The following is a 72,089-nucleotide window of genomic DNA, read 5'->3' as shown; positions in this document are numbered from 1 at the left end:
TTGTTTTTCCTTTAGGAAGCAGAAACTCAGACGGCAAGTTCTACAGAGTAATTTTTTGTCTACTATCACAGATAAGGAACCCCACGTGGAAGACTGAATGCAAGCATAGGAAATTTTCACATGAGGTAGTAGATAAGTGGAGTCCTTAAATATGTTCCCCAAGGCAAAGAAGCTCCTGCTCTAGGAGGAAAATGTAGCTGGCACTCCATGCAGTTTGAATGGTAGTAGGAGGGGTCAAATCCAGACACATTCAGGAATATATGCATGTTTGTATAATTCTTTATAATATCAAAAAGTATTTTTACCATTATTTAAAAAATTATCTTCCTCCAATTCCCTTATTAAGGAGGTTAAATTTTGCCAAGTCTAGAGTTGGCTTTTGTATCCTTACTGAGAAGTACCTTATAAATAGAGCCTCACGAAATCGTGTCATTGATTGAATAAAGACAAGACATTCAGGTAATAAACATTGTGCCATGAACTTTACAAATTTCAGAAACATATAGTCTTGAGTCCCTCAGAGGTTACAACCTAGTGGGAAGAAAGGCAGGTAAAGAGACAATCAGCACACAGTGTATTGTTTACCTTATTAGAGGTCAGCACTGGGCATCATAGGCTCACATGGCAAGGACGCCCCAGGAAGAACAAGGAATGTCTCTCCGCGGAGTGCTCTGCCCACAAGCACAGGAAAGACATCTCTCCAAAGGGATGAGTGCCCGGGCAAGACGGAGCTGAGATATTGGTGACAGCAAGGAGATCGTGTGGATTTGAATATTGTGCCAAGAAGACGATAAAAGACTTATGAGGCTGGTGGCCTTTAGGTTTTTGTAAAATTTCTGAGTTTTCACGTGACAGCAATAGATAGCTACTGATGGAGGATAAACAGAGAGTAACTTTAATAAAATTTTATTTTAGGAAGTCATCTTGATGAGTGTAGAAGGAACACACCTGAAGGCATTAGTGACAAATTAAGCCACTATCATGTTGTACACTTATGGTTGCCTCCCTAGAGCCATGCAGTATCCATGGAGATTGGCTGAAACTCTCCATCCATCGCTAGATACAACCACTGGTAAAATTCTGATATATAAAAGCATACATGTGTATAATTTTTATAACTGCATATAAAACTAATATATATTATAATTGATATTTTTGAATATAGTCATTTATATAGTATAATTTTTAAAAGTAAATTCACTATAGAATTCAACCCTGAGAATCATACAGTAGTCAAGAGAAAAATTCTCCGATCTATATCAGGTCATTTAAAACCTCTACACAAAACCTCCCCATGACTCTCCAGCAACACAAATGGAAACCCGTTTGCCATTCCGATGAGGACCTCGTGTTTCCAACAGAAGACATTTTCTGATCTCATTTCTTGCCCCTCTCCACTCACTTCTCTGGTCGAGCCACTCTGGCTGCCATGACAGAGCAGACTTTGCTCTTTAGCTCACAGTCAAATCCTCACCACCTAAAATAACATTTAGCATGAAATGAGCACTCGACACACACTTGCTGAATAAATTTTGAAATATGTGCAGTGCAAAGCAGCTATCCAATTATAAACAGTATTCTTACAATGTCATGTTTACTGGAGGAAGTTAGTTCAACTGTCCAGGCAGCACCTAGAAGTAAATTTTCTCCCAAACTTAGTGAACAGCATTTTCCAAACATCCTAGGTGGTAATAATGGTGTTACCCCATCTCATCCTTGTTTTAAGTGCCAAGAAAAAACAGTGAGACAAGGTTGGAACAGAAACTGATGAACCTGGAAAGGCATAAGCAATTACTGCTTAAAACAAAAAAACAATTTACCAGTTAATGGCTACATTTAGAAGGGTTCTTATTCAGTGAAACACTGAAAAAAGACTATCAGAGTATTGCTGTCCTTAAACTGAAATAAAACATCATACTTTTTGGTTAGACTCTGTGCAGTAATAAAAATAAATGTTACACGAGCCGTACCTTCCGTAAGGTAATATCAGATGGTCAGATTACGCTTAGCTGACAACTAGTTAAAAAGAGATATAACTCATATGTTATAAGTCAGAGTCGCGGCACAGACAGTAAGTGGTATAGCTGTCCAAGAGAGCAGAATCAACAAATCCCTGTGACACCGAATGCCATATCCCTTGACGTTCTTAAATAGGTTTGTTAAATGAAGAATCAAAAGGACAAGAAGAATGGCAATGTGCATTGAAACAAGCTCCACCAAAAAGGCATTGGCCAGCCTGACTTAAAATTTAAAAAGGTTGAACTCAGAAAAAAAAAATTTTGAAATTTAATTGGTCAGAAATTCAGGGCAGGAGAAAGAAATAAATGTTTCTGATTGATTGATTGATACAGTTGAGAGCTAGAGAAACATCCATCATTGTCCCACCTGGTTTAACACTTGACCTAACCTCCAGCACAAACTGTATTTGCCCTGCCCCAAGAGCCTGCGATAGCATGTAAGGTACATCGAAGTCATAATCATGGGTAGGCTGAGATTTGTAGAGAATACAAAAAAAGGCAGGGCACTTAGCATAAGGTATATTTTTAATACAAGAATAACACATTAAGTTTATAGTTTATAAGTAAAATTAAACTTCTTTGAGAATATGCTAAGTATATTTGAGAAAATATACTGTGTAGGTCAGGGGTCCCCAACCCGGGATCAGAGGTGGGTACGCGTCTAAGGCCTGTTAGGAACCACCAGCCCCCTCACTACCAGCCCAGCAAAGTTCCTCTGAGCTCCACCTCCTGTCTCCCCAGCCTCCCTGCACTGCAGAGCAGGCTCAGGGGCAAAGCTCTTGCTGCCCCACCCCAATTTCCCTCTCCAGCCTCCCAGGAAACCAGTCCCTGGTGTGCAAAAGGTTGGGAACCACTGGGCTAGGTTATATGTAAAGAAATGTTGTAAAGGAATATATTCACGTTTTTTTACTTACAGAAATTAAAACTTACTGGTCAGAGTGGAGTTTTAAAATTCTGATTTTTAAATTCTGGTGGTGGCTTTATATCTTGATCTTACTTCGCCTACAGTTATGTTTCTATAATATTAAAACATATTAATGGGCCTGTCTTCCTCCCTCTCTCTTTCCTTCTCTTTCCCTTTTTCACCTCTTCACACACTCTTTCTTAAGATGGAATAAGAGAAGGGTAGCTTCCCAGCAAGGGTGCCATGGTGTTCCACAGGGCATCACAAATCTGGTGGAAGATTTAGATTATTTTTTGTGGTCATTCAGAACTTTACATTTTTAATTATAGTTGAGTACTGTATATATAGTTTGTTTCTGAGAACTCCTATACTTACAAATTATAATTTTGGCTTTTAGAGCTTCATTTTTAGCATCCTTCACCAAAAAAAAAATCTGTATAACATTATAACCATGGACAATTTCCTCTGAGTAACACTTTTAATTATTTGAGGTAGTCTTATTACTTCAGTCAACTTTCTTTTGTAATCATCAGTGAAGGATTTTTTTTTCATGTGAATATTTAAAAAAACAGCACTAGTTAGAATCCTTGAAAAAATGGTAGAAAAAATATTCTTTTTAGACAAAGAAATATCAAAATGAACTAATTAAAGTCCTAAAATAGCATGATACGTGAATACTTTGAAGCACATAAGCTATCATAGAAACATAATTTTAGACCATTTCCGCAACAGGAATCTGAAGTTCAAGTAATATGTTGTTTTGTTCACTGAAAAGCCATCTAAATATAAAATTGAACCACAGACTTAATTTTATTACACAGTGCTAAAATTTTGAAAATACCAAATGTCAACAAATATGTAGATCAATAGCATTTCACAAACAGTGTTGATAGAAATGAAAGTTGTTGTAGCTTTTTTTGGGACATCAGCATTATCTCCAAAAATGTTAAGTACATACTCTTAAGATCAAAAATTTCACATAGGTATGCAGAATTCATACCTATGTAAAACAAAAGGCATGTACCACAATGCCTATAGAAACATTCATAGGAGACAAAAATTAGAAAAACTCCACATATATGTAAACAGTAAAATGGAAAAATTAATTGTGGTATATTTACACAAAGGAATACTCTATATAAATAAAATGATCAAAGCATTACCAAATAAAATAACATGGACAGATCTCCCAAATACCTTGTTGGGTAAAAACAATTACAATAAAATATATAGCATATGATTTCATTAATATGAAATTCCAAGAAAGCCAACATAAAGTGCAATGTTAAAAGCCAAGGTTGTTGATACCTTTGGATTGTAGAGTGGGGCTCCTGATGACAAAGAGCAAGAGGGAGACACCTAGGTTGCTGACAGTGTCATCTTCCTTGTACTAGAAGTTGATTTTCAGGTAGATTTAGTTTGTGAAAATTCATCAAGCTGTACACTTTTGACTTGTTTATGAGATGATTTTCAATATATATCTCATACTTTGATAAAAAGCATAGCAAAACACTCACTCATGAATTTAGACAATATTGTGATTTGTACAGTAGTGAAGAACTGTTATGACCAGTAGAACAACATTTATGTGCACTCTAAAAAGCCTTTAACATCATTTAAAATTATTTGGCATGCAAAATTCAACTGGATGGAATATTCACATGGTCAAGAAATTTTAACTTCGAAAGTTCAATAATACATTTATGTGATCAGAAACTTCAGCTAAGAAAACTCAATGCATTACATTTAATACATTTATTAACCAATAAAAATTGAAGGTGGTAGATTTAAATAGTAGTAATAACTTTAAAACAAAATATTACACAATCTTATCTGATGGACATTTCATTAATGCTTAGTTAGAAAGGAATTTCTGTCACAGAAAAAGTCTGCAGTCTTTTGTCACTGCTGACTTATGTGAATAATTCTCATCCTTCATGGCAACTGTAAAAAATGAAAAGGTAATCATTGGAAAGTGTCGATCAATAATAGTACATTTTATCACTCCAAATATCACATTTATTACATTTTACACTGAAAGCATGGCATGTATGCTAAAATTTCATAATTGTTTTACACAACTCCAAGTCAAGAAGCTACTTTAGATTTTGACTATAAACCTGGGGTACAAGCAATTGGGAAGAACCCTCCAAAATGTTTTTCCTGGAAGTCAATGGAAGCTGTATTACTCAATAGAACTTGCCAAAGGATTGCTTCATTATTAATCAAGGTACATAGCACGTTTACCTGTTTGTTATAAGGGCAAAATGTCAGGAATATCCAAATGGAAGAGCTACATGGGGCAAGGTATGGGGAGTTGGAGAGCATGAGGCTCCCATGCTCTCTCTAGAAATGCCACTCTTCAAGTCCTAAGCTGGAAAAGATCCAGCCATTGTTAATATAATGAGAAAAGTTCACACGATATTAATGTAATCTGACAACCAAGGAGAGTGGACTGAAATGCACATGCGTGAACAATGATGACATCACTATAGTAGTTAATGGGGGAGGTAGACGTCATTGAGTGAGCATGTGTACTGTGTGGCCATTACATTCAAAATGACTGAGCGAGTAGAGCAACGAATCTGCCTCAAATTTTGCGTTAAGCTCAAACTTTCCTTTGTGGAAACCATTCACACGGTTCAGAAGACTTTCGGGGATGAGGCAGTGAGTGCAGCACAAACCAAAGTGTGGCACAAGCTCTTCAAAGATGGTCGAGAATCTGTTGATAGGGACCCATGTTCTGGACGGCCTGCAACAAGAAGAATGCTTGAGAATGTTGAACTGTTCAAGCTGCAATCAGCAAAAATAGACTATTGACAGTGTGAGAACTAGAAGCTGACCTGGGGATTCCAAACATGACTGTGTCTGAGATTTTGATGCAGGATCTTGGCATGAAATGTGTTGTGGAAAAATTTGTTCCATGGCTTCTGCTATCAGAGCAGAAGGAACATTGTGCTGCAGTTGATAACGACTGATTCGAACCACTACCAATGAACCAGATTTGCTCAAGAAGGTCATAACTGGGGATGAATCCATAGGTCTATGGCTGTGACCTGGAAATAAAGGCCCAATCATCCCAATGGAAGTCACTGGTTCTCCACACCTGAAGAAGGCATGGCAAAGTCACATCAAGATCTAAACCTGTAGCCCTGGCTGGCATAGCTCAGTGGATTGAGCGTGGGCTGCAAACCAAAGTGTCGTAGGTTCGATTCCCAGTCAGGGTACATGCCTGGGTTGCAGGCCATGACCCCCAGCAACCGCACATTGATGTTTCTCTCTTTCTCTCTCTCTCCCTCCCTTCCCTCTCTAAAAATAAATAAATAAAATCTTTTTTTAAAAAACCGTTAACTGTGTTTTTTTATTGCGATGGTATTGTCCATCATGAGTATGCTCCTCCAGGCCAAACAATTAATAAGAAGTACTACCTCAATATTCTTCATTTATTGAGAGATGCAATTGGATGAAAACACAGCTATGAACAACTGGTGATTGACAGCTTCATTACAATGTGCCTAGTCATGCATCACATCTCATGCAGAGTTTTTAGGTGAAACATCAAATCACCCAGGTGACTCAGCCCCCACTACAGCTCACATTTGGTACCCTGCGACTTCTGGCTTTTCCCAATATGGAAACCACCTTTGAAATGGAAGAGATTGCAGACCATTGATGAGATCCAGGAAAATATGTCAGAGCCTTGGATGGCTATTGGGAGAACTGTATGAGGTGCCAAGGTGCCTACTTTGAAGAGGACTGAGGTGCCACTGTTCCATGTACAATGTTTCTTGTATCAGTTATCTCCTTCAATAAATGTCTCTATTTTTCATATTACATGGCTAGAGCAGGAAACTTTCTGGACAAAACATTTATTTGTATGGTCTGGAACTAATAACACCCCTTTCTATTACAAAATATTTTATTAAAAATCATAAGTATGTAATTCCGCAACATAGCAATATGACACTCAAGCACACCATATGACATTTTAGGTGAAATGTTCAAATTAAAAGTATAAATTATTATACCCATTTTATTACCCTACCAACTACACTTATGCAGGCATTGCTTCTGCTGGACCGACCCTGTAGTGTGTGTGTGACTATATATATATATAGGAGTACTTCATTGAGTACTTCATATATATATATATATAATAACAAAATTAATGATCTCAGATGGAAGTTCAATTCTGTTATTGAAAGAAACTGTTTGAATTTTTGCAAGTGTAATATGTTAATATTTAATATATTTCATATAATTTGATAATGTCTCTTATAATTATGTAACATAAGGAAAGTGTGTAATATATTTCTTTTACCAAGCTCAAAATGGAATTTTTCAGATCACTCCAGTTCACCGTGTGAGTATTACTACTTTTTAAGCATGCCAGAATGTGGAAGACTTGCAAGACCCTGGTACAAAGTGTTCAGATACAGTTCCTTCCACATGGATGTGAACATGTCCAACCCATGATAGATTTCAAATGAGTTTTGGATTTTGGATTTTGTCATTTCTATCATCTTCCCAAATTCTCCATCTCAAAATGACCCTTACTGTAAAATCCAGGAAAGTAAGATTGTTGTTTTGGTCCTTGCTATACAGCACAGCTTTTGATTCAAAATGAATTTGGGTTGAATATATTGTTCAATGAATGGAAAAATAATGTGTCTGATTTGATCACAGGTTTTTTCAAGCTACTAGTTTTAGGAACACTTCAGAGAATAAATGAGGATTAAACGCTCCCTGTATGTCCACTATAGATGAGAATCGGGCATACTATTTCAATATCCCTGTTTAATAGTTAAATGAAGACATTGTGTTATTCTCAAGTAAACCTAAAAGACCTTTGTCAGGTGTCCATGAACCTCATTTGGGTTCTTTTTCCTTGTTTTCTCTCTCTCACACACTCAGCATTGACATTATTTCACACTTGCTTCTTTTTCTAGTAGTTTCAAACAGGATTTCTTTCAAACGTTCCTTCAGATCCAAGTGTTATTTGAATACTGAAGGCTACGCCATTGTTGTAATGGTTTAAAATCGAACGGACCTTGCTCCTAATGCTTGTGTTTACATACACACACTAGAGGAAATGCATGAATGAAACTAAGAAATCTAAACAGACTAAAATTAGATTGCCTGCTTGTCTCTCTCTAGTTTTTTTCCAGAAGACAAAATAGCTAATAACATCAAGATTCATGCCCTTTTCAGAAGCTGATAGAATTAGTCACTGCTTTTCAGAAGTGATTATCAGGGGTGGCTAAAATCCAGTTTCTTGCATCTTCGATCATGTCCAAAGCCTAAATCTCGTGAAAGCTATTTCAATCAGAATGGGAAGCTTATAAGAAGTTTCCTAACCAAAAAGAAAAAAAAAATATGTCTTAGCCTAGGGAGGATAAACAAAATGATTTTTTGCAATCAGTCTGAAAAATGTGCTTCTGCAATTACGATATGTAAAGATATTTCAAAGATTCAATTTGCAGGCTTCCAACTTAACTTTAGAAAGTTCTTATAATGCATTATCAAACTAAATTAATTTAAACTACTAGCCTTAAACAGAAGTCTTTTCTTGTCTTTTCTACACATTCAGCCTATTCTGCCCTCAATAACCTCACACTGAAAGACAGATTCCCTTTCTATTAAATGAAAGTTCGTTTAAAAAGCCCATTTTAAAATCTATGTTACATGAATAATAATAAATAATTTATTCTGTCATTTTTACTGTTGAAACTTATGACTACGGAAGGCTGCTGCTGGAGGATATCATGTGTTTTTAGAAAATTTAATCCAGGTTGGCAGCCGGAGGGAGGACACATCGTAGTGCTGTTTCTCCCTCCTGATTGGTGGCTGTGCAAGAAAGATCTTTGGGAAAGTAAGTTTCACATTCTTTCCAAGTGAAAACAGCTCATGAGAATGTCTCTGAGTTACTTAGAAGAAACTATGAATGGTGAACACATCTGAAAAAGACACAGGTGGCTATTTTATGTTACAAATGCTTTACCGTGTGTAATCTACGCATAAGTAAGTGTTTTTAAAATTGACACCCACCTTAAAAAGGGTGAATTTAAAAACATTCAATAACTTTTGCAAGACATGTTAGAGAATGTTCCTTCAGTTTTCATGTTTGAGTTCCTCCCTTCCTAGCTCTGCCAGGTCCTAATTGGAAAAGTGGCAAACGTAGGATCGGCTCATGCCATATAGGATCCTGTCATTCCAAGTCATTTCAGTAACAGCTTTCTTCTGTAGAAAGATTATTTTAAATTTCGGGGTGGGGTTTTAGTGGAAATGTTTCATACGTAATCCATTATTTATATAATGAGATCATAAGTGTCAAAATGAATCACATCGCCTAGTTTTTCAATCATCATTTAGGCAATTCATACAGAATAAGAGAAAAGTAAGAATCTATTCTTGTTTGAAAGACCTTTGAAAAGATTCACTGCAACTTTCTCACTGTCAGAAAATATTTCACTGTTCACTAACTCAAATCCATCATGCTTAATATTAAGTCTAGTTCCCCCTGATCTGACTTCAATGTAAGGGGAAAATTGATTATTATACTTTCATAAAGCCCTTCACATATGTGAAGATTTATTAAACAATTCCTCTTCAATAGTTAAATTCCTAATTTTTTATTGTTCTATACTTTGTTCAACTCATCTTGTTCCTCGGAACACTTTTCTAGCTCCCTTACCTGGAGCTTCACTTTCTAGCTGACAGAATCTCGCAACGCTCTGACAAGGAGAAGATCTCTGGTTTAGGACTAATAGTATCTACTCTAAAAACTGATGAACAGTGCACAATATTTTATTGTTTTGTGCGGCAATTAAAGAGTAACCGTCAAAGCCCTTTTCCTTTTGGCAACCGTTGCCTTTCTCTCCTTGCATATGTTCTAAATAAACACAGTTGGCTTTTCTGCTTTCCCTATGGTATACTCCCTCAGGGCGGGCTGACCTTACCCTTACTGACAAGCAACAACATTTTGTACAGTAAAGAAATATATATTCTCAAAACTACTTTTGATTACTTCTTCTTTCTTTTCTTTGGTAATGTCCTTTTTTTTTACTCTTTAAAAATAATCTAGATTTTATCATCAAGTAACTTTTAGGCAAGGATACTTTGGGCATTTCCTCCTTAGCTCACTAAATTATAGTCATTCTCAGTATTTTAATAGTTGCAAATATTTTGTACATTTGGAAGTGAAAATTTTACACATGTTAGAGCATTGGGGTTTTTCACTGTGTTGTTTTCTGTTTGTTTGTTTGGATGATTCCCTTGTAATGCGAGTTATTTGGGTGGTAGAGCTTTAAAAAGAAGAATGTTCTTTCTAAATGCAGAGCTTTCAGGCATTTATATTTAAATGAGGTAAACAGAATACTATACTTCAAACTATTTTCATCAGTGTTATAAGACAGTATTGACTATAACACAAAATAGTTATTCAGTTACCACATAACTAAGAGCAATATTTAAAATCAATTAGGATGAATAATTGATTACTGCTTGCCAGGGCTTAAGAACATTGCACAGAAACATTTAAGTGTGCATGTGTGTACGCAGAGACTACTGGTTTCCCATATCCAATGCCCTCCTCTTCCACAGTGAGAGACTCCGAGTTATTTCAGTGCTGCAATCTACTCAGCTTGCAGTTGGCATGCCATGCTCTTCTTGGATACTAAATGTACCAAATGACTGCCATTTACCAAAAATACTTAGAAGAATTTGCAAGTAAATAGTCAAGTGCGACATACCTTTTGGCCCTTTCTTTCTACTGCCTGGAATGACATGAAGTGGGGTTACAAGAACCACCTTGAACATGGAGTAATCTGGAACATGGAAACCAGCCCTATGTGTGGAAGAAAGAGCAGGAGATCGGAAAGGGTCTGTATTCCTGAGTCACTGTGCCATCTCAGGTAATGCAATCAAAGGATCAGGGAATACAAATTAAGGTCCCTTCCTTAGTTAAAACTATGAAGGATAGTGGAAACTGGCATCCACTCAGATTCTGCTTCAGCACTGAGGAATTCACTCCCATTGCTGTGGGCTTATGGTCTGCTGGAAGTCTTCAGATGCTGCCCCTTTCTGAAAAAGAGTCACCCTACCAAAGGTCACACCCTGTCTTGGAAGCAACTGGCATCCAGTGACTGGCTAATGCAAGGTTATAAACTCCTAGCCTCAATGCTCCAACTAGGGGCAACTCAAGGCCATGCCTGATTCAGAACTCTTCGTGGGGTCTGCAGGGACTTCTGTCGAGCCTTCCATATAGCCTTACTTTCCCTCTGACCATTCTTTCTCCCTTGTGTCCCCCCAAGGCGGCGACTGTCAGAGCATCCCCAGGAAACATCCTGCACACTGATCTTTATCTCAGAGCCTGATTCCTACAAAACCCAACCTTCAATGATATTCATATAAGGGTTAAAACTTAAAGTATAACAAAGAGAACTTGGTTGCCTTGGTAAGGTCGGCATTAGAGTTAGAAGAGTAAATGCCTTATTTCTCACACATGTATGTATTATTTGTAGGTTAGTGGTAGAGAGCAAAACAAATAAAAATAGGAAGAATATTTCAAAGTAATGTTTCACTTTCCATTCATCTTAGAACTTTTTTGAACATTCCTCATGCGCATATAAAACTTTTATTTAAAAAATTAACAACGGAACTTAAATTCAATGAATTTTTGAGCATGTATTAAAATTAATCAATATCATGATTCATTGAGAAAAGTGATGACTCATACAAGTCTTAACTTGGAGAAGCTCATGATTGGGTTAGGGGAACGGATTATTATATACATTATTATATAGCTAATCTTGAAAATGATATTCACAAAAGTATCACTGGTATCTCTAGAAAAAAAATTGAGCAGAAAAACGGTTATTCAAAAGAAACCTAGGCATCCTTTCTTCTTCTGAGCTTACATACATCTTAGCGGAGCATTTAGGCAGCCATCATAAAGCCTGCATTTTTCCAGCCTTCTCAAGGCAAATGTGCTCTGTGACTAAGTTTTCCACTGTGATATCTACTCAGTTAGGTAATCAGTGCACAGGATGTGAAAGGTACTCATTAGCCACACTATCACATCACACTGCTTAGCTCATTGACCATAAACCTAGCCTTGATAAAACTAACCACTGGGAGAAGTGGGGTTTACAAAAGGTATTCACACTTCGTAAGAACATAAATAGTATTCTTTCCATCAGAAAGAACACTGTTTACCACTGAAAACAGACTTTCCAGCTATTATTAGGAAATGGCGTTCATTCATGCAGACAATTGAAATTCGAGGATTGACAGAGTTTAATGCTGTCGTCCTTCTGGGGCATTTCTGCTCAAATGGAAGTGCGAACAGCGCTGCAGGATTAAAGGGCTTGTCTCTCCACCGACGTCCATGAACACTTCCCCGGTAGGCAATGCAGTTGTGACTTGATATACATCCGTGCCTGGTACCACTTAATCAAGTGAAGTTTTCCCTTGACATAAAAGATTTTGTGAATTTTATGGCAAAGTCATGATCATGTTTCTTAAAACGCTACATGGCATTTTCATTCTTCTTGATCAGGTTCTGACATTTCCCCTTGAGCCTTCTTCCTCTAGCTCCTCTCCCCATAAATATCCAACTCCTCCTTCGATGGAGTTAAAACTCATTTTTTTACCAAAAAATCACTGCAGTGGAATTAAGATTTTTCTAACCAAGGATGAAAATTATGCTAATTAAATATGTTCATTTCATGCAAAAAAAATTGTAGAAAAGAGGCCTAAGGTATTAATTCCTCATGTTCACAAGTTTAATAACTACTCCGAAAAGCCATTGGGTGTTAAAACAATACCCACTTTTTCAGTTATAGTGTCTATCACATTAGAAATTAAGCCATGTTGAATTATCGTATTCAGCCAAAACTTATGTCAGACCATACGCTGATCTCATAATCACTCAAAGCACAAATCAACCACATTTACATGACACAATATTCTATAAAGTTGCCACTTTCTCTTGTCAACAAGTAACTGATTGACTAAATGAAATCAACTTTCAACAATTTTGTTTCTGCGCATAAACTATTTTTCAATGCATTAAAATAGGACACAAAGATAACAGTCCAACTCAAACACAGAATATGACTGTTTTAGAAAAAAGTTTATTAAGCAAATACAGTTTTGAATGTTTTCCTTTTTCTTTTTTCATAAACATATTTGCATATTTGTGTACATCTATATAGTATATATGTATATATGCATGTATGTATTTTGTGTGTGTGTGTGTGTGTGTAGAGAGAGAGACTTATTTTAAGGAATTGGTTTATCCAATAGGGAAGGCTGGCAAGTCCAAAGCAGGCTGAGGGCTGAAGACCCACAGAAGAGTTAACATTGCAGCTTGAATTTGAAGATAGTGTGGAAGCAGAATTCCTTCTCCCTCATGGGATCATAATCTTCCTCATAAGGCCTTCAAATGATGGGGTAAGGCCAGCCCATATTTTAGAGTATGATCTGCCTCACTCAAACTGTAGTGACTTAAATGGTCATTTCATCTAATATGAGAGAGGACTGCCGCCAAAATGGAATCATCTTCTGGAGGGTGGGCCCCTTGTAGTACAGGCTTCCCCCACTAGGTGAGTGCCTAGGAACCCAGCTGTGTCAGTGTACCAGATGGCACAGCCAATGACACATGCACAGCCTGGAGAAGCTGTGTTTGGCTTCAGTGAATTTTTTTTTGAACACTTTCTCAATGTGTTTGCCTGTTTCACTTGAACTTAGCCAAAAGGCCAAGCAGCGATATGTTTGCCTTTTCAGGATGGGTGATTTACATGTTCACCTGCCCATACCACACTGACTGTTCAGCAGTTTTGACCAAAAGTATTATAACTCCCTGTGCCCCACCCTCCTTATTCACCTGATCTTGCCTAGTGACTTTTTTTGGTTTCCCAGGAGAGAACCATTTTGCTGATGCGGAAGAGGTGAAAGAAAAAATGGCAGGAGAACTAAAAGGCATCAAAATCAATGAGTGCAAACACTGTTTTAAGCAGTGGAAAAAACATCTTGACAGGTGTATTGTATCAAATGGAGCATACTTTGAAGGTCAAAGAAGTTTAAGAGTGTAAGAATAAATTCACAAATTTTTATAAATCAGTTCCATGTTGGGGTGTCCTCCCTTACAAATACCTTCACAGCAACACCCAGACTAACGTTTGACCAAATATCTGGGTACCACGATCCAGTGAAGTTAACCCATAAAATTCACTTCTATTTACAGAATATTTGTCTCCAATTTTCATTGTACCTATGAAATAGTCTTCTGCTTACTGTTAATTCAATTTGATACATTTTGTGGAGTTCTATCTACATTTTCCCTAATGGACTACTTTTTTTTCTTTAATCCATTAAATGAGTTGGCTATTTGTAGGCCATATATTTGTAGATTACTGTGGAAATGAAAATATGGAGCAGTACATACCCATAAGGTTTTCTCCTCCTCTTATACTCCAGAGAGAGCATCTTTCCAATAGGGTTCATCTCTGTGGATCCTCATGAAGTCTCTTCTCCTCTGCTTCCCATAATCAGAATGCACAAAAGCATGCTTTTCATACCATCATTGTGTTCTCTACTTATCTCCACCTTTTTAAAAAATCAAACTTACCTATTTGCGTTTTAGCATGGATCTCTCACCTTGGATTCCTGATATCACCAATCACTGTCTCTCCCTCAAATTTTTGCATCCTTTCTCTTTTATTGAACAAAACTCCTATTCACGTGAAATAACTAGTAATGAGATACAGGACAATGAGTGGTCTATCAGATAACCTTCTTGAAAAGACAGGGGACACATTTGGAGATGATTTTTCAGTGAGCAGATGTTGAAAATTCAAGGGTAAAATCTTGGTATGTCAAAGAGATTATACTGAGCCAGGAAGTTCAATATTTCGGAGGACAGGGTAGAATCCTTATGTTTCTTACTGATGGGGTTCATAATCAGTGTAAATAATTTGAGTGTTTACACATTCAACTAAGTTTACTTCTCCTACCCAGAAGTCATAGCTATACAGTTCATTAACAGGAGACAATAGGTATATTTTTCATAATCATTTAAATACACTGTCTTGGGTTGTCACCATGTGGAGAGCTGGGACATTTTTTGCTCTTCAGCACTAGCTAAAAACAATGATGATGAATATTATCCAAAATTACCTTGCAAGTATATTTTTAAAGTTATGAATATATTCCTTCCTTTGAAACACGCATGGGAAGAAATATTATAGTTAATGACAACCCAAACTATGTTGAGAAATTCAGGTAAAATAAAATACTTTCCAATATTTTTAAATGAATTCAGAACAAGACTTCTTTTGCTTACATGTGTGCAAATAATCAGATAGCTTTACTTGAAAATATTCTTCATTTCCAGAATCTTACAGTTTTGCTAGCTACATCAAAATTTATAAGAATGTGGTATTTGCAATCCTTTATTAAAATCTAATCTTGAGACATTCTTGGCCTACTTTTAAAATTAAAAGTTTTTATAGTTTAGTGAAATTCAGCTAAATTTTTCGTGATCGCTCTCTTTACAGGAAACTTCTCTTATTTACTATTGAGCTATCACATCCTAGTTCATGTAGGTGAAAGAATTTTAATAATACAACTATTAAATCCTACTGCTTCCATCTTAAGAAAATCAAAGCGAATTGGAACAGCATATTCAGTTATACTAGTAAGAGGCTCTGTTCTAATTAAAATATAATCTGCACTAATAAACTTATTCCTGTCTTTACAAAAATACTTTCACCTTTGCCACCTTGTGTGCCCATTGCCACACAAATGCATTCAATGGTTAGATTTCAAACAAAAAATGCTTTCAGCAGTGAGCATTTGGAATTAAGGAAGATCGCAGCATAGAACTGTGAAAAGACCTATTCAATGAATTTATATAAGCCTGTCACTAACTAGTTGATCCTAATATTAATTAATTATTTGACTTTAGAGATTTGATAATTTTATAAAATCCTCAACTTTTACATTTTATTTTTATTTATTAAAAAATCAATGTTCTTGAAATAAAACCACTGAGATATCATGATTACATTAGAAACACTAAATTCAGTTGAACAATGTTAAAAATTAAGTTGAAATAAAAAATTGCTTATGTCATTATAATGATATAATTAAGGATTTTTAAGAACTGGTATTCTTCAAATATATAATGAAAGAGATTCAAACAGTAATAAGAGAGACTTTCAACAACATATGTACTCCCAATTATTCATGAAGAACAAACTCTAAAACACCTAAGATTAGGTTTGGGTACAGATGAAGAGTGACGGCAGAGGCAAGTGGGTAGTTGGAATAGTGCACTGGAAACTTGGTGCTCAGCCAGTTCCCCTTGGACCCTCTGTATTTTCTCTCTGCTTGACACCTGCCCAGCTTTACAGTGTGTTCTATTTTGTAAGCATGCCCCCAGCTGCAACCATTCTTCAGGACACTGCCCAGTGGATACTAGCGCAGATTTTCTTGTACAACAACAGAGAGCAAGGCACCTCACAGTCATCCCTTACTCAGTAAACGATACCTTCAGGTGTAAGCCCGGCTCCTGTTTTCAGAGCCAGAAGAACCAGTTATTTATGGCGTCTGACGTAATTTATGGCTGAGGCTGAGTGAGGCATTGCCTAAAACTGCACTCTTTATTGGCCCTTCCCTCTTCTCCTACCTCATTTTTTTCTCCTGGTTTTGGTTAGAAGTGTTTCCTTTATTCAATAAGTGAATCCAAACGTAAGTATTTGCTTCTGGGGAAGCCAATTTTGGAGTGATAATTTTTAAAACTAGAGAAAGCAGGAAGGACATGAAAAGTAAGAATGAAAACTGCCATTTCAGTGTTATCAGTCTATCTATAATTTGTTAGAAAATCACCTAGATTCTTCATTAAAATCACCCAAGATCTTAAAATATGTCATTGAATCTTAAAATATGGAGCACAATGCCCTTTGTAATATAGTCATAGCCCTGGCTGGCATAGCTCAGTGGATTGAGCGCGGGCTGGCAACCAAAGTGTCCCAGGTTCGATTCCCAGCCAGGGTACATTCCTGGGTTGCAGGTCATAACCCCCAGCAACCGCACATTGATGTTTCTCTCTCTCTCTATCTCCCTCCCTTCCCTCTCTAAAAAATAAATAAATAAAATATTTAAAAAAATAATATAGTCATAAACAACCATTCTCTTTGTATCCATTGCAGTAATTCTAAGTACATCACACATACAAGACACTGTAAGTTTAATTTCTCCCATGCTCTAAATTATGTTCCTTCAGCCTTAATTCATTTTTCATTCTCGTGGCCGTCAGAATACTATATATCTATATTTAACTTCAAACCAAAGGTGATGTATAATTGTTAACTGCTTATAGAATTTTAAAGTAAAATATTATTTCAAATTAAATTATGGAGGAAAATGAAAGGTTTGGTGATGAAAAGATTACTAGATAGTTTCAACATTAATAATATTGAGGAAAAACAACAAAAAATAAGGCTAACAGTATTTAATGACATGATTAGTTTAAATGTTAGTTAAAAATTAGTTATGCCTTTATAAAAATACCTTACAGAAAATAATAGGATGACACATTTAAAATTATGATTTAAAACTTCAAGCCAAGTAAGTGTGAAGGAAATCCTCTCTGCAGCTGAACTAGAACACGCAGAAGAAGACGCGAGGCCACTCACTGAACACGCTCCCTGCAGAGGGGCAGCGAGTCCTCCCGGAAGGGCGGTCTGAGGAGCCCGTCGCAATCAACATCAATGCCAAGGGCAATCCTCTATTTCTGGGGGTAATGAACAAGCTATTGCTCTATGAAATATGGGTAAATCCTACAAACATTACAAGAGGTAGACAAAAATGACCTAATTCTATTTATATAAAGTTCAAATGCAAAAAAAAAAAGCTAAACTTGACTTTCAAAGCCTTTGTAGGGTTCCTGGAAGGGGCCAAGGGACTTCCTGGGTGACAATGTTCTCATTTTTGATTGACTGCGTAGTATATGGGTGTGCTCATTTTGTCGTAATTAATTCAGCATTACACTTATGATTTATTCACATTTTTGTATGCATATTATGTGCTAGGAGAAAGCAAATAAATATGGTGGATAGTTATGCCCCCAAACATGCAGCAATAATTTTCATAAAGCATAAACAGCAGGTAATGTAAGGAGAGACAGGCAGAAACCCACTAATTGCAGAGAAATTTAAGAAATTTCCCACAATTAAGGGCACAAAATATTGGTAGATGTAGATCATCTGAAAACATAATCAAAATATGTAGCATATATATTTTGATCTATATTTAAACTAGGATAAAAATGTCCTTTCCAGATGCGTATAGAAATTCATTAAGAACCACTCACAATTTAGACCACACATGAAGAACAAAACTCAACAAATAGTTCCCAAAGAATCAAAGTTTAAAAAAAGCCTTCTCTGAGCGCAGTAAAACAAAACTTGAACAACATGTCAGAAACGAAAAGGCCTTTCCACTGGTGAATAAGCCTGACCCTTTGATTCAAAGGGAAAATGCGACACAAGTTTGGATGTTTTCTTAAAAATGCGGTAAAAATAAAACATAAAAATTCGTGGGCTACATCTGCGAAATGCAGGTAAAAAGTTCCCAATTCTTTTACACATGCACCAACACTTAGTCAAGTCTCAATGAATTCAATTGTCCTAATCCTTTTTTCTTCCTAGAATAGTCTTCTTCCATTCTTCCCATTGGAGTCCTACCCTCCCCTCAGAGCTACCTGAAATTTTCTCTTTTATTGAACAGCCCTGTTGGTTCTCCAAAACCAAATACAAGCTCGATTTGTTTAATAGAGTAGATGTAAATGAACTTATTTAAATTCTGATTGATTTCAAAGATTTGAGTAGGCACAGAAATGTATTTATATATCTTTATGGATACATTTATTTTCTATTGTTCCTTGTATTTTGTTTATTTATCAAAATTTATTAATCCCTCTCTGGCTGGCATAGCTCAGTGGATTGTGCGCAGGCTGGGAACCAAAGTGTCGCAGGTTCGATTCCCAGTTAGGGCACATGCCTGGGTTGCACGCCACGGCCCCCAGCAACCCCACATTGATGTTTCTCTCTCTCTCTCTTTCTCCCTCCCTTCCCTCTCTAAACATAAATAAATAAAATCTTTAAGAAATTTATTAATCCCCAGTTTAGTGTTAGGCCAAATTTTATGCATTTTAAAATATACTGTCCACTTTGCTTTGCTTCATTAATAGGTGATACTTGGTAAATATTTTTAACTAAATCAAAATTGCCTAAAACTTACTTGCCCATTTTACTTATCTAGCCTTTATTGTCATCATTGTTTCTTAAGCTAATTTCAATATCTACAATTATAATTATGACTGTGGCATTTGTGTTTCATACAAAACTCTGGGAACTTAAATGCAATGGCATATAAGTACTCACATTCCTACTCAGGTGGGATTTTCAGTTCTGAACCTGTATTTCTTAATTAGTCATTTTGGAAAAGCTCAATATTATGAATGGAAGCAACTTTCCTACTGTCTCTATACTAACAATAATCTTTGGTAGCAATTAAGACTGCCTAATCTTTGATGAGCATATTTTAGTTCACTTATGAGTTTCTCTATTGCGTCTTTTATCTCTTAATAATAGACTGATAACTTTTAAAGTCATATCCCATTCTTTTTTATCAAAGAAGCTCAGGTCAGTGCAGGTTGAATATTTCCAAGTGCTTTGACAATTAGAAGAATGTTTCTGGTGTCTACATGAAAACTAAAGGTATAAAACCTCATATGTCAGCATGCCAAAAATTAAGTGGTGGCCGCATTCCAGAAAGGATTAATTCACGGAATAGTTGTTAATAAGGTTTTCACTTAGGGGTGATTTGTCTTTCTCATTTTCTCCCTTTGAGCTAGCAACTCCAAAACAGTTATCCCTAATGAATTACGGAATTAACCAAGATAAAATAATATAAATGAACATACAATAATTCCATTAAATGATATAATCCTACAGACTTTTTCAAACTCACTTATTATGTAAAATAACTTTAGATAGCCAAAGAACATAGAAACACTAAGGTGAATAAGTAACTCCCTGTGACACAGGAATGATAGAGATAAATTAGTTACACAAAAATGCAGTCTGAGTAAAGGTTATATATCTGGTTTGTGCTACCAATGCAGAGAAAGGCAAAAAGTGCTTATGTTGTGTCACAAGGTATAAGAACTAATTTTTACAAAGAGGTAACTTGATTTTCTTACTTTAAGACGATTAATCACATGATTTACAAGTTAAACTTGTATAGGGAACAAATTTATACTGAGATACTAACTTTGATAGAAACTTCCCACAGCCAAGTCAGAAAATTATACTATTGTGCTTTCTTCTTCAAAAATTCATGCATTTCCTCCTTTTTCCCACTGCAAATATATACTAGAGTCAGAAAACCTAGAGTCAAAAATTTTTCAGGTAAGAAAAGTGTCATTATCAAAAATAAAAATGTTAAAGTCTTTGAACTTAGAGAAATTTTATAATTTTAGAGATTCCTTTGTCTTTTCTATTATCAATATGGATAAAAATTATCTTCTAAATAAAATCTTGAATTTTCAAGCATCAGATATTAGTTTTTAATCATTTACCCAGAAATATGCTAATGTCCTGATTATCCATTTAATAAATCTTTTTTAACCAACCTCAAAATGATTATTTAGGCAGCACATACTGTTAAGAAGTGCAGGCTTTAAGTTTAGATTTTCCTGCATTTGAGTTACTTCCTTGATCTCCTGTGTTGTCTCTGAAAATTTACTGCTGTGAACTTCAGTTTTCCTGTATATAAAATGGTCAAAAGTGTTACAGTGTTAGTCTGAGGATTAAAGATTGTAAATATGAAGAGACTTACAGAATGTCTGGCTAATGTAACTGCCCAATAAATAGAAACTGTTATTAATAATAACATTCATACTCTCTATTATAAAGTATTACTTCTGTCGCAACATCCCTTTATTCTCTCCTGAAATCATCATTCATAATATCCAATAGTTCTTTTCTAAACTTCGATGAACCCCAGCATGCTGGGGTTATAATCTGCAACAACAATAATCTAGAAGTACAGTCTCCACTCAATGCTTGGAGGATAAACTTTTCTTTGCAATGGTAAAATAAGTAGTCCTTGAAATTTATGAACTTAGGGGTCATTTCAAAGTTTACTTCATAAAAAGAAATAGATCCTCACTGAAAAATGTTCAATTTACAGAGTGAAGTTATTATATAAAATAGCCAAGTATAAAAGGGAGTGTAGCAAATATTTGACAAATGAATAAATAAATGCCATGAGTGACCTGTAATATTTGTATTGCTTGAATACACCTTCCTTTGTACTGCATTGGACCATGAAATCCTTTTGTTTCTAGTGGTGAGCTCAGGACTAATACAATTAGCATACTAGTTACTCAGAGAGTCCTTTCCTTGGAAGTTCTAAGAGGCAGGGTCCGCTTGATGCCTATTCATTGATTTCTTCTCTTCCTTTCTCTTTAAAAAAAAATCTGTACACTCGATGATACACTTAATGAAATTAGTCTATTGTTTACTCATCAAAGCAGACACTTCTTGATTTCATAATATAAACAAAAGCCTCACAGCCAGAAAAGTATTAAGACACATAAAAATTTGCTCAACTAAATGTTATAACATTATATAATCACTTGATTGCTTCTTATAGCACATTTCTTACGTTTAAATTTACAAGATGTTAGTAATTGAAATATTCAAGTTTCAGAGGACTTTAAAAAACTACCTCATTATAGCAATACAGAAAATAACATATCAAATGAAATCAGGGCTTATATGAATGTTTTGATTTGCCATTGTTCCCACACAAATAATTCCCTGGATTTGATATTTCACTTATTTAGAAGCAAACTAACCATTTACTCATTCTCTTCCAGTCTCGTCTCCTCCACAGCACCCAGTTCTTTCTTCATGTTTTCTCCCTTGAAAGAAAATTCCAAGATAAAGACCCAAGTGCGAGGCGTTTATCTGGGCCATGCAGACAACAAGGTCACAGGAGCGGAGAAGCACACTGGGAAGGCCCTGGAAGGCAGTAACCACAGAGGTGACTTAGAACTTCACCACATGAAGACGTTGTGAGAAATGGAGCCGTTGTGAGAAACGATATCAACACGTCTTGGGATTCTCCTACCCTAGGGGTAAGGGAAGAAGAGACTGAGCTGTTTTTATACGACACTTGTTCCTCTTGGGGTTTATGTGGCGCCCGGGAAGTGTAATTTCCTGGCACTGTCAGTGTGACCCTGGAGGGAGAGAGGGCTTCAGATAAAGCTCTCGGGCTCCAGGATGTGTATCCTGGCACCTGGCAGCCCACTGCAGTGGGTTGTCCCAGGAAGATGCAAATGTTTTCCTCAGGGAGCTTACAGCCTCTGCACATCAGCTGCACAACAGGTGAAAAAAAAAGGTACAGTAACTCTGCAACTATCACAAAAGTAGGTGAGGAAGGGAAAAAGGGTTAATTCAAGTGACCTTTTTCTCTCCTAAGATGAATGTCATCTTTCTATTTTATAAAGATAGTATAAATAAATTTTTTAAAAATAAGCATTCTTGTCCTGGCTGGTGTGACTCAGTCAATTGAACATTATTGGCCTGTGAAACAAAAAAGGTCGCTGGTTCGATTCTTGGTCAGGACCTGTGCTTGGGTTGCAGGACAGTTGGGGACATGCAAGACGCAACCAGTCAATATTTCTCACTCACATCAATGTTTCTCTCCCTCTCTTTCTCCCTTCCTTCCCCTTTCTCTAAAAATAAATAAATAAAATCTTTAAAAAAATAACCATCTTAGTCTGCTTGGACTGCCCTAATAAAACACCACAGACTGGATGACAAACAGCAGACAAAAAGGTAAGTATTCTTTCATACCCATATTGGTTATAATCGAATATACAAATAGATACCAACCTAAATATTGCAGATCTCAACACACTTACAAAAAAGGGCCATTGGTTTGGAGAGGGTAAATGTAGGATTCTTCTAAATTTCAGTGTTATTTCACCTCAGTTTTCTTTTCATGTTTTTGAAACTGAAAGTAGGTAAGTGAAATTTTTTTTATACGTAAGTTCTGTACACAAACAATTTTAACAGGCCAAACCTCACGGTTACAGAGGAAAGGCTCACCATTCATCTCTATGAAAACATCCGTTATATGTTCAAATGGAAAATTTGTGTTTTATGTTTATATATTCAGATAATACATAACAATAACAGGTTATTTCCCCAAATCATTTTTATCCCTTTGTTTTCTTTGGCATTTAGAGGTTTTAATGAGAATAAGTAGATCTGTGTTATGACCCATGTAAGTGGAAAGCACATACACAGACAAATACATCTGAAGTCTCTAACTATCTTAGCAGCCAGGACAATTACTTGGGTTAATGAGGTATCCAAGTTCATGAATGCCTAATGAGTGGCATTGGACACCCATCAGCTTAATTCCTAGACTCATCAACTTTTAGTGAGAGATTAAATTATGGCTAAAGCAGGAGTAAATGCTCTGAGACTCCAAAATGTGTCACAATATTAATGAAAAACAGATACCAGAGGATCAAACCCACAATGAACTCTTCCACTTCACCTATTTTTATTATAAATATCTGAGAAAACCTCAAAACAAACCCAAATTATATATTTTAAAAGTAAATGGTCACATTATTCTGTGTTGTTTCTAAGCATCCCCATTTCTAGTCATTTCTATCCATACGCTTGTGTCAACCGTGAGGTGTGCTGCCAGTGCGCTCATACTCAGAGGGTGGGACCCTAAATCATTTCATAAATAATTATTTTTATGTTAGAATCATTTTGTAAAAACTTGCAGTGATGTCCAAATTTCCCGATAGGCAGCTTGCCCTATCCATAACATATTATATTATTATGGTACATTTATCCAGGCAATGAGTCAACACTGATACATTCTGGATAAATAAACACCATACTGTATTTGGATTCTTCCTTTGTCCTTCAAGTCCCCTTTCTGCCTCAGCATTCAATCTGGGTCACTAGGTGACAGTTCGTCATCATATGACCTTAGGCTCCTTGAACTGAGACTTTCTCAGACTTTGCTCTCTTTCAATGACTAAGAGTTTTGAGGAATGTTGCTCAGGTATTCTGTGGAATGTTCCTCAGTTTGGGTTTGTTTGATGCTGTCTCGTGGATAGAAAAAACTTGACGTGTGGGTTTGGAAGAGTGCGACCACAGAGGTGAAGTACCACTCCTATCAGACCGAGTGGGAATACTTCACCATGATTTAACACCGATGATGTTTACCGGATCCCCCGGCTGAGATGCAATCTGTCAGGTTTCTCCACTCTAAAGTTCCTGTTTTTGTTTTTTCCTTTCTATATTTTGCTATTTCGAAGCAAATCACTAAGCTTTACCCACGCTTAAGGGATGGCAAATTGAGTCCCACCTGCTGGAGGGATGACTGCCTATAAAACTCATTTGGAATTCTTCTACTTGAAATTGCCTCTTCTCTATTTATTCAATTATCTGATAATTTATTTATATCAATAGAAACTCATGAATATTTACTTTATACTTTTAGTTATATGTAACCCAATAATGTTATGTATTTTGCTGCAGCTTTTGCTATTGGGAGCGCTTTGAAGTTGGCCCTGTTAAATATCTCCACCATTTAGTTTTTTATGAGCGCTTCTCAATAATCTCTTAAATATTCAGCTATGCTGAAGAAGTAGGGAGAAACCAATGGACTAACCAACACCAATCTCGACACCAAAAAGGTTTACTTTGGCAGAAACTGCGGTTCCCTAAACATTACAAGTAACTTAAATTAGTGCTTCATTTCTCTCTGTGTATACGGTGTATGCAGATACGGATAGCTGAAAATACGGAGACCTTTGTACTGATATATATTTAACTCTGCCTTTTGACATTTACAATATTTCTGAAATAATTTAGATAATACTTATACTGTACATGACTTTTAGTTGATTTTAAAATACATAGCATGTATAATTAATTTGAGTATTTCCCAGATAAATATTTCTTTCAGGATACAATTTAGGAAACTATTTTCCTGAGTCTATATCTCTTACATTAAATACATTTTTTAAATGATCAATGAAACAAATCATTTTGTTCAAAAAAAATCAGACAGTACAGGACAAGCTGATTTACCGTGAATACTATGCTCAAATAGAGCTCCACACTATAAAATAATGACCACCGTTAGCTTACTACTTATTCTCTTTCTAGAGTGTTCCATATAATTACATACTTACATAAGAACCAAAGAAAAACATAACGTTTCTTTTTAATTTTAAATAATTTATCTGTGACTCATTATTCCCATCTAGGATGTGAGTATAACGATAATTTTGCCTTAGGTCTGTGAGAAAGTTACCCCTCTTGATGAGAGTTGTTCTTAGTCTATGTCTAGCATATATTTCAATAGAAGCATATCTAACTTTATGAAATATATTGAGGATATTTTTATAAGTACACATATATATATTTTCTAATAATTTTCAATCATTGCATTGGATTCCATAGAATGTGTGTCTGTGTGGCCTATTCAAACAGCACTTATAGACAGGTTTTTACATTCCATTCAGTTTTTAAAAATTATTTCAAATCTCCCCATCACCAGTATTCTTGTGAAAGTTTCATTGATCATATATGTGTAGAGATACAAGTTTGTGCAGTTTTAATAGGTATTTTTAAATACCCTTCAACACACTTTTAACTATTTATACTACACAACTTATAATAGATGTTACCTACATTGGGTAGACTCTTTCAATTTTTTGTCATGGTGATTGGCAAATAGGCTATTTCTTATTTTACTTGTGATTTTCTTGATTACCAGCAAAACTATACATATTTCCACCTATTATTATTAAAACGTTTTATTCAGTAAATTGTTACCACTTCATTTTTCATTCCAACATTTGTTTTACCTTTTTGACTTGTTATGAATATGTGACATATTTCTTATCTCTTGGTTTTTAACTTTGTAAATGATATTTACTGTGGGGGTCAGATGCTTATAAACTATCAGTGTAATCTATCCTTAGCTTTTGCTTAGTAGTTCTTATTGTGTCTGAGATGATACTTGCTACCAAATGCTATAAACACCTTGTCCCATATTTTATTCTAATAAAGTATTGTATCTGTTTTTTTCTCAAATCCATCAGGGATTTTACTGGGTGACTAGTACTGTACAGATTTATGTTTTTTATTTTTCAAATAACCAACTGTCTCAAAGTCAGTTGATGACCTGTTTATTCTATAATATCTCAAAATGCCACTGTTATAGTTAATTATCACTTTGCACTTCTTCTGAGCCCACTGTTTCATTTTACATTTTTTTACAAAATTATCTTGCCAATCTCCTGTTTTTCCTCTCATGGGAGTTTTAGAATCAGCTCATCAGGTTACATGGAAAACTGTGCCAGTGTCTGAATAGCATTGCAAAAAATTTTATTTATCAATTAAGGAAGAAACAAAAAATTACAATGCTGTGGATTTCTACATAGGAGCACTGTGTGTTTCTCTATTCGATCTAAGCTACTACTCATTGGGATACTTTTATGTTTCTCTTTATATGGCTATTGTATATTATGATTAGTTCTATTTCAATTTATTTTATAATTTTACTGCTATCTAAGATCATAAATTCTCTTATTTTGAATTGGTTTTTGATGATGCATAATAAATATATTAATTTTTATGTTAATATTGTAACTGCTCATATTGTTAAATTCTCTATTTTAATGTTTCTCAACTTATTATATTGTATTTTCTAGGTTGACTGAGGAGTACAATTAGTCTTTTTTTCCATAAAATAAAAGACACATTTTTCATGTTCACCAATAACTTTATTGAGTTGGATATTTTGAGTACATCAGCTATCTCCTGCTATTGGTTTCTAGTAGGTAGAGGCCAGGGGTGCTGTTAAACATCTTCCAATGCATAATATAGTCCCACAGCAAAGGATTATTTGACCAAAACATCAACAGTAGCAAGAAACTTTGCAAAGGACTTTTGACACGTTTGATCAGTCACAGCACCTTTTCCATACACTGCACAAATCTTTTATTGTGTTTCAGTTGTGTTTTTACCTTTTTTGAAATAATAAAACACAGTACACCAAAAATTTTGCTTATTTTCTTCCATCTTCAATATTAAAATGGCTAAACAAAAATTAATCAGTTTTGATAAGTTTTTTTAAATGCACACTGATATGGCAACAGTCACAATACAACCTAACAAAATCGTTTTGAATAAAGTTAAAGACAACTAAGCACTACCAGAGCCATTGTATGGAAAAAATTAAATGAGCTTTTTGGCCAGCCCAGTGTAAGGATGGCCACATTTTCTGCAAATAATGAAAAATTTGCCTCATCTAGTGTTTATAAATTTTTTTCTTTTTTATAGTATTTATTTTATTGTTTAATAGTATTAGTGGGGGCAGTCATTGTGCCTATGTTACTTAATTGGGGTAACTTTTAATATTTTCCTAAGTATGTGTTTTGCTGAAATCTCTCTCTCTTTCTCACTCTCTCTCTCTGTCTCTCTTCCTCCCTCCTCCTTCTCAAGCAAACACAAAAACACGTACTAGAAACATATGTTCACAACAATATGTGGACCATTAATTGAGAGTAATACATTTTTAAATGTATTTTTAATATTATCACTTCAATGTCATTTTTAGTGTTGAATCAATTTGTTATTGTAAGACTTGAGTGGGAACTCACGTGGTTTTAATATATTATTATTTTAATATACCAAAATACTTAGTTTTTGGGGTTTTTTTAAGAGTTTATTTATTTATTTTTAGAGAGGGAAGGGAAGGAGATAGAGAGAGAGAGAGAGAGAGAGAGAGAGAGAGGCATCAATGTGCGGTTGCTGGGGGTTATGGCCTGCAACCCAGGCATGTACCCTGGCTGGGAATCGAACCTGGGACACTTTGGTTCCCAGCCCACGCTCAATCCACTGAGCTATGCCAGCCAGGGCTAAAATACTTAGTTTTAATAATGTTTTATTTAAGATGTATACTTCCACTTGGATATATGAAATTATATAAATTTATTTTGTTGTTTGCTTGCTTGGTTTAAAGTTAACTTGTGTCTTCTCCTTTATTTTTGTATTTTTATTCTGTCCTTACATAGTTTTGATAATGGGAATATTAGTCTCATAAACCAAAATGAATAGCTCCTTCTCCTGTTTTGTAATCTGGAATATTTCACACAACTTGAGGATGATCGGTTTGCAATACTGAGACACTAAGCACTTGCCCAGCCACGTGGGCCTGGTGTCCTGTGTGAGCGTAAGCCTGCTTTTTGCCTCCCTTCTTATATTGCTACAGATTCTTCAATTTAGGGGCAGGGGCTCACAGTTTTAGAATTTCTCTAAACATAGAGAAACATAATATAACATAACATAATAAACATAATATCCACTGCATCTAGAATAAAAATACTTTAGAGTTAAAATTTGAATAGTAAAAGCTTGTTTATTTTTCTTATTTGAAACTGTCATTATTAAACCCATTGTGTGGGGTTAATACCTGAATTCAGACAAATTTTGGTGTAGAGCAGCAGAGATAAAAGAAAAAATCTTTAATTTGACAGAACTAGACTTTTAACGCCTCTAAATTATGACTATGTGTTAATACCTGAGAAGGTAATCTATGGCAGCTGTGCGTCCCTTATCTGGTGTAGGGAAGGAAAGAATAATCCAATACAACACATATGAAGGTATATATAAAAATAAATAGATAAAACTACTTTCTGCTCACTCCCAACAGACCCCAGCTTGCTTCACAAACTGGATCCACTAGCAAGGAGTATCATTAAAGTCTTCAGGAGACAACTCTGTCCACAGTAAACAAAACCTTTATACATTATTATGAATTTCTTTTTATCCCGCGTTGACTCGCCCTCCCCTATTTGAGAATAGTACTGTTGCTTTACCATCCCATCACTGTTAAGTCTTTTTCTAAAACGAAGGAACCCTTCAAAATTATTTCAAACCTCTGTCTCTATTGAAACAGTCATTTTTTAAAGTTTTTTAAATTTTATTTGTGTTTTCTTTTTTAAGTGTGTTTTATTGATTATGCTGTTACAGTTGTCCCAGTGCTTCCCCTTTGCCCCCGTCTACCTGGTATCCTCATTCCCTTCAGCAACACCCACTTTAGTTCATGTCCATGGGTCACTCTTATTGACACTTGAACTCTCAAAATGGTTGTTGGTCTCACCCTGAGTCAATCATATTCAACAATTCATAAAATGCAACTGCACTGAAGTTATATCCCCACTATCCAGAGCTACATCCTGCTCTGTAATGGGTACTCAGTGGTATTTTATGTATGCATTTCATGCCCACACCACACACTCATACACACAGGAGGAGACACAGATTCTTATTAACTTTTTCTGATCCGATATGCTGCTGTGTCTTAAATTGTATTTAAATTGGGAATAAAATCGCCTTGAGTCTAGATAGCCTATCCTAATTCGACCATTCTGGAAGCAGAGAATTCCCAAGTGAGCTATCATGAGTTTATTATCCGTTCTTATTCAGGAAAGTAGATGATGGGGATCTCCTTTCTGCTTAATCTCTTTATGTTGCATATAATGATAAATTTAGCTTAGAATTTACAAAATAAAACAAGTTATGCAGAGATATTAAGTCATGACCTTGAAGAATAGGGGCCGGACTTTAAAACATCATCCCCCACTTCAAAAACCCAGCTCCTCTTCGCCAGTGAGAACGTGAGGCGCCCAGAGCAACTCGGCGACATGGTAGGAAATACTTGTGGTTTGTTTTGTATAACTTTACTAAAGTTCTACTACTGGAAAAATAACCCAATGTGCTATCATGTGTTTTAACTTTAGTCTTTTACACTAATTTGTGGTTCTTGACCTGATTTTTGGTATCTGTATCGTTCTGAGGGCAAGGATGGCTGCTTCAGCATTTCAGTACATTGAATGTCTTATTGTGTAGGGTTTTGTGAGAATGAAAAGTAGAGGTGTCCATAGTCGCTGTTGCTGGGCTCTGTCTAAGTTGTTAATGAAGACAATGAAATTCTGACCGAAGCAGTAATCTGTAAAGGAATGGTTGGCATCAGGTAAGGACACTAACATAGATCCAAAACCAAACCACATGGATTCCATAAAAAGGGTTTGAGAATTTTGAGCAAAACCATCCTGACCTCAGAATTAGCACCTCAATCTGGGAAAAATGAATTGTCCCTAAGTTTACAGAGAAATGTTTTCAGCATCTCCCTCCACCTACTCTCCGCAGCTATGTCTCCACCACCCAGCTCAGAGCAGAGCATAAATTTTATTAGCTGAAAAAAAAAATACCTGAACTGAATTGCAGTTGCCTCCAGTTTCAGAGGAAACAACTCTAAACAGAGCAAACAGGAGATCTGAGGTGGTCAAAGACAAAGAGGAGTTTATATGAAAGCTTCTTTCCTTTTGGCTTTTGTGTGATAAAGAATAGGACATGCCTACCAATGGTGAATTTACAAATGAATTTGAACTTTATAAAAAGTGAAAATAAGGTAGGTCATTCAGTGGCAGAATTCAGGAGATTTCTTCTTTACCTAAAAATATATATATATAATAAAAATCTCTGGGAAATTTGTTGTCAGTGGACAGCAAATGACTTATACACAGAAAATTAATTATTATATGAAATCACCATTACAGAAAAATTTTATAGGACTTCTATATCTTCCAATGCATCCTATGTAGTGAACTATATTTTATTCATTGCTAATATTATCAACTTTATTATAGTCTAACATGAAGTAGAGAGGTATAAAATAATAAATTATTTCCTGTGAATTGCTGCAACTGTATATTAAAAAAATTATAGAACATCATCCCTTTCCTGGAACATAAAACAACTTTTGAGAGTTAGCTAAAATAAAGATAGAACTAAAATGGCGTTTACAACAAAGACATTCTAGTATTATGAACTTCAGTGTCTCAAGACTCTTTCTCCCCTGACTCCCACACACATACTTCATTAATGGGCTGAATGATGCAAGTATTAACAATGTTCTTCTAACAGTGAGAGATATACTTAAAGCGGCTTGTTGTTTCTTATTTTGCTCCACTATTTAAATCACAGGAATTTTAAGGATATGCAATCTTTGCAAATGTAACAATAACTCAGCTTCTAGAAGCACTTTATCAGACCTGTGGATTTAGGGATATGAATGCATGAATAGAGTCCAAGTTCACTCAGTGCTAATCCCAGCCCTGTTGGTGATTTATGATGTGGAACCGGGCAAACTGCCTAACATCTCAGTTTTCTCATCTGCTAAAAGGAAACAACAAAAGCATTTCTCTTGAAGGAATGGGGTGTGGTCCAACTAATCACATATGTTTAAGTGTTGGGTAAACACATTTCCATAAATCATGTCCATGCACAGAAGCCTCTTCGCGTTCAGATTCAGAAGTATCCAAGTGAGATTTATTCAAGCTTAACTTTAATAAATCAATATTTGTGTTCATTTGGGATTTATTAAAGATGCACACTTAGTACGACCTCAAAACTCAAGCTGCTAAACCCACACATTTATGGTGAAGTGGTTGTTGACAAGGGAGAGTGGCAAGAACACACAAAGGAGAAACTAGGTATCTACACACAAAGAATAAAATTGGACCTTTATCTTACACCACACAAAAAATCAACCCAAAGTAGATTAAAGACTTAAATATATTACCTTAAACTGTAAGACTCCTAGAAGAAAACAAGGGAGTCAAGATCATTGACACTGGTTTTGGCAATGATTTCCTGGTATAACACAAAGCACAGGCAACAAAAGCAAAAATAGACAAATGGGACTTCATCATACTAAAATGCTTCTGCACAGCCAAGGGTACAATCAACAGAGTGAGAAAGTAAGCTATAGAATGAGAGAAAATCTTTGCAAAGCATATATCTGATAAAGGTTTAATATCTAAAATGCATAAGGAACTAGTAGAAAACTCAATAGAAAGAAAAAGCAAATAATTCAATTTTAAAATGGGGAAAAGACCTCAATAGATATTTCTCAAAAGACATAAAAATGGCCAACAATATATGAATAGGTGTTCCGCATTGCTAGGATCAGGGAAACGCAAATCAAAAACAGAATAAAGTATCACCTCACTCCCCTTAGGATAGCTATTGTGAAGAACACACAAGACAAGAGCTGTCGAGGGTGTGGAGCAAAAGGAACCCTTGCACACCGCTGGTGGGAATTCAAATTGCTGCAGCCACTGTGGAAAACTAGCAGACAGTAGAAGTCTGAGGTTCTCAAACTGTAAAAAATAGAAATATCAAATGATCCAACACTCCTACTTCTCAAGTATTTATAAATACTTCTGGTATTTATAAGAAATAATTGCAATAAGAATCTCAAAGGAACATTAACAGGCCTGTGTTTGTTTCAGCACTATTCACAATAGCCAAGATGTGGAGAAAAAACAAATGTCCATTGGTATAAAGAAAATATTTAATATACATAAATTAGGATAATGTTCAGCTTTAAGAAAGAAGGAAAGCCTGCCATTTGCTATATAGCATGGTTGAATTTGGAGGACATTGAGCTAAGTAAGACAGAAAAAAAAAACAAATATACATGACCTCAGAATAGGAAGGACGAGAAAATATTGAAAAAAGGGTACATAGCTTTAGTTATCCAAGATGAGAAAGTCCCGGAGATCTACTCTACAGCATAATGCATGTAGCTAATAATCCTGTATACTTACTACACTTACAACTGTGTTGAGGGTAGATCTTATGTTCAATATTCTTATCATAAACATAACAGAGGGAGAGAAGGGATGGTCAAGTTTGTGGCTTTGTTCATGGTGATGTTTTCATGAACGTATATTTATCTTCAAACTCATCGAGATTGACGTATTAAGTGTGTACCACTTTTCTGTATGCCAATCAAGCCTCAGTAAAGAAAAGATCTAAGCTGCACTCTTGTCCCCTCTAAATGTACCCACACACATATCTATGCTTGTTTGTTGAATGCCAAGCCGAGAGCTGTTATTGACCCTGGAGGATTAAACTTTCGTGCAGGATGCCAAGTAATTAGATAAGTGACATTAGACCATCACTTATACTCCTGTGCAGTCATGAATGACAATGTCAGCTGAAACAAGGACAAATGAATGAAAGCCAGCAGTTCACAGAAGCCACTGCAAAAGTTAACATAAATACCAGCCCAGCGCAGGATTCCAATAGAATTTTGAAGCTAATAATTGCTTGCTTTTTCTAGCAGCATTCAGTACTAATAAGACAATTCCTGAGCCAAGTCAATAAACTCACAGTAAATGTTATTTTCCCATATGTGCCCTTTCGGAGGAGAAAATTACTGTAATAGCTATCCTTACCGGAACAAGATAAACATGTCCTATTACAGAGAATATGCTATCATTTAGCAGTGGCTCAAACTGTTCAAGGTTATTTCATTCTAGCAACAGGCATAATTTTCTAATTCATGATTGAGGGTCAATGTTTTTTTCCTATTTTTATTTTCAATAACTGTTTTAAATAACTAAATATACTTATAAATTTTTAAAAATCATAAAACACTCTGAAATCTGGAAAACTGATTTTTAAACTTGTCTTTGTTTCATATTTTAATTAGACAGGTCTGTATACTTATAACACATTAAATGAAATTTCTTAAAATTTTTAAAAGTATTTTTCAACAACTTTTCTCTTTTAAAATAATTTTATAATAATAATGTTTCAAGAGCTGGGTGGTGTTGCTCAGTGGGTTGAATGCCAGCCTGTGAACCAAAAGGTTGCTTGTTTAATTTCCTATCAGGGCACATGTTGGGGTTGCAAACCAGGTCCCTGATTGAGGGCACACGACATGCAACCAGTCAATGTTTCTCTCCCTCTTTCTCACTCCTTTTCCTTCTCTCTAAATAAATAAATAAATAAATGAAATCCTTAAAAAATGGTGTTTCAAATTCAAATTTAGTTTGCCAAACAATGCTTGTAAATATATGCAGAATAAATTTTAATGAGTGTTTTTACTGATTATGGTTAATATCAAAGAATCAGTAGAATTAGTATTTAGATTAACCAAAACTTTATTATATGTCAACTTTATTTGTTTAGAAAATGCAATACAATGTATTATAAAATGAGTTATGGCATTATTATATAAAATAATATTGACCAAATATATGTACTTTCTAGTATAAATAATGTTACTTAAGCTTCACAATAGTACATTAGGTATTGAAAAATGTATTATTTATACAACACAGTTCATCACTCCAAAAATAGTTTCTTCAAATGAGAAGACTCATTATTGCCCATGAGACTACAGGTCAGCTGGGTGGTTCTGCTCATCTGCCCTGGGTGAGACTGACCCCAGGTGGGTTGGCTCTTGCTTCTGCAATCACCTATCAGGTCAGATGGGGGCTAGCTGGTATATCTTTGCCTCTCATGGGTGATCCAATGGCTCTCTTTCAGAAGATCTTTCCTTCTCCAGTGGACTTGGCCAGACTGGTTCTCACATAGAGGCAGGAGTTCAAGAGAATGAGTAAAATCACTATTTCTTAAAGCCTGATCTCAGACTTGATACCCATCTCTTCTGCAATGTTCTATTGGCCAAAATAAGTCACAGATTAGCTCAGATTCAGAGTGGGAAAATAGACTCTACTCCTTGATGGATGGATCTGTAAGTCTCTTTGCAAAGACCATGTAGAAGGTAAGAGGAAGAATTGGGGCCACTTTTACCATTAATTGATCACAATATCTAACTTGCAAGTAGAGAAAAATTTAGAAATTTGAAAAAAAATGTTAATAGAAAAAGCTCTAACTGCAGCACAAATATTTTGATTTAAAATATAAAATTAATTTTGCATCTCTAAATCTGCAAGTTTGCTGAATATGTCCTCAAAAAAATAAACTTCAAATCTGTTAGAATGGATATTATGAACAAGGCAAGTAATAACAAGCATCAGAGAGGTTGTGGAGAAAAAGAAACCCTAATTCACTGTGGGTGGGAATGTGAACTGGTACAGCCACTATGGAAAACAGTATGGAGGTTCCTCAAAAAATTAAGGACAGAGTTACCAAATGACCTGGCGACCCCTCTTCTGGATATCTATCCCAAAAATGAAAACATCATTCACCAAGATATATGCACACCATGTTTATTGTAGCATCAGTCATGGTGGCCTAGACATGAAGATCACTAAAATGCCCTCCAATACATGATTGGATAAATAAGATATGGTATATACATAGAATGGAACACTACTTAGTCATAAGAAAAGGTGAAATACTGCCATCTGCAACAAGATGGATGAACTCTGAGAATATCATCCTAAGTGAAATGTCAGACAAATTTAACAACCACATGATTTAACTCATATGTAGGATATAAAATTGAGAGCAACAAATGAACAAACAAAACAAACAAACAAACAAAAACTCACACACACAGACAACAGCATGGCGGTTACCAGAGAGAAGGAGATGGGAGGTAGAAAAGGATAAAGGGGTTCAAATATATTGTGATGGAAGCAATTATGACATTCGGTAGTGGGTACACATAGAGGTGTATACTTGAAACGTGCAATCTTATTAACCAAAGTCATCCCAATAATTACAAAAAACTTTACAAAAACTCAGTATCAATTGCCAAAATAAAATAAAATAAGAGTCTATACTAAAGTATTGTTAGCACTACATTGTGAAAAGACATATTAAAAAATAAAAAACTCAGTCCAGGTTGCCAGGAAAGGGTGGAAAATTTATAAAAACCAAGGATTCTGTACAAACAATCTCAGCATTAGCAGTGTCCTGCTGCTAGAATACAATTATAATAAAATTTTACTTCATTAATCTGAAAATCTAATTATTTTCACAAAATATCTCAGCAGTTTCAGCCTACATCTTACAAATATTTATATCCTAAAGTAATGGATTTTTTCTTTGCAACTTCATTACTTCCATAAAGCATACATTAATTGAAAATGTAAAATAAATTGAATAAAGCCTAATTGGCTCTAATCAAGTAAAAATAAATTATATCTTAAAGTAAATCTAGCTTCTTATACAGTCAAAATGCTCAAAACATATGATCTCTACTACTTGATTAGAAATTAAACATCCTGCAAAAACTCAGGTGCATTTCAACTGGAAGTGTCAGGGAGTGGTCGTGGGGAGCAAGGTAAACATAAAGATATAGAATTCCATTTTGCAGAGGATTGGCATTAACACAAATTTTTCAGAGGCAGTAAAGTTAAGGGTTGTCACAAATTATATTGGTTACCTATTGCCACATAACAAAACACTCAAATATTTAGTTAAAACAACCATGTATTTAGCTCCCATTCTTGGTCTGGGAATTTAAGCTATGCTCAGCAGGGGTGTTCTCCTGCTCAAGAGTGGGGTCCCTCCCTAGCGCATGTGTGGTTAGTTGTGTGGTGTCTCTCTCGGGTGTACGTGGAACCTCACTTGGGACATTTGGCTAATTCAGCTCTGATCTATGTTGTCTTTCTTCCTCTCACTCTCTAGCTTGGGCTTATTTGGATGAGACGTAGGAGTACAAAAATGCAAGAGGAAGTGTGCATGGCTTCAAAAAACCTCGATTTGGAAAGTGGGAGCCATAACTACCAACTTATTGTATTGGTCAAAGAAAGTCACTAAATCAAGCGAGGATTAGAAAGGTAGAGTTCACGTTAAAGGAACTGCAAAGTTACATTACAAATGCATTGATACATATAGAGGGATGTTTGTGGCCACTTTTCAAAAAAACCCTCTATGCAATAATAGTTTGCTTTCTGTTGGTTGTCGTAATGGAGGATAGGAACACGGGTGTAATGGCATCAAATGGATAGAAACCAGGGTTATTTCCAAACACTTTAAAATACACAGGGTGGTCCCCCACAACAAAGAATTATCTAGGCAAAAATACCAATAGTGCAGAGATTGAGAAACTATAATATAGGGATTATTACTCTAAATTATTCTGTTCTGGATAGATGGTAGATTTTATAATACAGCCTAAGAGTGCATTACTTTAGTCAATTTAATTTGATACTCATAAACTTGAACAGCACCTATTTACTGAATTAACTCCATTCCCATTGATTGAATTACACAGTCATTATATTATAGATCTATTTTTATTTCTTCCATATTCCTTTCTATATTTTCTCATAAGAATGCATATTTTGATAAATTGATGATTGTTTATATTGCATCTGTTTTGTTTTGCTAAAGCATCTCAAGAAAAAGTTTCTAGGTATATGCAATTTTCAAAATTAAAATAATTTCTAATAAAATTCATAATGTTTCATCAATTGGCCATTGTACAATGTATTTAAATTAATTGTGAACATTTAATTAACCTTTTTGTCATTCTAAATAATAACAAGGTTATACATAAATCAATTTGTATAGATACATAACTATTTCAGTTTATTTTTCTTAGGATAAATTATTACATATGGCACTGCACATTAAAGCATAAAAATATTTTCAGAAGTTTTAAGAAACATTAGCAGATGGCAGGGACTGGGTGGGAGGGTGGAAAGGGAGAAAATGAGAGACACTTTAATACTGTTAATAACACAAATAAAAGGAACCATTATCCATTTGATTTTTGTTCAGATAAAGACCTCAACTCCACTGATGTGTGGCATATATTTTATTCCAATATTTATATCATTGAATATTATTATATTTTTATTTTCCTAACCAAATGCAAAACCTATTATGCAATTGTTTGATTTCCAAGCATTTAACCAGTAGTGAATTTTAATATATAGCCTTATATCTCTTTATAGCTAAAGGACTGTGGCAAATTATTTAACCTTAATGAGCCCATCAAATACAGATAAAAATAATATATACTTCAGGGTAAGTCAGAAAGTGTGTTTATAGCACCTAGTCCAGTGCCTGAAAAAACACTTTTCAACAAACATTTACTATTACTTCTCAAATTGCTAATATTTTTAAGCAATTTTCTTTTGTGTGATTTTCTTCTTGATTTTTGTCCATTTGTCTACAGAGGACATGAAGCTCTTTTATCAATCTGTTTAGATATTTCAGTATATTTAAAATATTACCTATTTTTCATAAGTACTCTATCATGTTACCCATCTTTTCATATTATTTATTGTACATGGAATCTTCTTGAAAGTATAATCATTTCTTCATCACTGAATGCCAAACTTGTGTAAAGCAGGTGTCATACGGTCAAGTACAGTACTATGATGAAATGGTCATCCTAAAACTACTTGTATTTTATAACAGAATCTCTAAAATTTCACCTTAGTGCACATGATCTTGTCTTGTTCATTATTTCTGCCAATAGCACAGGTGACACACTAATCCACTTGGTGCATGACACGAAACTAAGAAATTAGAAATAATTTAGATATCAGATCTTGGACACAAAATGTTCTTGACAGGCTGAAATGATATGCCAAAGAAAATTCAATTCAACAAAGATTTAGTGAATGTTAGTAATGTGCAAGATACTATGTTTTATATGGAAAACTATTTGTACTGCACTCTAAATAAACCAGTTACACATCATGAAACAAGAATGTTATTCATGTCTGCATGGGTACCAAAAATAAATTAATTAACTAAAGTAACATACTGCCAAGCAATATTATAAAAAAGGTACCCAGGAAAAAATGATTTTGAGTGCTATTCTCCGTATCAGGGTTTCTCAAAATCAGGACTGCTAACATTTGGGCTAGATAATTCTTTGAGTGGCTTCCCTGTGCATTGTAGAATTTTGGCTGCATCCCTGTTGCATAGATGCTGGTACAACCCCACCCTGTGATAAGCAAAAAAATCTCTGCAGGCATTCCCAGGTGTCCCCAATGAGCTCCTTGGTGGTGAGCCGCTGGTGTGTGCTTGTTAGCCGGCCTTCATACCGCACTTAAAAACACTCATTAACAAATGAGGAGAAAACCACAAGGGCAGACCACCTCAAGCCCACATCAAAAGAGGAATGCTCCTTTGTTGATGATTTCTAAATGAGCTTGGCTACAGAAGAAAAGTCTCTGAGGCCACATAATGACAGCTTCAAGTTTTGAAACACTTTTTATAAGAAAGCACTATCATAAGGCGGTTAATCTACAACCCTCTTCCTCGTTCCTACTAAATATCACACGCTGGGATACAAGGCCATACACAGCAGCCTCAGAGACTCGAGGGGGTTAATGGAGACATTAATGGAGAAAATGTTCATGAAAAATTAACTTTAAATAAATATCTCATTAACTTCAAGTGTTCAAAGTGCTCTTCATGAGTTCTGTGAGAATATAGAACAGAAGACTAGTCTAAAATGTGGGTTTAGGAGACGATTTCCTAGGAGAAAACAAGATGCAAGTTAAGACGTGAAAGAACAGTCAAGGTTGACGTGGTGGCACCGGAGGGAGAAGAGCATCCCAGGCAGAGAGAACAACTTGAACGAGAGCCCCAAGCCGGACAGGAGTCTGGGGGACTTGAGGGCCTCAGAACGAGTGGCTCCCAGTAAAGTGAGGGACTTAATAAGTAGGGCAACATGAACCAGAGATTGGGATGGAAATTAGCAGAGCATGTGGAGATGTGAGGTTACAAGACAATAAAAAATTATGACAAGTATGTTTTTAAGGGGAAAAGATACATGATCACATTTTCTTCTTCAAACAATGACTCATACAGTTAAGTGTTTGAAGTCCTGGAGGCGAAGAACTATGGAGGAAGGAGGCAAAGGAACCGATTTCCAAGTCCCTTCTAAGTTCCACTTCTATAACCCTGTATTTGCCTGAGTGATCAATATACTGGAACCAAAATTCCCACGTGCAGCAATTATTGATCATGTAAGTGATTTTGAAAATGGTCTATGTTTTAAGAAGTCTTTGTGTCCTCAGCAGAAACATTCTGATTCTACACATTGACCTGTGTTAAGTAGTAATTGGTCACTCGGTACTAAAAAGACATCCGACATCACTGCTTAAAAATGTCTTGTTTTCTTAAATTATTCTTATGCACATATACAGTAGACTTTGGTTTGGAGCCTACAGAATTTTATATGTGTAAGATTGGCATTTGATTATGCTTTTAGCAACACAACTTTGAGAGCAAATAAATAACCACTCAACAATATTAATGAATTCCCTTGCAATTTTCATCTTACTAGTATGAATTTAAATAAGAAAGTTGCACACAAAAATTTATACATAACTTTATGCATACACTTATATACATATCTGTGCATGTATATAAACATATAGTAAGTTTCACATACCTCATATGAAATATGTCTTACATAATTCTGTGTAGTATATTTATGTAACATTAACTTTACTAAATCTTTTTCAGACAGTTATATGCCTACATGTTCCATTTGAGAAACATTTTCTAATTTTTAAACTTCAGAATATAAAGCCAAATGTAGCCTATTACAAAATAAATACTACAACAAACATCCTGGTAGAGTCTACTCAATGTTAAATCTAATTATAATTCACCCTTGCAATTGGCAGTATCAAAGTTGCTGTTACTCTTAATTGCAAATATTCCTGATTAAAATAATGATAATTTGCCTAAAATGGAAAGTTTCAAGGACTATTATAATCTATTATTCACTCAAAAACACAGAAATCTTATCTAAATGGAGTCATATGTATGAATAGTAGGCTATTCCTTTACTTTTGAACTGTAGTCTTCCTGTTGTGGACAGATCTGGGGCTTTGGCAGGAAGAGCAAAGGAGCTGAAATTCCCGTCTCACTGCCTATGACCCATGGAACAATGGGCAAGTGGCCCTTAATGTATTACCTTTAATATAACATTGTCTTGTTGTACAGTCCTCATGAGGAAGGCAACGTTAGCAAAGCACACTTCCTAGGCAGTGAAAATTAGTTTTGTTCCTCATATAGAGGAAATGTTTATTTGTAGCAATCATTACCAGCTGACTAGCCAAATATACCTTGTCATTTGTAGAACAATAAAATATAAGAAAAAACATTTCATTGTGAAGACTAATCAAAAGGTACCAATGTACCAACAATTATTTTATTATCCAGCTTACTTCAGTCTTTATATTTTCTTCAACTCACCAATAAAATACTACAGTAGCATTAAGGGTATGTAGAGGCAGGCTGTGCCCACACTGTGAAGCAATGCACAGTATTTACGAGGCCGTATCCCATTCTGAGACTGCAAGCCAGTCCAACCAGGAACACCATCTAGACACTTGCATTGTCACTCAGGTCACCCTCTCTCAAATCTCCAACCCCAGTCGGCCCTGTTCATTTTCTCATACATGTCCTCCTACCACTGTTTTCTGTTCTGCAGTACATCTACAGTGACTGAATGTCCAGACCTCTGAGGTTGCTTTCAGTCTCTTTACTGTTCCTTCCCATGGACATTTCACACTGCAGCCAGAGCAATCTTTCATAAAGCAAGCCTAATGATGTCATTGGTTCGGGGCAACATAATCTGTAAGCCCTAAACAAGGCTCCCAGGTGCTTTCATGATCTGACCCTTGCCTCTTTCTTCAGCCCCACCTTTCGTCTCAGACTGTTTGAGATGTGTCCTCTTGCGATGCTTCAAGAGGACAAGGCATTCCCCGCATGAATCACAGCACGGCATCTGTTGCTCCTGAATCAGACTGCCCTAGGTTGTTTGCCTGATTGGATGCCATTCGTGTGCCAGTGTCTCTCTGAAATTCCTTTGACCTGCACTCTCCTAGATTAACTCTTCAAGTCCAGATTCTTTCTTTCCCTTGAACATAACACACTTTTGTATTAGTTTGTTTACATGTCTAAAATCTAGTCTCTTGAGAGGAAAAAAACATCATTTCACTCAAAGCAGTGCTTTTGGACACAGCCGCCCTTTATGTGGGAGTCACATGGGTGGAGCCATTTTGCATCAGTCAAGGCATTGAAATGTCTCTGCCAAAGTGCAATAAACCCCTCATCGTATGGGATTTTTACTTTCTATTTAATAAAACATTACATTCCCATAATATTTTAAAGTAAAATAATACTGTAATGCACTAACACGTAAAGATGGAAGTTCAAGCCTGTCAGAACTGGGGTCATGTTCCTGCCCAGGACATGCATCTCGCCTCCTTCCAGGTTTTGCCCAAGTGACCGTCTTGGTACAGGCTCCTAGTAGTCCCGTTACAAGTAGCAATGCACACCACAGTAGCGCTTCCTCTCTTCCCTTGCTGCCTTGATATTTTCTATAGTGCTCACCAATGTCTGATATATTCTGTGTAAGTGTTTATTTGTTTATTTTTGCCCTCTCCCCACTAGAATGTAACCACAGTACGGAAGGAACTTTTTTTCTCTCTTATTCACATAGTAGACTATCCATAAATATTTTGGACAGAATAAATAGATTGGTTTTAGTATTCTTTACCCCAATATATAACCAGAGACACAGACTCAAATATAAAAAGCTTATTTGAGAGCCAGTCTCAAGAAACATGGGTAGCATAAATGGTAAGGGAGTAAAGGTAATAATCAAAGGATGTGTTTATTTGGGAATAGGAGCACTGAATTAACCTGGACATACCACGTGGACACGTTATTGTATCATTCGCTTAATTGATCCATGAAAACTGAGTAAATACTCATTTCCTGTATCAGAGGTTGCAACTAAATTGTCCTGTGGGTGAAGAGCAAAAGGAGAGGTCTTGTTAACAGATCCCTTGGCCCTTTACAGTGAGGAGTGATTCTGTCCGATCATACCAGGAATCATGCTTTCTAGTCTATCAAGTTATGCCTCAAATCATAGCAACAAAAATACCTCCTCCCCAGTTCCTAAGTACTTTGATTTTAATTTAAGTTTCAAATCATAATCTTGAATTTTATGAGGATTTCAAGGAAACTTCAGAAAACAAAGAACTCTTAATATCATGCCCAAATAAAAATTAGACTTTGCTCACCTACTGGTATATTTGGTAGACAGTACAAATGTAAATGTTGGCCAATTTTAATCAGTTTATACCAAAAATATTATATTTCCTTCTAAATATCTTTCTAGCATTGGCCCTGACTGGTGTAGCTCAGTGGACTGAATGCCAGCCTGCAAACCAAATGGTTACCAGTTTGATTCCCGGTCAGGGCACATGCCTGGGTTGTGGGCCAGGTCCCCAGTTGGGGGCATGTGAGAGGCAACTACACATGGATGTTTCCTTCTCTCTCCCTCTCTTCACCTTACTCTAAAAACAGATAAATAAAATCTTTTAAAAATATATATCTATCCAACATTGCACGAAACACTGCTAAAATAATCATGATTTGCCTTCCTATAATATTAAAGCTTTAATAAATTTTTGGTAATTTTGTTTCCTGAAAACATGCAGAAGCACTTTATAAGACTCTGACGTTATAGATATTGAAAAAGAAAGTGTCCTTAGACATGTGCCTACAAGGTGGCTATCATGGTTACCAGAAACATATTTGAAGTTAAAATATTGGCCTGTTGTACTATTATATTATATTTTCAAAATGTGGAACAAGGAGAATGTCCTTCTTTAATTTAAAAATACATTGTGCAGGAGAATCATTAATGGGTTCATAGTAAAGCAAAAAATTATATTTTATTCCTGCAAAATTATTTGGTATTATTTGAAGAGGCCACAATAAATCCCAAAAATGATGAAGTGACTACATCCTAATTATTCAATGGTGTATGTAGGTTATGAAAAAAATGATATAGCAAAAAATTCAATTTTCAGAAATAAGATTGCTTCAGAAGTGAAAAAACTCATGAAAAAGTACAACTAATTAAAAGAAGGACTTCTTCCTTTTTTTACTGAAAATATAACTTATTTGAAATCCATGTCACAAATTAAAATTAACTTTGTGCTCTAAACCATTTTCCCTGAGAAAGAGATTTACCTTATTGACTTCTGAGTGTAGAAATGGGTGACTTATATGACACATTGATGAATGTGAAAGACCTGATTAAAAATTAACTAGTCTACAGAAAAAGCTTGTAGATGTACAGAAGTTAAACATTTTTTTATTTAATCTTTATTGTACTCTTTCCACCATTTAATCCCTTTATACTCCCTTCTCCCTAGCAATCATTACACTGTTGTCCATGAGTCTTTTTTCTTTTACACATTTTTAAAGAGCTGAAAACCAATGCCTACAAGTCTGAAAACCTGCTGTCACTAGTAAGTAAAATTCTAATACCCCTACTTCACACCATATGCAAAAATTAAAACAAGATCTATCAAAGACCTAAATATAAGAGCTAAAACTATAAAACTCTCTGACAAAAACATATTTAGTATATGTTCATGATCTTGTATGTAGCAATGGATGCAGGTATGACACCAAACATACAAGAAACCAACAAAAATAGATACATTTGACTTCATAAAATTTAAACTGTTGTATATTAAAGGACATTAGCAAGAGATCAAAAAGACAGCTTACAAGAATGAAAGAAAATATTTGCAAATCTTATACCTGATAATGCCTACTTTCCAGAATATGTAAATAAGTCTTATAACTTGACAACAGAAAGACAAACAATCTAATTTAGAAATGAGCAAAGAATTTTAGTAAGTATTTTTAAAGATTACAAATGACCAATAACTATATGAAAAAATGTGTGTATCATTAGTTATTAGGAAAATATAATTCAAAACCACAATGAGATACCACTTCACACCCACTAGCATGGTAATAAAATAATTAATAATAATAATGATAATAACTGAAAATAACAAGTGGTGGCAAAGAAATAAAGGCATTAGAACCATTGTTCACTGCTGGTAGAAAAAAGTTAAACATGGAATTGCTATATGATGCAGCAATTCTACTCATAGGTTTCCATGCAAAAAATTAAAAACATATCTAAACAAAAACATATGCACAAATTGTATAGCAGCATTATTCACAATAGATAAAATGTGGAAACAAAACCATATGTCCCTAAATGGATGACTGAATAAACAAAATATGGTGCATCTGTAATTTAGTCATAAAATTGGATGAAAAATATGTATTACAACATAGATGAACCCTGAAATGTGTTCATAACATGAATAAGTATGTTAAGTGAAAGAAATCTGATACAAAATTGACATATTATATGATTCCATTTATCTACCAGGCCCAGAATAAGAAACTCCATAGGGACACAAAGCAGATTAGCATTGCGGGGTTTGGGGGTAGGTAGAAGGAATGGTAGGGAGGTACATAATGGGTACAGGTTGATTTTTGGGGTGCTGAAAAGGTTTTGGAACCAGATAGACATACTGTTACACTACATCATAAATGACAACTTGAAAATGGTTCATTCTATTGGGCTTTTACCACAATAGAAATTGGTTTTGGAAAACTTAACATCTTTAAAAAAAATTTTAAGTATTCTATGATTAAATGTTTTTATTAAGAGTATATTTAGCCTGGCTGGCATAGCTCAGTGGGTTGAGCGTGGGCTGTGAACCAAAGTGTCGCAGGTTCGATTCCCAGTCAGGGTACATGCCTGAGTTGCAGGCCATGACCCCCAGCAACCACACATTGATGTTTCTCTCTTTCTCCCTCCCTTCCCTCTCTAAAAATAAATGAATAAAATCTTAAAAAAAGAGTATATTTAATGCGATGGCATCACACTGGACTGACAAGGGGTTGCATGTTATACGGTTTGACAGCAGCAGAGCTGCCAGGCGAACTGAAGGGTCTGTCCCATGGTATTCATTGCTACCACCACATGGAGGGAGAGCAATATGTGCGCAAGGCTGTGGGAGTTCAAAGGCCAAAAACTACAAAGGGAAACAGAAAGAGTAAAAATATCCCACTGTACCATGTGAAGGAAAAAAATGTGTCTTTGTTACTTTTTTAAGTATAGATCGTATCTATTTAATTAGCCTTATTGTTTTACATTATCTTTTTAGAAAGACTTACATTTATGTATCTTAAGAATCCACATAATATAGACTACAAAAATATAAATATTATTTTTTTTATTTTAAATAAATTCCTATATCAGAAGAAACAAAATATTGTTATTTTTCTCATACACATAATTTGTTTAATTAGTAATATTAATTTTGACTTATTGCCACTGTTCACAAGTTCTTTCAATCTAGTGTTTATGTAGCAGAAAAGAAATTACAATAAATATTAGCATTTATACAATGAAAAAGTACATATAATTTCATAAAACACCTCTTTTCATATATTTATGTTAAAATAAAAACATACATATACTTATAAATTATATATATTGAAATTTTGATCTTGTCAAGTGTTGGGGTGGTCTTCTAAAATATTGGTTACTCTCTTTGGAGGGTGGAATAGAGATAATAAAAAATGAATCCTCAATAAGGGGAAATTCACACTTGAGAATTTAGGAATAAAGAAGTGTATCTACAGCTTGCTTTCAAATGGTTGAGGGACAAATGATAATGGTATACAGATTGTTACAGACATAGGTTAGATGAGCCCGTCCAACTGAATATTTTATTGTATGTATATTACACCTCAATCAAAAATCGACTGGAATAACATCACCCTTAAGTCACTTCATTCACTAGACATTATACACAGATTATTTTAATTTCACAGCCTTTGTGCTCTCGTGTAAACAAACATATCTGAAGCTCTTTGAATTTTTGTCATTAAACTAAATGAACTTACTGTGCCCCTCAAAAACATTTGGTTAAAAAATGCATCATTAGCTACTTTAGTGCTAAACAGGGTCACATCATATTCGAATTCAACACCCCCCACGGAGCCTGGTGCAGGGCTGCTGTGAAGGCAGAGGGCCACCATGCTGCTCTGGGACTGGACGGAGTGACGGGTTCAAGGTGCAGAGGCACACGGGAGAGTCAGCACCGCAGCCGCCTACCTGCTGAGTGCCATTGGTTAAGTCACTGAATATTTCTGAGCTCCCATTTATTTACTGTCTCTAAGCCAGGAAAATCAGAATCTCTGATCCCATCCCATTTTAAATGGTTATTTCTCTAATTCTATAGACAGCTAATACAAATACTACTTTTTGACTTCATGAGAGATGTGCTGAAGTTAAAACATGGTTAAAAGGGCAATATTTTCTTTATGGTTTATCTTGCCATAATCTCATATAACAACAAAGGGACTGAGAGTGTGAAGGAGAGACTACAGATGTTTGGATGTTCATATTGGCTCGTTATCAAGATGCTGAGCCTGGCTGCTTTGAAGTGAAAAGCAAACGGAAAACCTCTGGAGGATGCAGCTTCCCCTGAGATTCCGCAAATGTGTTTGGCTCTGGCAGGGCCACTCAGCCTTCCTGAGCATCCTGTTACAGCCAAAACCATTGCTCACATTTGGAGCAGAATTCTGAGTCATTTTCTGCTCTGATCATTCACACAGCTCTACATTTTTAATGTAAATGCTGTTTCATAAAACTAGTATTATGTCTTTAATTTTTCCTGAAAATTGTGTGAATAGAAAGACAGGTTTAGATATAAACCTGTATAGATACATAGTTTCTTAGAAAAAAGAAATACTTAGTTCTAAAGAATTTTGTATTTTTACTTTTATTGATTTATTCATGAAGTATTTATAACTTTGAAAAGATGCAATTGGACAACTAAGACATATTTCAACTTAGATTGAATTTTCATTAGAACATAATTCAATGAACAATCAAATCTCTTCTTAGCAACAAGTTGACTTTTGAAAAACCGTTTTGATTGATTTCATAGTGTTATTCCACTTGAATTTGTTCACAGAAATGGTAAAAAATTAAATGGAAAATTACCTTTATATCATACCAGATATTTTATGTTTAAATGATAAATATTTTCATGCTAGTATTATTTAAGTATGGCTCATGATCAATAAGACCCCCCCAAGAAAGTGTAAAATCTCCCCCAGTTTTAGAAGTGTCAGAAGATAGAAGAGATGTAGAAAGGATTTTTCTCAAGGGGCTGTGAAGCTTGTAGGTTTGTATTTTAACAATTATGTACCAAGGAAGAATAACTAACTCTATAAGACATTAAAAGGTATTCAAAAATCAAAATCACTTTATGGTCAGCTTTAGGTAATGTAGTATTCTAGATTCTTCTTAAAACTTCATGATATCTATCTGTATCTTAAAGCTTTGAGAAGTCTCTAAGAGAAATTAACCAACAATAAAAATGTCCTGACTCAGCTTCTCATGGTTGTCTGACTTCATCCCGCCTGCCCACTTCTAGACCAGTGGGTCTTGGACATCCTGGGGGCTTGTGGGATATAGAGCTGCAGAGACTTTTCCAAAGACCCTCATAGTCTCTGAAGTCTAGGCTGTATGGTGTCTTCTTAAAGGAAGTATATGAAAATCATTTAATTATTAAAACATTATCATTGCTATCCTCCAGACTTTAAAATTAGTCTTAGTCTAAAAATAAATAAATTAAAAAATAAATAAAATAAGTAAAATAAATCAATAAAATTAGTCTTAGTCTATTTTCTTTCTCAGCCTTCCTCTGTTGAATAGTGGGGGCTGTCTTAAATGTCCCTGAATCCGATATCACCTAATCACTAGTTGAAGGAAGGGAATATTCTTAAGATCTGAAAATTCTTATTGAGTTCTGATGCGTTTTATCATTTGTAGCAGGTTTCGCCTGATTGATGCACTTCTAGAAATGCCTTAAATGGAATTTAACTTTCCCTTCCCCACTTTATTTTTTTTTTTTCAGTAAAATTGAAGCACGTTCATGAAAGTGCTTCAAGCTGGGAAAGCCATGGACTCAGGAGGAAGTCCAGTTGAGGCTTGTTTGCATTTCTCCACCTGCCTAATGGCTAATGGCAAGAATTCACCGTCCCTGGCTTTAACAATACATCATACTGTTTCTGTTTTCATTTTTGTTTTCGGTATAGTACATTTTGAGTGATGCATTAAGTATTTAAAAAGATAAACTCCGATGTTTCAAGGATAAAGTAACAGTAGAAATGGAAAAATAAATAACATTCTCTGTGCCTGTCTCTCAGGCACCTGATGCATGTTTTCTCACTTAACACTCAGCAATCCTATGAGGTCGATATTATTATAATCTTATGGAGGATACCGTCCAGCAGTATCCATCTCGGCTGTGGATGCTCATCGAAACATGCTAAAAACATATACACAGAGACAACCAGGTCCTGTGGGGGAATAGGAACAGAAGGGCCACTCCTCACGTGCGGAGCGCCATGGCCACCCTCTCTCCTGGAGGACACCGCTTGGCCACCCCCTCTAGTGGGGAGTGCCCCATGTCCATTCCCAAGCAGATTTTTATTGAGAAAACAGACTTAGTTTGTGGATTCACAGTCTGGCAGAAAAGATCAAAAGATGTAGGCAACTTACAAAGGTGGGGACAGAACTCCTGCTGAGATTCCGGGCAAGGGTTTGGGGTTTTAACATATGGCTCAAAGAGCAGTTTTGGTTTCCTGTCTGTGCTTTTAAATTCCAAGTTAGTAACATCCTCCAGCAAACAGATCTCACAGGATCTTGCATATTCTATGTCTCAGGCCTGATCACCCCAGGGGTCCGTTGTTTCTGGTCTGGGCTGCTCTGCCCCTGCAGGCCTGAGAAGGGCAGGAGACAGAGGCAACCAGGAGACTTGGATTTCTCGCATCTAAGAACAAAGACTCGGGCTTTGACAAAGCCAAGGGGGCAGGGGGTTGATGTCCATCACCCCTTCATTTCCACAGCCCTGAGTCTCTTCCCAGAAGCCTCCACGTGATCATGCCTGTCTTAGGAGATTCCCTCAGTGGGAAATCTTACCCATCATTGGCTAACTTATTAAGCTAGGAGGTTTCGGCACAGAACATGCAGCATTCCTGCTAGGGAAATAAGTTTTGTCTCCTTCAGTGGCTCCTGTTCCGGAGGTCTTTCACTCAGCCTAAATCACCGGGGGTTACAGCTTCCTGAGACCAGGCAGGGCGGCCCCCAACATAATCTCCATGTGGAAGATGAGGATTTAAGGTCAAGGAGCTTTTCTGTTCAAAAAAAGAAGTTCAGCAAATTATAATAGCAAATTAATAAATTTCCCCAAAATATCAATAGGTTACATAATGGTTTGCTAAAATATAACATTTGGATATTAAGTAAATGATACTAATAAGATCATCATTAACTTACAGATAGCCTATTTGGTTCATTTTTTAACATGATTTCTGATTCTTCCTTTTGCCCTTTTGATATTATATTTACATGAGATTTCAAATCTTCAGTAACAATTGGTTATGTCATCATAATTATGATTTCTGTAACATTTACTTCTTATTCAAGACTGATTAGCAATTTTGGTAATCACTCACTGAATTTGTCCGAGAGGACAGGCTGATAATTTCCTCTCCCTGTTCTGGTCACTTATGTAGAGTATGTCTATGGCTCAAAATAATCCCAGGCGTCCATGCTCTGTGCCCAGTGAGGAATGAGCTAGTGCAGAGCAGTGCTGGCTATGAGGCATTGCCAGATGGTTCATGCCAATCACCCAACTGACTTGATTGATATCGTTCAGTGTGATAAAATACAATTCCAACTGAAAACACACAGCAAATAAATGGTTGTGGAAACCAAAGCCTGCCAAGTTCTTGCCAACCAGTTAATTGTATTTAAATGCTCAACGCTTAAACACTCACACAGATTTACAAGCTTACAGAATTAAATGTAAGCTCTCCAGTTCTAAATTCATTGATCAGGCAAGGCACTGCGAAAAGTAAATTACCACCAGCCCCATCAATAAAGTCAAGTTCCCGACACCCTATGCTATATGTCAAAATGATATCAAAATTAATAGTAATGATAACAACTTAACAAATGTTTGCTGTGGTCTTTAATGGATTGTTTCAATAAAGCTCTAATGTTTTTTTAACACATTAGAACTAGAACATTTCTTTGCTAAAATTTTAGTAACCCACTCTTCCATTTATCAAAATAATTAATTTAAAACTAATCGTAGGCTGCATTTTGAGCAACAGAAGTAAACAAAACTTTCCCACTTTGTGAAATGTTTTTATTTGAAAAGAAACAAAATGGCAATGGAAAAAATACCATAAAGATTACATTTAAAAATTCACAAAGAGAAATTAAAAAAAAAAGAAAATTCTATGAATCTTCACTCCATGCAGCTTGGCAGTTAGTTGTAATTGATTGGAGATGGAAGGGTCATGAGGTTGCCTGATTAACTCATGTGCAAGCAATAAAACACAAGTTATCTGTCCTTACTGCTAGTTTCTAGGTGGTTAGAAGTTAATATTTTATTGAATCATGGATTACTGAATGTAATGAATCAATTAATTTGATTAAATTAATATTTGGGGAGGTTATCTTCATGTTATCTTGACATGTCATGTAAAGGCATAGCTCGAAAATATTGTGAGTTCAATTCACAGCAATAAAGTAAGTATCGCAATAAAAAGTAAGTTTAAAAAAATGAAAAATGAATGGGATGCATCTAATCTCCATATAGACTATAGATGTGATAAATTCCTTTTCTAAAAAATGAAGACTGCAAAAAATGAAAACTGTCTTTATAAATAAATTAAATGTGTTCTGGAGCCTTATAAATTTCTGATTTCTTCAGCACACGTAACCAGATTTTATGCCAGATCTGAACCTTATTTAGACTTACTAATACATCAATAACATCTACTAGTTATTGAGAGGTAATTATGTGACTGACACTGATAAATGCTCTACATACATTAAAACAAACCTTTAAAGAGTATAAAAGTATGTCTCGCTAACCCCATTTTACAGATTTTGGAAAATAGATATTAAATATTTAATAAATTGCTGACAACACTGTTAAAAGATGACTGGTCCAAGGATAACCTGATATAACCACTGAGTGGCACTGCCTTTCTGATTCTCCTAATTATGAAGCATAAATTATCTGCAAAACTGGTAGCACTCAGCTACATGCTGCAGAGTGTGTAGACTCAGCCTTCTAAAGGAACAGTGTGAGTACTGCAGCATGAGGAGCAGGATGCTTCAGAAATGCCGGGCCACTCAGAACATCGTAACTAACATGACTTTGTAATCAGCTCCTTCCCAGAGCGGATGTCTCACATGTCAGATATAAGCACTTCCCAGAGCTCTGACAAAATTACAGCTCAATGAAATTGCTTCCTCACCAGGGAAACTCCAGAACAATGAATTACACTCGTACAGCATTTACAAACCGCAATCTTGAATGCATAGATGGTTGTTTTCCTCTCTAAACAACCGTCAGTGAACAAATCCATGGGCTTGCCTAAGGGGAGTGATGTGAATGCAATCCCTGCAGCAAATATTATGCCTGTGACAGTAATTATAGAAAAAAAATCAACCTGGCGTGACTTAAGAAATCAGGATAGAGTAGACTAAGTCTTCAGGTGGAAACCTTGGTGCAGGTTTATGTGTGTGTGCAGAAATGACGTCCCCTCAGTTCCCTTTTGAGCCCAGCTATCGCTGCATAGAGTAGAGACTTCAGGGAGTGAAAAAATCACTTCCAAGCCCGTGGTATGTCACGTTTTTGCATGGCTTTTGGACACACACCAAAGTATTGCAGATGTCAGCTGTGTCCAAGGCCACAGGAGGCTCATCAGCAACCCTTTCCTCTCACTGAAGAGTAAACCTGAACTGAGCAGAGACTCAAGGAGGGAAGAAGGGAAATGTTGCCACTCCCTCAGAGTTAGAGCTGTGATCGTAGGCTTCAATGGTAAAGATGTGGGAAAATAAAGCTGAATTAAGGTGGAATCTACGTAGTTTTCACCTTGAACTTAACATAGTTGGCTAGTTCAGCCAATGATACACATCTTTTGTCTGGCACTACATGACACATGAACTCTGGTTAAATTAACTAGAGGTGATCACGTGACGTCTTTTCTTAAAATATGTTCCTACATGTTGAAGTCCATCTTCTTGAGCAAGTAATTCTAGATCTTTTATTTCCCAAATATTTTCACCATTCTAGCACTGTGCTTTATTCGGTTTCACTGCAGTGAATGTCCTCCCACACTCTCTTTTTCCCTCTCACTCCACATAGACCAGTTTCTATTGTCCTTGAAAACTTTTCTTACACATCACCACCTCCTCTCCTTCCTCGCCACTTTAAAATGAATAGCTCTCTTAGCTCTCTTTATGTTCTCCAGTACTGTGTTTCTATCTTTAACACAGCATCTAACTTTTTCTGTTATTATTTGTTCTATGAGGACAGTACCAGGACCCTGGTCATCCCCGTGTAATGCTGCTTGTCAAGGTAAGCAATGAGTGAATAATCCTTTCATGACGTATATACATTATATGACATAATACGTGAAATGTAGTAAGGGTCCAATAAATATTTTTGTAATGAAGCACTGATATTTCTAACCATATACTTCATAAAGTTATATCTTTCCTTAATGCCATAATTACTAGAATGCAACTAAAAGTAAATACATATGTCTGGTTTGTGATTAGCCTTTTTGGTCAGACCTATTGACTCTACCTCCCTGATTCCTAAGAAATGAGCAGAATGCCATTAATTTAAATCTGCTCTCCTCTTCCTGGGATCCTAGAGGCATGGGATTAGAGATGGAGTGAGACTTCTCTTCCTGGTTAAAATGTCAGCATCCCACAGCAATGAGAAGTAAATATCCAAATGTAAACACTGGAGAAAATGCATATTGATTATAATTAAGTGTACAATTGCTGGGAAAAGATAAATTTTCAGGACAAATAACTTTTAACAAGTCAAAAATTTTATTTGATGTGTATATGAAAGCATTTCTAATTCCTTTTGTTAAAAAAATCACTTCACTAAATTTATCTTAGTGATGTAATTGATATGCCTAGATTTCTTTTTCCTCTAAAGAGGTGTGAGGAAAGTTGGATAAGGCAGATGAATCACAGCTCACAAAATGTCAATAATTTTGTAACTCATGGGGGTCTATTGTACAATTGTCTGGGTGTACCAGGGATTCTTACAGAGAAACATAAACTCAGAGCGATGTATTCTCTCTGCAGGTAAATATCTTTCTTATGTTTACTCACAGTTTCTTACTTCTATTTACCCTCATTCTTTATATTTGTTTAATTTTAAAATTTCATATCAAACATAGGGTGCAGCATCATTTACAATAGCCAAGTGCTGGGAACAGCCTAAGTGCCCATCAGTAAATGAGTGGATCAAAAGAATGTGGTAGATTTACACAACGGAATACTCTGCAGCAGAAAGAAAGAAGGAATTCTTGCTCTTCATGACAGCATGGATGGAACTGGAGAGCATTATGCTAAGTGAAATAAGCCAGGAGATAAAAGACAAATACCAAATGATCTCACTTGTAAGTGGAACCTAATAAAAAAAATGAGGAAAAAAGAACCAGAGACATGGAAATAAAGAACAAAATGACAGTGAGCACAAGGAAGGGGAGAAGGGGATAATGGGGGAAAGAAGAGGAGCATGTACAAAGGACCCACGGGCAAGGGTCATAGGGCAGCGGCCTTTGGGAACAAGGTTGAATGGAGCAGGGGAAAACAAGGGGAGGGGGGACATGGGGACAACCATAACTGAACAAGAATAAAAAATAAATTTAAAATAAATAAAATATAATATTGAACTGCTAGAAAGTTCACGAAATAATGTTACATGAAATAATGATAGAATATAAGTAGATTATAAATAACATTAAATATAATATGTAAACAGGAAAAATTGTTTTGTTATCATAATCTTTGGATTCACCTAAAGGTTAGATCTCTATCACTATTTCTTAATTATTTAGGGAAAAGGAGGAAACATTTGGGATGATTTACATAAACTACAGAAATTTGGCAGAATATAAAAGTCATAGAATAATTCAAGGCATTTATTAAAATTTATTCATAACACTGTGTTGATTACATTAGGAAGTGGATAATTTAACTCCAGTATAAAATATACAATTGAGTATAAAACAGCAATGTTTCTAAAGTAGAAACATAACTGAGACACAAAACGGATCACTTTCATTGTTCCCTATCAATTTAAAAAAGGACACTTAGACTAAGATCAATTTAAAATAATTCGCTCACCTACATGGCTTCAGAAGACAGTCAAACTGAGAGCTACCTGATGGAATAGAAACAAGAAAAATATAATTAAAATCATCATTCAAAAAAAGGAGGAGCATTAAGGATGCTGAGAGATAATTAGTCACTAGTGAAGAAAACTTCGGGTGGGCGCTATAATTACAACGCTCCTTTCCTGGAGAAGAAATGGTTCCTCAGACAGACCTGCCTGGGTGCTCTGGGAGCAGCACATTCCTGGAATCTTCTGTTGCCTTCTCGGAGGTCACTTCTACTACACCCCTAGTGGCCGTGCACAGAATGGGTGTTAGGGAGCAGATTCTCCCCGGGGCTGACCATCTTCCTGCCCATTTCCTGACTGCTCAGGATTAGAGAATTACGTGCTTTGTTGGGGATTTAAACAACATAGGTTTTCCATCCAGAGTTGTGATTTCTTCAGCAACGCAGTTATCTCAAAATATATCAGGCATATGTTCTGTTTGCTGGCAGTTGATCCATGCCCCAATAACTGAACCCAAACTTATTTCCTGGACTTAACAATTGACTCATTTATTTACTAGCTTCCTTGTTTGGCCTTAACACCTGATTCTTAGGGCACAGAGGCAACCATAGAATTTTCAGTCCTGTGAAGATGCCCCAAATTTCCAGAACTTTCCAGATCTTGCTATCTCTGTCCACACACCTGAAAATTCTTGCCTGTGACAATCTGTTTTATATATTACTTTGTTTAAAAAAAGCAGAAGCAGTTATGGTATACCAACATTATTGCGCTACATAACCACCTCCCCCAAAGCTAGAAGTGTTGTGAGCATTTCCCTTACAGCTTGCTGTAGATGATAATTTTAACAAATGTTTGGCCAGGGCCTCAAATGGTCCATTCTCTATGCTTGAACCTGACCACTACTCCAAAGCCACATATTTTAAGGACCTATTACGTTTCACTTGTTCCTGGGGTCAAACACTGGATCAGGCAGGGTTCAGTGGAGGAACCATAAACTATTGCAAAGTTTTTAAGCATTAAGAAGAAGACAAGGGAATAGGCTCTTCCAAAATCCGGTAAGAGATAAAGACGCATGGTCTAGCCTGAGCCTCTTTAAAAAGTCTTCAAGAGTCCTGGCTGGCGTAGCTCAGTGGATTGAGCATGGGCTGTGAATTAAAGTGTCATAGGTTTGATTCGCAGTCAGGGTACATGCCTAGGTTGCAGGCCATGACCCCCAGCAACCGCACATTGATGTCTCTCTGTCTCTCTCTCTCTCTGTCTCTCTCTCTCTCTCTCTTTCTCCCTTCCTTCCCTCTCTAAAAATAAATAAATAAGATCTTTAAAAAAAAGTCTTCAAGAGTAGAGAGTTGGCTCACGTGGGAAGCAATCTCACCCAAGACCACCTCCAGGACTGTTTCACTAAGGTCCACAGCTTCTACCACGGCTATAGCATCCTGGACAAGATGAGGCTGAAGTCTGGACAACTGAAGCCATAGTTCAGGGAATATCAAGTCAACTAAAGAAGCCAATGCAACTCCCATTGTTTCCTGACACCTACGAAGCTAAAAATGAATATTGGACCCCGGGTCAGGTAAAGTACCTGATGTGCAAGGAGCTATAGAGAGCATGGCCTTCCCCTAGCCTGTAATTTTCAATTCTGAATGAAGGGTTTCTGTTGCACAAGTTAATTCACACCAAGAACACTAACTCCAAGTGGGTGTGAAACACCCATTCAAAAAGATACTAATGTGGCCAAAGTAAGGTCATGGAGTAGAGAAACCAGCTGTGTGGTACCGGCTGTGGTAGGCAGAATGTTAAAGATGTTGTTTCATCAAATGCTAACCTAGTTGATCCTGAGAAGAAATTCTGCAGATGTGATTCAGTTTATGGTCTTTAAAACAAAGAGACTATATTGGATTATACAGGTGAGCCCAATCTTAACCACATGAATTCTTGTTGCGAGAGTATGTTTGTGATATAGTCTTTCCTGTAAGTCAGCTGGGCAACTGCCTGGCTAGCCGCCAGCTAAGCAGCTCGGCACCATGGAACAGACAAGAGTCACACAAGGTAACTGTTATTCACTCCGTTGTTATGGAATGCAGGTTCACTCAAAGTAGAACATCAATATACATTAATACCCTGCTCATACTCTAACAATCTAAGAGAAATATAACACACACACAGAGAACAATCAAGGGGAATAATGAACCTGAGTCCCAGAATCTCATTCTGCAGGTCCGGGAGACAGCATGATGGGCAAGGGAGTCTTCAGCATCTTGCACGGAAGGATCTCTGGAGCCAGGTGGGCAGCAGAGCAGATGAAGACCTCACTCCAGCAGGGCAGAGCCCCCAGCAGCTGATGCCAAGGGAGATAAGCATGGCATGGGGCAGCCCCCTGGTGTGTGGAGTTCTGCTGTCTTGGCAGTGTCTGGGAGCCTGCCTCAGTTATACCTTGAAAGTGGTGTACCCCACCCTTCTGGGTCTCTTGATAAGTGCCTTGGCACCCCTGATGCCAAGTGGGAATTTCCCAGCAGCCTTTCTATGGGTGGTCCTGCTCTGCAGACACAGCTGTTCTAATCACATGTGCAGATATTTTAAGAGTGCCTCCTTGCTGGATGTGTCTAGTATGACTTAGGTTGTTTCCTTCTTGAACCAAAGTGTCATGGCTGACTGGCAGCCATCTTGGTTGACATGTGTGACTTCATTTTGTTCTGTATACTTTATGCTATTTTGACTGGACCGACGTCATTTTATTGGCCCTGCTCTCCACAAACCTTAAAAGCAGATAAAATTCTCTGTTTGGAGGAAGAAGAGACACTGTTGCAGGAGGGGGAGTCAGAGAGATTCGAAGCATGAAGGGCCTCCACCTGCTGGTGTGGCTTTGAAGATGGAGCTAGGAGGCCCACCTGCCAAGGAATGTGGGGTTCTCCAGACACTGAGAAGGAGCTCAGGCCAACAACCAGCAAGGAAATGGAAACGTCAGTCCTATGACCGCCGCATTCATCTGAATTCTGTGACCAGCTTCTGTAAACTTGGAAACTAATGCAACTCCAGAGCCTCCGGAAAGGAATGCAGCCCTGCTGGTACCTTAATATTGGCCTTGGGAGGCTCTAAGTAGAGAGCCACTGAGAAAATTTGTGCTTGAACAACTTCTGTGTTTTAAACCAATTTACTGAGGTATGATTGACACGTAAGAAGTTGAACATATTGATTGTATACAACTTGACAATTTGGGGATAAGCATATTCCTGCAAAACTGTCATCAGTACCATGTGCCTAAGCTGACCTGCAGAATAGTGAGTTGACAAATTAGTGGTATGTAAGCTGCTAAATGCATGGTGAGTTATTATGACAACAATAGAGAACTAGTACACCAACATGTCCACAAAACACCACACACACACACACACACACACAACCAAAAAGGAGGAGGGGGTCAGAGAACAGATAAATCGATCTTGCCCAAAGTTCTTAAAGAAAAATGCAACACTATGTGCATTTGTTTAGAGGGGTAGGGAGGGGGGGGGGGATTTTATGGGGGAATAAAAAGGCCTGAGTAAGTTAGAAGTGATTCAAGGGACTATGGATTAGATTTGTTTTGTTTTGTTTTGTTTTGAGAAGGGGTTGGCAGAGTGGATGGCGAAGGACAAAGCTGGGAGGGAAAACTGAGACCTGCATGCAGAAGGGCTAGCAGAAGAGCCCAAGCATATGTTAGGAAATGGATTCCCAGCACAAAACCAATTACACGTGAGAAATGTGAGACAGATGAGTGTATTTCTATAAAATAAGGCACCACCAAATTTTTTTATCATTTCTGCCCATATACCTGCTCTGCCCGATATGGTGTTATCTCGCAGTTTCTTCCCCATTTCTGGAAATCTGCACGCCAGACAACAAGTGCCTTGACTTCTCCACACACAGATTTGCTGCCGATGTATACTCATCTGTGTCTTACAGTTGCTTGGTCTTATTTATGGCCATGACCACACAACAACATAAATGAGCTGAAAGCAGTGAGCACTTCAAATGGGAAACTCACTGTGTCTATGTATGCCTGCCAGAAATCAGGAGGGGAAAACTATGCTTTCTGTCATTTGCTTATGAACATTTTTAACATGTGAACACTCTCATTTTTTCATAACAAATTGCTTGCATATTACCCAATGAGATATTATATATCTGATTAATCTTTATTGTTTGAAAATCACCAGATCCCCCCACTTCACTTTCATCAACAGATAGTTTTTAATTTTCCAATAAGGTATGTCAATAGGACTAGAACACACACACATTCAAAGTACATTCATTTTCGCTTGCCAGTGTAGAGAGCTGATTCTGGATAAGCATCTTTAAACAGAGAAATGCAATCATAAAAATAAACAAACATGTGCAAAGCCTTTTAGCAGGCTGGGGGGTGCCATCCTTAGATGATGCATCCAGCTCATTTCATGCCTCCAATTGGAACAGCATTAAACAAAAATGCAAGGAAATTGGGTTCCAATTTTGGTACATGCTAGTTACAAATTCTGTATATTTCCTTCTGCCCTCCACTGAATGGCAGCATTTCATGATAAAATAAGACATCAAATTTCTATTTGAAATTAAGTCCTCAAAGACTGTATTTCAGAAACTGACTTGTTAGAATTTCAAATATGTTTCAATTGATAGAATCAACTACACACATGTGAATATGGTACCCTTAGATTTAAAACATTTAGTGATTTTATTTTAATTTGGTTTGACTAGCACAAATACTCCCTATAAGCAATCCAAATACTTGGATTACTTATAAAGTATTTTTTGTAAATCAAAACTTTTTTAGAAAGAATTTTCTATCACATTAAGTTTCAATGCATCAAATTTATAGATAATGGATGTAACAGAAAAGCCAACAACAACATTCATCCAAAGTTTCCAAAATTGTACATATTTCTAGTTTTGGTAAATTTAAAGAGTTGGCATCAGATATGTCTTTCCTCCTTTAGAAAATGATCTAGTATTTGAGACTGCAGCAGCATGGGGAAGGAGAAGGAAAGCAGCAGGCATCGTTACAAAGCATCGCTTGCCCTCACCTCTTTTAAGATGTGGATAAGTGAACTTGGACTTAATTTTCTAATCAGTCTCTCTTGCTCCCACTTGGAAACTTCCACCTTCTCTCACCGAAGCCCCTAGCAATGTTTTAGACAAAGAAAAAAGATAAAGAAAATAATGTTTTACTTTGATTTGGCCTATGTCGTCATAGAGAACTGATTAATTTTCTAGTAGTTACAAAGACAATGTCTTTCCTAATCCAAGAAGAACGGGCTGATATTCCAACTTATTGTGGATCCCTGTGCAGACGACTTAAACCACAGGGTGTCTAGTCACTGTCTAGCAGCTTCCCCTCCACTTACCTTCTTTACCATTATTTCGTGAGCATTTTTAAATATTGACCTAATTCAAAATGTGTTTGAAGATAGAATCTACCTTTGTTTCCTTCTAATATCTGAGAAGTCAATCAACTAGGGTCTCCAACCCAAATTAATACATCCCGGGAGGGACTCACTAAAAGAAACTCAAAATAGGAAGAAGTAAATTTATGAAGGTGAAACCTGAAATAATTTGTCATGTAACCAAAAGCTGAGGCCTTTCTCAGAAATTAGTGGGTTTTGTCTGTTAGGCCCAACATAATCAGACTCTATAGATTGCAGAAAGTATTATTAGCACAGTTGGAATTATAGATGAAATCTGGCTGAAAACTATTTACTTATAATCTAAGTAAATAAAATCTGAGATTAAGCCCCTCTGGGGATTTTTTAATTAAAATTTATTCAAAATAGTTCTTCATTCAAAAATTAAAAAGGAAACTTTCAAGAAATTAACCTCACAATAGATACTATTTGTTTACTCACAATAGATACTATTCAAGGTTTGAAGGTGGCAACATAAGCTCTAATTTAGAAATTTAAAAAATTAGAGTATTTTCTGGAAAGTTTTTGTGCTCTCTGCTCACTTATAATAACTTCGTGCTAAACACGTTATCTAAGTTAATTACCTTGACACGGCTTCTGTTGTGAATTAGAAAGAGGATCAAATAGATAAGCTTTGGAGAACTTCAAATACTTGGAAGTATAATTTAAAAGAAATGGGGTCAATATGAATTAAAAAAAGTAGATATGTTTAGAAACTGCAAATGCCCAGGTGTATTGACTTAGAGAAGAATCTAGGTATGAAATCTACTTAATCACACAACTCCCAGACCATTAATTACTGTTATATATAATTATTACAAAGAAGAGATTCTCACTTCTCCTAATGCTTTGGAAATCTGCCAATAATGACATGTTTCTCCTGTAATGAGAAGCCCAAGCATGTATTTTTTATCAAATCGCAAAAAAAAAGAAGTAAAACTAAAAATAGTTCTAATCTAAGGGAAGATCACCAATGCTATTTCTTGATGTGAATACGGTTTTCTTAAACTTACAATTAAAGCTTGTTAGTAGTCTTTGAAGCACAGATGAGAGATTCCCCTAGTAAACACGAGGCGCAGGGGGCTCATTCCTTATCTCAGTCTTCATCATGCCCAGAAATTTCTAAGTGGACAGTTCCGATTCACAGGTTAATAAGGACACTGAGCATGAGTATGAAACTCATACTCAACTACAGTATGAGTTTCAGCTGCAGCGAGTTCAGGCGGTCATCTGAACTCCGCGGCTCTGAGCCCCCGGTCTGAGAGGTGGGGCACGTGCTCCTGCTTCTGTGAGCAAAATGAACCCCCTGTCAGGTGGGACAGATATCCCAGTGGGAGGTCCGCGCCCACACCAAAAGGTTGCCAGGAAACTCATCCTTTGTTTGCCCTCTTTCTATGTTTTATCAGCAATGGGAATGTTGGAGGCTGGTAAAAATGGAACTTGTAAGTATTTTCTCCTCTGGAGCAAGCATTTTAGACTTTTGGAGCTCTAGATTCTTCTCACCGAGTGTCTGTGGGTTGTCAGAGACCAGCTTTCAGGCACAGCAGGACACTTAATGAGCAGTGGGAATAATGACTCCATATGCAACTATGTATACTGACAATTAAGGGAAGATAATAGCAAATGAACACAGTTTAAAGTGGAACCTTTGAATGTTTTTTTTTTTTTGGAGGAGGGGAGCTGGTAACAATTTGTTACAGCACAGGTACAAGCAAGCATTGGTTTTATTGTGTTCTTACGAATCTGTGATAAGGTGCCGGCGTCTGAACATATGAAAAAGATGATAAATAGGAAGATTAATGTCCTGAGGAAAATGAAGTAGTAGGTGTTTAGGTGCCCACGAAAGCTTTTCAATAAATTTCTTGTATCTGAAGCTGGCGATCTTTTGTTTGATAAATAAAACACAAGACACTGAAAAATTTGATTAGACTTTGTAATACATTTACTTTATTAACAACAACCAATTGGAATTCAAAATCCATCCAGAAGTTGAGACAGGACAAAAGGTGTTCAACTGGTGTTTACGGGATGGTTGTGGCTAAAAATTCCCAGAAGAAGGGCGTGCAGACGCCGATGTTTTTTTATTTGAAATGCACTTCTTCTGCCCTCTCACAGGACACTGATGGTGCCCTCATCCTCCGGGACTCAATGTGCTTCGGGGATCAAGGCTCCTCGCTCAGTGTGACCTCTCAGCCTCTCAGTGGATTTTTCATCCCTCTTTGAAAGGCCTGTTTCCTGTGGAATAAAACATTTGATTCTAGCTCAGGTGTGAGTCCAGGAAGCAGACCCCGGGAACCAGAGGTGTATTTAAGTGACATTAAAGGCAGGCTTCCGGGAAAAATTAAGGGATGGGAGGAGAAGGACAGTGAAGGGGCAGAAGCCCAGCTAGAGCAAGATTTCAGAGAAAAAGGCCAATGTCAACATAAGCAGACTTTCTCAACAGTAATACTTACTGCTAAAAAAAACACAATAAAATAATGATCTCCGAGTGAAAACGATTTTAGAGAAAAAGTTCTTTACTCAATCACGTTTAGTGACTCCTTCCATGCCCAGCAATAAATAACCTGAATACACACCTAGTTAAAAAAGAAATCAATTCCTGTGGTGAGCACAGCAATGAACATTAGAATTGCTGTGTTTAGTTAAGATATTTTGTCCTTTGGTATAGAGGGTTGTACATATATATATATATATATATATATATATATATATATGTATGGTCTGTCCAAAAGGTATCCAGCCATGTAGCATGAAAAGTAGAGACATTTAGAGCGAGGACACTTCAATCCCTTTCAAAGTAGGCACTCGGGCACCTCATGCAGTTCTCCCAATTGCCATCAGCTGCCCTGTCATATTTTCCTGAATCTCACTGATAGTCTGAAATCTCTTCCCTGTCAAAGATGATCTTAGTTTTGGGAAAAGTTGCAAGGTGCCAAATTTGGGCTTTAAGGAAGCTGAGTCACCTGGATGATTTGATGTTTTGACAAAAAAAACTCTGCATGAGACATGATGTATGAGCAGCCATATTGCCATGATGAAGCTGCCAATCACCAGTTTCCCAGAGCTCCGCATTCCTGAACCATCTGAACACTTTCCATGGAGGAATGATGTTCAAGCTTAATGAAAAATCTGATGCAGATTTGTTGTTCTACTCACTGAGTCATTTTGAACTCAACAGCCACACAGTACACATGCTCACACGATGGTGTATACCACCCCCACTGACTAGCACAGTGAAGCCATCATTGTTCCTGCATGCACATTCCAGTTCACTCTCCTTGGCTTCCCAGTTACATTGGTGTTGCACAAACCATTCTTGTTAAATTAAGAATGGCTGGATTTTTTCAGGACCACCCTCTGTAGATGCCTCCTGTAGCAAGTCCCTGCTGCAGGTGAGGATGAATAATACAATCTTCACACACAGTCCTATAATAGTATGAGCTATATTTGTTCTAGATTATTTCAGTTTCTAGAACACACCTGCCCTCCCCTTTTTACAACTGAAATCCTGTGAGTCAACTCACAGAAAAATGTTGAAAAGTTTTCTGGGCCATGTAAGTTTGGCACAGAAGTAAACACAATGTGGAAAATTCCTTCTTCAACTAAGAGTTCACATTTCGATTATTAATGTTTGCTTTTAATTAGCAATTTTCCAGCATAATAGGATTTCTGAGTTTAGAAATAGCCACGGACTTGGCTAAGAAAAAGGGAGGTAAGGAATATGTGTGAAATAAGTGTCTTAGTCTGCCTGAACTGTCACAACAAAATGCCACAGACTGTGTGACTACACCAAAATGTATTTTTCACAGTACTAAAAACTGGGAAGTCCAAGGTCAAGGGGCTGGTAGGGATCAACTTCTGGTGAGAACTCCTGGCTTATAGACAGTCTCTTTCTCCCCACATGGTTCTGTTTGAGCGTGTCCCAGGCCTACTGGATCAGGACCCACACTCGTGACTTCATTTAACCTTCGTCACCTTCTAAAGACCCTGTATCCAAATACAGTGATGATTGTGGTTGGGACTGCAACCAGCAGCAAGGAATGAATGGGAAAGAAGGACATTCATGGAAGACTCAATTAGTGCTCTAGAATAAATGTGGGGATTTAGGAGAAGAGGAGGAGCGGAGCCAAGAAGGTGTACCAGAGAATGCAAAGAATTTTGTAAAGGGAAAGTGACTCTCAATTCAATGGTGAAATCTGGAAAGTAACGTGCATGGTGAAAGGGTGCTAGAGCCCAGCCTTGGTTTCTTGACATGCAGGAAAACTGCCAGCCAATGAACCTCCTGCTTCCATGTCCTCTCTTTGAGTGAAATGGAAATAAAATATAAAACTATCTCCGTGCCATCATTTTTCACTCGCTACATGTGAACTCATGCCAGGCTGTCATAGCGAAGATCTGAAAAAGGACATAATATATAGAAATAAATGTTAAGGTAGAAAATGATATGAAAATTTTAACAAAAATAATAATAATTAAAAAATGAATTTTGCATTGCTGGGTAGCTCAGTTGATTGGAATGTCATCCCACATACCAAAAGGTTGCAGGCTCTGTCCCCAGTCAGGACCCATACCTAGGTCGTGGGTCTGGTCCCCTGTCAGGGTGCATATGGGAAGCAACCAGACTGATGTCTCTCTGTCACATCTGTCTCTCTCTTCTTTTCTCTCTAGAATCAATAAATGTATCCTTGGGTGAGGATTAAAAAAAGTAAACTGCCTTGTGCAATCACAATCTACAAGATGTTTTTTTTTTTCAGTCTGACCCTTTTCCTTTACTCTTTCATATTTTCTTCAGCACCAAAAATAAAATGAACTTCCCTATTTTCTCACCTGGTAATTAGCCATTGAAATATATGCCACCAGCTGAAAATACTGTGTAGGTCATTTGAAGTGGTTAGTTCTTCAGAATTCTATCCTCAATCATACATAATATTTCCTTTACTTAGACAATAATTCACTTTGTAGACTTTAAGCCCAATTTCATATTCAGTTCTCAGATTTTTAACAAAAGAATAAAATAGAAAAAGTGCTTACACAAGGGACTTTTTTCTCTAGGTCACTTCACCCTGTGATTCCATTGTTATCTACACAAGGGCCATTTCACATAGGAAATAAAATCCCAACTCTCACTCTATCACTGTCCCCAGTGACCAGTTGCTCCTGTGGTGTCCTTGACACATAGGCCTTACTACTCACCAGCTGGTCACTTCTTAAGAGTCTATAATGCCCCCAGGACTGAATAAGAGGTCTGGCACTATTCCAGTTTACACAGTTGCACTATTCTACCTTAAAAATCCCTTATACTTCCAATTAAATGCAACACTTCAGTCTATCACGCACTTATGTGCCAGCACAGTTTGCTATGCTCAGGTTTATTCGTCACCTTCATGACAGGCAAAGTTTGCAGAGTCTGTGAATTTACAGCCTTAAAAATCCTATGTAAATGCAAACCCTAATCAGTCCTATCCCAGATCCAACCGTGACTATTTATGAAGACCCTCAGTGTTTCTCCCCGGTGGGCGGTTGCCTGGAATCGCAGTTGGGCATTGTCCAAACCTTTGTTGTCCAGTGACCTTTCCTGTTTAATGGAAAAGATAAAAAATGTTATACCAAAGAAACAGAATCTTGACTGATTGGCGGTAAGAGAAAGAGAGTGATGAAAGCGCACCGCATGCCACTGGAGGAGGCCATAAAGCCCCATGATGCCTCCTGCTTTCCAGTCATTATACCAGGTAACAAAAGTTGACTAGCTCATTGGCGAATTTACTCTTATATGTTTTCCATTCAAAGGAGATAACTCTGGATCTAACATAAAATCTCAGCAATAGGTTTCTGGTTTCATAAAATAACATAATAGCATTTAATCCTGTGCCTACAATATATGAGCTATCTTGCACTTCATTTCGAACATCTGCACTTTAAAATGCACAGCAACCCTTTTTGTGAAAGTTAATTCTTCCAACAACCTTTTGCGGTGATGCATGGGCCATTGCTGATGACAATGGCCAGCAATGATTTTGCTCTCTTTGTGGTGTTCTTCCAATCCCTACTCTGTAATCAAATAAGTATAATGCAAATACACTACTTTACTTTGTTCTATATGTCATGGCTGGAGATCTTCTCCTTCCAGTTCAACCATAAAGTCCTTAAGCTTTATATCTATCTTTTATTGTTTAATGGAATTCAAGGCACAGGGCACGCATTACATGAATGCTTACAGACGAAAACTATCTGGCCTTGAGAGTTAACTGATTTGAGTCATCAAAGCTCGGTAATGGAAATAGCAAATCAAATTGCAAGTTTTCAGACTCAGGGTACAGTCGGCTTTTCTACTTGTTGCAGAATTGCTCCCGAGAGAGCGGATTTGTCCGGAGCGTCTTCAGCCAGCCTTTTTGCCCCACCTTTCTGAACAGAATATATCAGGAAGCAGAGCATGCTATTTCAACCCAAAATGGCTTTACCGATCTGAAAAAGATTTTTTTTTGTAAATTTGACATTAAAGGTAAGTCTTATTAATACATAAACCCACAGTATCAGTGAGGGATTATTCTGACTGGTTAGAAAATCCACTCAAAGGCAGGCGTGGACCGAGAGCACACTTAGGTATTCGGCAAAACGGAACCAGTAATGCTGCCACCACCAGCTGCATCTCGATGCCGACCACTTACAGCGCTTTAATCACTGGGCCAGTTGCTAGATGGCGAGTCTCCTCTCTCACAGAACAGTGTCTGGCAAACAGTAGGGGGTGAATACATATTTAGTGATTTCAATTGCACCGTGGTGTAGAATCATAAACTTTCTAATATGTTCACATATTTATTCAAGGAGATGTAATGTGGAAATGGCAAAAAGGACATGGGGGCTTGACTAGTCCCCATTAGGAAGACTATAGGAATATTAGAATTTCATAGCAAAATCTGATTTGGGTAGCAGCCTGGACCACAAGGAAGCTACTGAGACTAGAAGCTCAAGTTGGGGAAAGTTAGTTCACAAAGGGTCTATATTCCCGAAAATGTATGAGGATGCAGCAGATTAGATAGGGAAGTAGTATTTAAGTGTGGAACCAAGCATTTCAAATGCTGTGCTTGGGTAGTCCTTGAAGCAAGCCCACGAAGTAAGTACCGCTATCTCTTCAATAAAGCTCGAAAGCGTCTTTCAGAAAGAAAAAACCCATAATTCACAAACAGGTCTTTCTTACCTCAGTACTCTTGACTTTACCTTTTATCTGGCTGGTAGTGAAATACAGGGTGAAATGGAAATAAATGACCAGGAGAATGCTGTCAAGGGAAGGAGCTTCCTGTGCAATCCCCAGGTAACTGAGAGTATTGTATGCAAGATTAAGTGTCTTCGCAGTAAGGTGAAAGCTCTGAAACACTGGTCCAGAATTCCAATTCACGTAGGGAATTGCTTTGTTCTTTCTTAATACACCCCTCCCCAGGTGGATGGAAACAGGGAATGATTAACTTAACAAAGTCCAAAGGGGTAGTGGGTGCTTGGGGTGCTAGAAACTTCTAAGTTTTACATGCTGTACTGAAAAAACCTGAAAAGACCCAAACCTGAAGATTCCTCATCAGGGACACAGAAAGAGCTTCAGCTGCTGCAATTTCTGAGTCAGTGGTCTTCACCCTGGCTCTGTCTTAACCCTCGAATCACCAGGACACTGAAACGGGAATGCTGTTATCTGGGTGTCAGCATCAGAGATTCTGATTTTAACTTGTATACGGTCTACGGCTACTTGCCTGAAACTCAATTTTTGTTTTTGTTTTTTGTTTGTTTGTTTGTTTGTATTGTTTTTAATTCCCCTGCTGATTAGGATCTGAAGGTGAATTTCAGAACTGACAACCCTTCCCCTTATCATGAAAGGAGGTGGATAGAAAAAGAGCATGAATACAGTCATTGAAGTACAGAATCTAAAGCTGTGATTATTTAAAGACTCATACTATTACCAAACAGAAGTGGGGTGTGGCTAGCCGCCATCACCTGTCAACACATTCCGGAGGCAGAGGTTCGGTGAGAAAAGGAAAGAAGTCTTTTATTCAAAAGCTGCACAGTCTGTGGGGATGGCAGGCTCCTGTCTCAGAGCCCCTCCCCTCCAGAACAGGCAGAGGAAAACCCCAGCACCCTCTGTGAGACTCATCCGAGGCTGCGCCCACAGTTCCTTGTTCCTTTGGGAACTGCAGGTGGCTGCAGCATGATCACCTAGGTGGCCTAGCTTGTTCCTGGTTGCAGTCTGGCTTTAGGCTCCTTCCTGGAGTCTGCAGGTATAGTTGGAGCCGCCATTGTCCAGGAGGCTTCCAGGACGAAAACGGTCTTGCAGACCCCAGCCGGCCCATCCAATGCAGTGGAGCCAAGAGGAAAAAAGTGTGTTTCTGCCTTCCCTCAGTTTAAATCTCCAGGCCCACAGTTGCCGCACTCCACATCGGCCCTGTTCATCAGTCCCATCCTTTCCCCAGGCTGGACCGACAGGAGAGCACCACCTCCTGCCGCCAAGATGACCTTCTCAGGTACATGTAGCTGTGGCCTCAGTTCTCGTGCTCACCTAGAGACCACAAGGGAGTAGGAGGGCTTTTCCCTTAGCCAGTCACCTCACTAGCTTTGCACACACTTAGTGCAATGCCTCCCCGCTGCAGTCTTTGCCCAGGGGTGGGGAAAACTGTCCTCACTCTCGGATAGCTTGGTGACCCTGGCAGCAGGGCTTTAAATGCACCAATCAGGCATTTCCTGTGATCCCTACCTCATCAAGGCACTGGGCAAGTTATACCAGTATCAGTACTATAATAAAAACCTGCAAAAGCGATCTACATTGCAAAGGAGCACATGAGAAGAAGTATCACAAAAGAGAAAAAAGATGTATATGGCATGTGTGAGAGGAAATTTCTAATTTAGGTCAAAAAGATAAGTAGTTTTCTTAAACTGTGAAGCCTAAAAGAATAAGACAAAGGTAAAATTGAAAGCATATAACCAAAGGGAAAAAAATCTGCTTTGTTAAAATATCATTTTCCTTCTTTTTGATTGTGTGTGTTCTTTGATTTGAAAAATTTTAATCTTTTTATTATTATAATAGAAATTGAATCAATAGGAATGGAATCAATAGCTAATGGAGTGCTTGCTGCGAAAACACAGAGAAGGACTTAGCAACTGGTTTGATAAGAAAATTAATTTTAAAAACATAGACTTATTCTTACTGTATATCAAAACATCTTAGACTGAAATTTGCTTATTAATGACGTAGAAAGCACACCGTGGCTTTTCTGTGTCTAAATGTTTTGGCAGTACTTGTATGCTTTGTTTTGTTTAGTTTTGTTTTCCTTGCAAGGCAGAAATTATTAGTTTGCGTTCTGCTAAGATTATCACAATTTACCTATTAAGTTTTCTGTGGTTCAATTCCAGGAACTCACCAGATCACAAGAAATATAGAGGCTTTGCTAATAAGTACTTAGGTTTGCAATTCATATTAAATTCATTACATCCCTAAAGATTAATATGCTCTGCTTAATGAGAGACAGCTCAACCAAGATACCAGCAGACACTTGGTTTTGTTTGCTGTGAGAAGCTCTACTAACCAAGCATTTGCCAGCTTCATTAATTCTCCCTGACTGTTGGATCTTCCTGTTGTTTATTTGTTTGTTACCATTAGCAGACTCCTTTTATAAATTCTCTCAATATTGCCATATGTTCCTGCCTACCATCAGTCAGCAGTGGACTCCAGCAGCCAGCAGAGGAAATTGAATTATGGCAGAATTGAGGAAGAATGTAACTATTTCTTTCTTAGCGAAACACAATTTGTTCTTTTTGGCTGGCAGTATGGAATTAAGGTGAATTGTTCAATGAAATAATTGTGGTGCTAGCCAAATGCGCAGAGTTTCAGTGCTAACCTTTTACAGAAGCTAAAGAATAAAACATCTCATAGCTTACATACCAACATTGTATCAGTTTTGTTGAATGAGGCTCTTCATATTTTAATCCCACATGGTAAATGATCAAAACATATTTACTTATTGAGTACTTTTCTATGGAATACTTTAGATAGCCAGATCGTTTTGTTGTTGCTAATGTTTTAATAAGAAATTAGCCAATTAAAATCTTCCCCTGCAATCAGGAGAAATAGATTGGAAGCTCTTCAGTAACATCCATGTTACATAAGAGGTTGTTTTTTCTAACTGCTAAAATTATTCAGATAGTGTTCGAAAAGGAACATGTTGCAAGATAAAAATAATCAGAAAATCAAAAAAATAAACCGCATGTCTGTCCGAATATGTAAAGTTGTTTCTATTGTAAAGGTACATTCATTGTTTGAATTTGAAGTTCTGGATGTCTAGAGAAAAAGCATTGTGGGAAAAAAGGTTAGGTTTTAGTCCTTATTCTGCACTAAAGTTGGTGCATTTTATTAGCCAAGTTATGTGATCGATCTACCACAGTTTCTTCCTTCAGGTAGTCAGCACTTGCTGTGTGTACAGGAAGGCCGTCAGAGAGAGTGCCAGGTGCTGTGAGGAGAGAATGCACTTGACAAACATCAAGGAGGTGAGTTGGAGAGAGGAGCAGCCAAAGGAAGAGATAGGAGAGAAGAGAAAGAGACAACAAATACACCAAATTAGGCTTTTACTCTGAAGAAGGTGTGGAGACAGTGGACCAAAATAACAAAAGGATGACTTCATTTTTAAGGTGTATCTGTGGTCATAAAGCAGGAAATGGTGGCCAAGAGAGGATGAGGTAAAAAAAAAGGCATAGAAACTTGTTGGGTTATATTTCAATAAAATAAGAGTGCTCGGGACCCCTTTGTGTGGTATCGGAGACTGTAGCCATGCAGGAGCACGGCCTTGAAAGAGGCCTGTAAGTCTCAACCAGAACGCCGGATTGCAGGAGGCAGGCATGACTGGATACTATCACCGAGGGTTCCCATGGGAAATCAGGCCTAAAGAATGCATTATACCCTTTGAGGCTTACTTTGCTTTGTACACCCCTGTTGATATAAACCAGATGTTTAAGGTCCAAGCACAAAGGAGTGAACTCCTAATCTCATGAACCACACCTTAATGACCCTCTAGCATTAACATGTCTAACAGACCCTGACCTGAGGCAGATCTCTGTGTTTTTTCAACTGGTATCTATAGATAATATCTGTTTTCTATAACCATAGCCTTCAGACATTGATTGATACACTTTGCATGCATACTGTATACCCCTGCACATACCAATCCCAATAAAAGCCATTTCAGAGAAGGGCTCAGGGCATTCTCCACTGGAGGGAATCACCACCCCCTTTCCTACTGGAACAACAGATTGTGTCTGGGACGACCCATTCTCATCTGTGGTGGCCAGGAGAGTTCCTCGGGATGGGGCATCCCACTTAAGAGAAATTATGGAAGTTTGGTCTCGAGTAGAAGCAGCAGAAGCAGAGGAGATAGATTCAGGGTATATTTTGAAGGTAGAACCATCAGAATTTGCCAATGGATTGGGTAGTTTATGGGAAATATGGGAGAGTCAAAGATATGTCCCAGGGTCTTAGTGTCAGGAGTGAGAAGCATTGAAAAACCATTTCTGACATAACAACATGAGAGCAGGAAGTTTGGAGCAACATCAAGACTTTAATTTTAAACATGTTAATTGAGAGATGTTTATTAAGCATCCAAATGAATCTTTTGGATAGTAAGCTTTCTAGAAGCCAGGAACTTAGTGGTTTGGTTATGAGATGCAGTTTTGGA

Source organism: Phyllostomus discolor, chromosome 3, assembly GCF_004126475.2.
Source record: "Phyllostomus discolor isolate MPI-MPIP mPhyDis1 chromosome 3, mPhyDis1.pri.v3, whole genome shotgun sequence".
NCBI classification, from domain to species: Eukaryota; Metazoa; Chordata; class Mammalia; order Chiroptera; family Phyllostomidae; genus Phyllostomus; species Phyllostomus discolor.
This window is presented reverse-complemented; position numbering follows the sequence as displayed.